Source organism: Rutidosis leptorrhynchoides, chromosome 7, assembly GCF_046630445.1.
Source record: "Rutidosis leptorrhynchoides isolate AG116_Rl617_1_P2 chromosome 7, CSIRO_AGI_Rlap_v1, whole genome shotgun sequence".
In the NCBI taxonomy this organism is placed as follows: domain Eukaryota; kingdom Viridiplantae; phylum Streptophyta; class Magnoliopsida; order Asterales; family Asteraceae; genus Rutidosis; species Rutidosis leptorrhynchoides.
This window is the reverse complement of record NC_092339.1, coordinates 107,108,610-107,180,698: the sequence shown is the minus strand read 5'-3', so window position 1 is coordinate 107,180,698 and position 72,089 is coordinate 107,108,610. Positions and strand designations below refer to the sequence as shown.

Genomic DNA, 72,089 nt, shown 5'->3' with positions numbered 1-72,089 from the left:
AATTATCCAATCTTGTTTTACCCATAACTTCTTCATTTTAAATCCGTTTTGAGTGAATCAAATTGCTATGGTTTCATATTGAACTCTATTTTATGAATCTAAACAGAAAAAGTATAGGTTTATAGTCGGAAAAATAAGTTACAAGTCATTTTTGTAAAGGTAGTCATTTCAGTCGAAAGAACGACGTCTAGATGACCATTTTAGAAAACATACTTCCACTTTGAGTTTAACCATAATTTTTGGATATAGTTTCATGTTCATAATAACAATCATTTTCTCAGAATAACAACTTTTAAATCAAAGTTTATCATAGTTTTTAATTAACTAACCCAAAACAGCCCGCGGTGTTACTACGACGGCGTAAATCCGGTTTTACGGTGTTTTTCGTGTTTCCAGGTTTTAAATCATTAAGTTAGCATATCATATAGATATAGAACATGTGTTTAGTTGATTTTAAAAGTCAAGTTAGAAGGATTAACTTTTGTTTGCGAACAAGTTTAGAATTAACTAAACTATGTTCTAGTGATTACAAGTTTAAACCTTCGAATAAGATAGCTTTATATGTATGAATCGAATGATGTTATGAACATTATTACTACCTTAAGTTCCTTGGATAAACCTACTGGAAAAGGGAAAAATGGATCTAGCTTCAACGGATCCTTGGATGGCTCGAAGTTCTTGAAGCAGAATCATGACACGAAAACAAGTTCAAGTAAGATCATCACTTGAAATAAGATTGTTATAGTTATAGAAATTGAACCAAAGTTTGAATATGATTATTACCTTGTATTAGAATGATAACCTACTGTAAGATACAAAGATTTCTTGAGGTTGGATGATCACCTTACAAGATTGGAAGTGAGCTAGCAAACTTGAAAGTATTCTTGATTTTATGTAACTAGAACTTGTAGAATATATGAAGAACACTTAGAACTTGAAGATAGAACTTGAGAGAGATCAATTAGATGAATAAAATTGAAGAATGAAAGTGTTTGTAGGTGTTTTTGGTCGTTGGTGTATGGATTAGATATAAAGGATATGTAATTTTGTTTTCATGTAAATAAGTCATGAATGATTACTCATATTTTTGTAATTTTATGAGATATTTCATGCTAGTTGCCAAATGATAGTTCCCACATGTGTTAGGTGACTCACATAGGCTGCTAAGAGCTGATCATTGGAGTGTATATACCAATAGTACATACATCTAAAAGCTGTGTATTGTACGAGTACGAATACGGGTGCATACGAGTAGAATTGTTGATGAAACTGAACGAGGATGTAATTGTAAGCATTTTTGTTAAGTAGAAGTATTTTGATAAGTGTATTTAAGTCTTTCAAAAGTGTATAAATACATATTAAAACACTACATGTATATACATTTTAACTGAGTCGTTAAGTCATCGTTAGTCGTTACATGTAAGTGTTGTTTTGAAACCTTTAGGTTAACGATCTTGTTAAATGTTGTTAACCCAATGTTTATAATATCAAATGAGATTTTAAATTATTATATTATCATGATATTATCATGTATGAATATCTCTTAATATGATATATATATACATTAAATGTCTTTACAACGATAATCGTTACATATATGTCTCGTTTAAAAATCATTAAGTTAGTAGTCTTGTTTTTACATATGTAGTTCATTGTTAATATACTTAATGATATGTTTACTTATCATAGTATCATGTTAACTATATATATATCCATATATATGTCATCATATAGTTTTTACAAGTTTTACCGTTCGTGAATCACCGGTCAACTTGGGTGGTCAATTGTCTATATGAAACATATTTCAATTAATCAAGTCTTAACAAGTTTGATTGCTTAACATGTTGGAAATATTTAATCATGTAAATATCAATCTCAATTAATATATATAAACATGTAAAAGTTCGGGTCACTACAGTACCTACCCTTTAAATAAATTTCGTCCCGAAATTTTAAGCTGTTGAAGGTGTTGACGAATCTTCTGGAAATAGATGCGGGTATTTCTTCTTCATCTGATCTTCACGCTCCCAGGTGAACTCGGGTCCTCTACGAGCATTCCATCGAACCTTAACAATTGGTATCTTGTTTTGCTTAAGTCTTTTAACCTCACGATCCATTATTTCGACGGGTTCTTCGATGAATTGAAGTTTTTCGTTGATTTGGATTTCATCTAACGGAATAGTGAGATCTTCTTTAGCAAAACATTTTTTCAAATTCGAGACGTGGAAAGTGTTATGTACAGCCGCGAGTTGTTGAGGTAACTCAAGTCGGTAAGCTACTGGTCCGACACGATCAATAATCTTGAATGGTTCAATATACCTTGGATTTAATTTCCCTCGTTTACCAAATCGAACAACGCCTTTCCAAGGTACAACTTTAAGCATGACCATCTCTCCAATTTCAAATTCTATATCTTTTCTTTTAATGTCAGCGTAGCTCTTTTGTCGACTTTGGGCTGTTTTCAACCGTTGTTGAATTTGGATGATCTTCTCGGTAGTTTCTTGTATAATCTCCGGACCCGTAATCTGTCTATCCCCCACTTCACTCCAACAAATCGGAGACCTGCACTTTCTACCATAAAGTGCTTCAAACGGCGCCATCTCAATGCTTGAATGGTAGCTGTTGTTGTAGGAAAATTCTGCTAACGATAGATGTCGATCCCAACTGTTTCCGAAATCAATAACACATGCTCGTAGCATGTCTTCAAGCATTTGTATCGTCCTTTCGCTCTGCCCATCAGTTTGTGGATGATAGGCAGTACTCATGTCTAGACGAGTTCCTAATGCTTGCTGTAATGTCTGCCAGAATCTTGAAATAAATCTACCATCCCTATCAGAGATGATAGAGATTGGCATTCCATGTCTGGAGACGACTTCCTTCAAATACAGTCGTGCTAACTTCTCCATCTTGTAATCTTCTCTTATTGGCAGGAAGTGTGCTGATTTGGTGAGACGATCAACTATTACCCAAATAGTATCAAAACCACTTGCAGTCCTTGGCAATTTAGTGATGAAATCCATGGTAATGTTTTCCCATTTCCATTCTGGGATTTCGGGTTGTTGAAGTAGACCTGATGGTTTCTGATGCTCAGCTTTGACCTTAGAACACGTCAAACATTCTCCTACGTATTTAGCAACATCGTCTTTCATACCCGGCCACCAAAAATGTTTCTTGAGATCCTTGTACATCTTCCCCATTCCAGGATGTATTGAGTATCTGGTTTTATGAGCTTCTCTAAGTACCATTTCTCTCATATCTCCAAATTTTGGTACCCAAATCCTTTCAGCCCTATACCGGGTTCCGTCTTCCCGAATATTAAGATGCTTCTCTGATCCTTTGGGTATTTCACCCTTTAAATTTCCCTCTTTTAAAACTCCTTGTTGCGCCTCCTTTATTTGAGTAGTAAGGTTATTATGAATCATTATATTCATAGATTTTACTCGAATGGGTTCTCTGTCCTTCCTGCTCAAGGCATCGGCTACCACATTTGCCTTCCCCGGGTGGTAACGAATCTCAAAGTCGTAATCATTCAATAATTCAATCCACCTACGCTGCCTCATATTCAGTTGTTTCTGATTAAATATGTGTTGAAGACTTTTGTGGTCGGTATATATAATACTTTTGACCCCATATAAGTAGTGCCTCCAAGTCTTTAATGCAAAAACAACCGGGCCTAATTCCAAATCATGCGTCGTATAATTTTGTTCGTGAATCTTCAATTGTATAGACGCATAAGCAATCACCTTCGTTCGTTGCATTAATACACAACCGAGACCTTGCTTTGATGCGTCACAATAAATCACAAAATCATCATTCCCTTCAGGCAATGACAATATAGGTGCCGTAGTTAGCTTTTTCTTCAATAACTAAAACGCTTTCTCTTGTTCATCATTCCATTCAAATTTCTTCCCTTTATGCGTTAATGCAGTCAAGGGTTTTGCTATTCTGGAAAAGTCTTGGATGAACCTTCTGTAGTAACCAGCTAGTCCTAAAAACTGGCGTATGTGTTTCGGAGTTTTCGGGGTTTCCCACTTTTCAACAGTTTCTATCTTTGCCGGATCCACCTTAATACCTTCTTTGTTCACTATGTGACCGAGGAATTGAACTTCTTCCAACCAAAATGCACACTTTGAAAACTTAGCGTACAATTCTTCCTTCCTCAATACTTCTAACACCTTTCTTAAATGTTCACCGTGTTCTTGGTCATTCTTTGAGTAAATAAGTATGTCATCAATGAAAACAATGACAAACTTGTCAAGGTATGGTCCACACACTCGGTTCATAAGGTCCATGAACACAGCTGGTGCATTAGTTAAACCAAACGGCATGACCATAAACTCGTAATGACCGTAACGTGTTCTGAAAGCAGTCTTTGGAATATCATCTTCTTTCACCCGCATTTGATGATACCCGGAACGTAAGTCAATCTTTGAATAAACAGACGAGCCTTGTAGTTGATCAAATAAGTCGTCGATTCTCGGTAGTGGGTAGCGGTTCTTGATGGTAAGTTTGTTCAACTCTCGGTAGTCGATACACAACCTGAATGTACCATCTTTCTTCTTGACAAACAAAACAGGAGCTCCCCACGGTGATGTGCTTGGTCGAATGAAACCACGCTCTAAAAGTTCTTGTAATTGGCTTTGCAGTTCTTTCATCTCGCTGGGTGCGAGTCTGTAAGGAGCACGAGCTATTGGTGCAGCTCCTGGTACAAGATCTATTTGAAATTCAACGGATCGATGTGGGGGTAATCCCGGTAATTCTTTCGGAAATACATCGGGAAATTCTTTTGCAATGGGAACATCATTGATGCTCTTTTCTTCAGTTTGTACTTTCTCGACGTGTGCTAGAACAGCATAGCAACCTTTTCTTATTAGTTTTTGTGCCTTCAAATTACTAATAAGATGTAGCTTCGTGTTGCCCTTTTCTCCGTACACCATTAAGGGTTTTCCTTTTTCTCGTATAATGCGAATTGCATTTTTGTAACAAACAATCTCTGCTTTCACTTCTTTCAACCAGTCCATACGATTATCACATCAAAACTCCCTAACTCTACTGGTATCAAATCAATCTTAAATATTTCGCTAACCAGTTTAATTTCGCGATTCCGACATATATTATTTGCTGAAATTAATTTATCATTTGCTAATTCGAGTAAAAATTTACTATCCAAAGGCGTCAATGGACAACTTAATTTAGCACAAAAATCTCTACTCATATAGCTTCTATCCGCACCCGAATCAAATAAAACGTAAGCAGATTTATTGTCAATAAGAAACGTACCCGTAACAAGCTCCGGGTCTTCCTGTGCCTCTGCCGCATTAATATTGAAAACTCTTCTGTGGCCTTGTCCATTCGTGTTCTCCTGGTTCGGGCAATTTCTAATAATGTGGCCCGGTTTTCCACATTTATAACACACTACATTGGCATAACTTGCTCCGACACTACTTGCTCCGCTATTACTCGTTCCGACACCATTTGTTCCTTTCGTTCTATTAACCCCTGGTCCGTAGACCTCACACTTCGCCGCGCTATGTCCATTTCTTTTACACTTGTTGCAAAATTTGGTGCAGAACCCCGAGTGATACTTTTCACACCTTTGGCATAGCTGCTTCTGATTGTTGTTGTTGTTGCGGTTATTATTGTTGTTGGGATGATTGTTGTAGTCGCTGTTGTTGTTGTTGTTGTTGTTGTTGTTGGGCCGTTTGTTGTAGTTGCGATTGATGTTGCGATTGTTGGGATAATTGTTGCGATTATTGTTGTAATTGCTGTTGTTGTTGTATTGGTGATTCTTATCACCGTTTTCCTCCCACTTTCTTTTGACTTGCTTCACATTGGCCTCTTCAGCAGTCTGTTCTTTAATTCTTTCTTCAATCTGGTTCACTAGTTTGTGAGCCATTCTACATGCCTGTTGTATGGAGGCGGGCTCGTGTGAACTTATATCTTCTTGGATTCTTTCCGGTAATCCTTTCACAAACGCGTCGATCTTCTCTTCCTCATCTTCGAATGCTCCCGGACACAATAGGCACAATTCTGTGAATCGTCTTTCGTACGTGGTAATATCAAATCCTTGGATTCGTAACCCTCTAAGTTCTGTCTTGAGCTTATTGACCTCGGTTCTGGGATGGTATTTCTCGTTCATCAAGTGCTTGAATGCTGACCACGGTAGTGCGTACGCATCGTCTTGTCCCACTTGCTCTAGATAGGTATTCCACCATGTTAACGCAGAACCTGTGAAGGTATGCGTAGCGTACTTCACTTTGTCCTCTTCAGTACACTTACTTATGGCAAACACCGATTCGACCTTCTCGGTCCACCGTTTCAATCCGATCGGTCCTTCGGTTCCATCAAATTCCAAAGGTTTGCAGGCAGTGAATTCTTTGTAGGTGCATCCTACACGATTTCCTGTACTGCTAGATCCAAGGTTATTGTTGGAATGTAGCGCAGCCTGTACTGCGGCTATGTTTGAAGCTAGAAAAGTACGTAATTCCTCTTCATTCATATTCACGGTGTGTCGAGTAGTCGGTGCCATTTCCTTCAAAATAGTCAAATGGAACAAGTTAATCATACAGAATATTAAGAGTAGTTAATAGTATTTCGTAGCATAATATGAACTCATTTATAAAAGCTTTTTCTTCATATTAGCGTTTTATAAGTTTAAATTCGGGTAGTACCTACCCGTTAAGTTCATACTTAGTAGCTAATATACAATTAAACTACTACAATTCTATATGAAAAACTGATTATAATAATATTTTGCGTTCAAAGTTTTACACAATATTTTACAAACTTACAATACCGCTTATTTTACATATAGCATGAAATATAGCACACAATAAATTTGATACAAGATGGTTTGTGACGATAATTCTAGTTAGTACACAAGTCGTTTAGCAAAGGCAATAAAGACACGTAATTCATACGTCCAGAAACAAGTCATGCATTCTGGTTTTACTAGGATTACTTCCCATCCTTGGTCTTGTGGAACATAACCGTTATGGCCGTTGATAAGACATCGTGTTGTAACGTCGTCAAAGGGACGAGGGTTACGTAATGTCCAACAGTCCCGTAACAATCTAAAAACCTCATTTCTTACCCCAATTACCGACTCCGTCACTTGTGGGAACGTTTTGTTTAATAGTTGTAGCCCGATGTTCTTGTTCTAACTTTGGTGAGAAGCGAACATTACTAATCCGTAAGCATAATATGCTTCTTTATGTTGCATGTTAGCCGCTTTTTCTAAGTCACGAAGACCAATATTCGGATATATTGAGTCAAAATAATTTCTTAACCCATTGCGTAAAATAGCATTTGGGTTCCCCGCAATATATGCGTCAAAGTAAACACATCGTAACTTATGGGTTTCCCAATGTGATATCCCCCATCTTTCGAACGAAAGCCTTTTATAAACCAAGGCATTCTTGGAACGTTCTTCGAATGTCTTACAAACTGATCTCGCCTTAAATAGTTGTGCCGAAGAATTCTGACCGACTCTAGACAAGATTTCATCAATCATGTCTCCGGGTAGGTCTCTTAAAATATTGGGTTGTCTATCCATTTTGTGTTTTTATACTGTAAAATAGACAAGAGTTAGATTTATAAAAAAAAATACTTATTAATACAAGCAATTTTTACATATATCATAAAGCATAAGCACACTATATTACATATATTACACCACACGAATACAACTATCTTATTCCGACTCGCTTGTTTCTTCTTCTTTAGTTTTGGTTCGTTTTGCCAAGTTTCTAGGGATATATGATGTTCCCCTAATACGAGCCGTCATTTTCCACATTGGTTTAGAAAAACCTGGTGGTTTAGAGGTTCCCGGGTCATTGTTACAACTTAAGGACTTCGGGGGTTGACGATACATATAAAGTTCATCGGGGTTGGAATTAGATTTCTCTATTTTTATGCCCTTTCCCTTATTATTTTCTTTTGCCTTTTTAAATTCAGTTGGGGTAATTTCTATAACATCATCGGAATTCTCGTCGGAATCCGATTCATCGGAGAATTGGTAATCCTCCCAATATTTTGCTTCCTTGGCGGAAACACCATTGACCATAATTAACCTTGGTCGGTTGGTTGAGGATTTTCTTTTACTTAACCGTTTTATTATTTCCCCCACCGGTTCTATTTCTTCATCCGGTTCCGATTCTTCTTCCGGTTCCGATTCTTCTTCCGGTTCCGACTCTTCTTCCGGTTCCTCTTCGGGAACTTGTGAATCAGTCCACGAATCATTCCAATTTACATTTGACTCTTCATTATTATTAGGTGAGTCAATGGGACTTGTTCTAGGGGTAGACATCTATCACATAATATCAAACGCGCTAAGAGATTAATATATCACATAATATTCACATGTTAAAAATATATAGTTTCCAACAAAATTTGTTAAGCAATCATTTTTCAAGTAAACACGGTCGAAGTCCAGACTCACTAATGCATCCTAACAAACTCGATAAGACACACTAATGCAAAATTCTGGTTCTCTAAGACCAACGCTCTGATACCAACTGAAATGTCCCGTTCTTATTGATTAAAAACGTTCCATATTAATTGATTTCGTTGCGAGGTTTTGACCTCTATATGAGACGTTTTTCAAAGACTGCATTCATTTTAAAACAAACCATAACCTTTATTTCATCAATAAAGGTTTAAAAAACTTTACGTAGATTATCAAATAATGATAATCTAAAATATCCTGTTTACACACGACCATTACATAATGGTTTACAATACAAATATGTTACAACAAAATAAGTTTCTTGAATGCAGTTTTTACACAATATCATACAAGCATGGACTCCAAATCTCGTCCTTATTTAAGTATGCAACAGCGGAAGCTCTTAATAATCACCTGAGAATAAACATGCTTAAAACGTCAACAAAAATGTTGGTGAGTTATAGGTTTAACCTATATATATCAAATCATAATAATAGACCACAAGATTTCATATTTCAATACACATCCCATACATAGAGATAAAAATCATTCATATGGTGAACACCTGCTAACCGACATTATCAAGATGCATATATAAGAATATCCCCATCATTCCGGGACACCCTTCGGATATGATATAAATTTCGAAGTACTAAAGCATCCGGTACTTTGGATGGGGTTTGTTAGGCCCAATAGATCTATCTTTAGGATTCGCGTCAATTAGGGTGTCTGTTCCCTAATTCTTAGATTACCAGACTTAATAAAAAGGGGCATATTCGATTTCGATAATTCAACCATAGAATGTAGTTTCACGTACTTGTGTCTATTTTGTAAATCATTTATAAAACCTGCATGTATTCTCATCCCAAAAATATTAGATTTTAAAAGTGGGACTATAACTCACTTTCACAGATTTTTACTTCGTCGAGAAGTAAGACTTGGCCACTGTTGATTCACGAACCTATAACAATATATACATATATATTAAAGTATGTTCAAAATATATTTACAACACTTTTAATATATTTTGATGTTTTAAGTTTATTAAGTCAGCTGTCCTCGTTAGTAACCTACAACTAGTTGTCCACAGTTAGATGTACAGAAATAAATCGATAAATATTATCTTGAATCAATCCACGACCCAGTGTATACGTATCTCAGTATTGATCACAACTCAAACTATATATATTTTGGAATCAACCTCAACCCTGTATAGCTAACTCCAACATTCACATATAGAGTGTCTATGGTTGTTCCGAAATATATATAGATGTGTCGACATGATAGGTCGAAACATTGTATACGTGTCTATGGTATCTCAAGATTACATAATATACAATACAAGTTGATTAAGTTATGGTTGGAATAGATTTGTTACCAATTTTCACGTAGCTAAAATGAGAAAAATTATCCAATCTTGTTTTACCCATAACTTCTTCATTTTAAACCCGTTTTGATTGAATCAAATTGCTATGGTTTCATATTGAACTCTATTTTATGAATCTAAACAGAAAAAGTATAGGTTTATAGTCGGAAAAATAAGTTACAAGTCGTTTTTGTAAAGGTAGTCATTTCAGTCGAAAGAACGACGTCTAGATGACCATTTTAGAAAACATACTTCCACTTTGAGTTTAACCATAATTTTTGGATATAGTTTCATATTCATAATAACAATCATTTTCTCAGAATAACAACTTTTAAATCAAATTTATCATAGTTTTTAATTAACTAACCCAAAACAGCCCACGGTGTTACTACGACGGCGTAAATCCGGTTTTACGGTGTTTTTCGTGTTTCCAGGTTTTAAATAATTAAGTTAGCATATCATATAGATATAGAACATGTTCTTAGTTGATTTTAAAAGTCAAGTTAGAAGGATTAACTTTTGTTTGCGAACAATTTTAGAATTAACTAAACTATGTTCTAGTGATTACAAGTTTAAACCTTCGAATAAGATAGCTTTATATGTATGAATCGAATGATGTTATGAACATCATTACTACCTTAAGTTCCTTGGATAAACCTACTGGAAAAGAAAAAAATGGATCTAGCTTCAACGGATCCTTGGATGGCTCGAAGTTCTTGAAGCAGAATCATGACACGAAAACAAGTTCAAGTAAGATCATCACTTGAAATAAGATTGTTATAGTTATAGAAATTGAACCAAAGTTTGAATATGATTATTACCTTGTATTAGAATGATAACCTACTGTAAGAAACAAAGATTTCTTGAGGTTGGATGATCACCTTACAAGATTGGAAGTGAGCTAGCAAACTTGAAAGTATTCTTGATTTTAGGTAACTAGAACTGGTAGAATATATGAAGAACACTTAGAACTTGAAGATAGAACTTGAGAGAGATCAATTAGATGAAGAAAATTGAAGAATGAAAGTGTTTGTAGGTGTTTTTGGTCGTTGGTGTATGGATTAGATATAAAGGATATGTAATTTTGTTTTCATGTAAATAAGTCATGAATGATTACTCATATTTTTGTAATTTTATGAGATATTTCATGCTAGTTGCCAAATGATGGTTCCCACATGTGTTAGGTGACTCACATGGGCTTCTAAGAGCTGATCATTGGAGTGTATATACCAATAGTACATACATCTAAAAGCTGTGTATTGTACGAGTACGAATACGGGTGCATACGAGTAGAATTGTTGATGAAACTGAACGAGGATGTAATTGTAAGCATTTTTGTTAAGTAGAAGTATTTTGATAAGTGTATTTAAGTCTTTCAAAAGTGTATAAATACATATTAAAACACTACATGTATATACATTTTAACTGAGCTCTATAAGTCATCGTTAGTCGTTACATGTAAGTGTTGTTTTGAAACCTTTAGACAAATTCTATTAATTGATTTAACCTCAAAACACGTTCCATATTATTAATTGTTGGTATACAGTTGTTTCTGATGACCACGGTAGTATGTTTTCAAAATTACATGAAAACATAATTTAATCAATAAGAACAGGTTCTGCGTTAACATGGTGGAATACCTATCTAGAGCAAGTGGGACAAGACGATGCGTACGCACTACCGTGGTCAGCATTCAAGCACTTGATGAACGAGAAGTACCGTCCCAGAACCGAGGTCAATAAGCTCAAGACAGAACTTAGAGGGTTACGAACCCAAGGATTTGATATTACCACGTACGAAAGACGATTCACAGAATTGTGCCTATTGTGTCCGGGAGCATTCGAAGATGAGGAAGAGAAGATCGACGCATTTGTGAAAGGATTACCGGAAAGAATCCAAGAAGATATAAGTTCACACGAGCCCGCCTCCATACAACAGGCATGTAGAATGGCTCACAAACTAGTGAACCAGATTGAAGAAAGAATTAAAGAACAGACTGCTGAAGAGGCCAATGTGAAGCAAGTCAAAAGAAAGTGGGAGGAAAACGGTGATAAGAATCACCAATACAACAACAACAGCAATTACAACAATAATCGCAACAATTATCCCAACAATCGCAACATCAATCGCAACTACAACAAACGGCCCAACAACAACAACAACAACAGCAACTATAACAATCATCCCAACAACAATAATAACCGCAACAACAATAACAATCAGAAGCAGCTATGCCAAAGGTGTGAAAAGTATCACTCGGGGTTCTGCACTAAATTTTGCAACAAGTGTAAAAGAAATGGCCATAGCGCGGCGAAGTGTGAGGTCTACGGACCAGGGGTTAATAGAACGAAAGGAACAAATGGTGTCAGAACGAGTAATGGCGGAGCAAGTAGTGTCGGAGCAAGTTATGCCAATGTAGTTTGTTATAAATGTGGAAAACCGGGCCACATTATTAGAAATTGCCCGAACCAGGAGAACACGAATGGACAAGGCCGCGGAAGAGTTTTCAATATTAATGCGGCAGAGGCACAGGAAGACCCGGAGCTTGTTACGGGTACGTTTCTTATTGACAATAAATCTGCTTACATTTTATTTGATTCGGGTGCGGATAGAAGCTATATGAGTAGAGATTTTTGTGCTAAATTAAGTTGTCCATTGACGCCTTTGGATAGTAAATTTTTACTCGAATTAGCAAACGGTAAATTAATTTCAGAAGATAATATATGTCGGAATCGAGAAATTAAACTGGTTAGCGAAACATTTAAGATTGATTTGATACCAGTAGAGTTAGGGAGTTTTGATGTGATAATCGGTATGGACTGGTTGAAAGAAGTGAAAGCAGAGATCGTTTGTTACAAAAATGCAATTGGCATTATACGAGAAAAAGGAAAACCCTTAATGGTGTACGGAGAAAAAGGAAACGCGAAGCTACATCTTATTAGTAATTTGAAGGCACAAAAACTAATAAGAAAAGGTTGCTATGCTGTTCTAGCACACGTCGAGAAAGTACAAACTGAAGAAAAGAGCATCAATGATGTTCCCATTGCAAAAGAATTTCCCGATGTATTTCCGAAAGAATTACCGGGATTACCCCCACATCGATCCGTTGAATTTCAAATAGATCTTGTACCAGGAGCTGCACCAATAGCTCGTGCTCCTTACGGACTCGCACCCAGCGAGATGAAAGAACTGCAAAGCCAATTACAAGAACTTTTAGAGCATGGTTTCATTCGACCAAGCACATCACCGTGGGGAGCTCCTGTTTTGTTTGTCAAGAAGAAAGATGGTACATTCAGGTTGTGTATCGACTATCGAGAGTTGAACAAACTTACCATCAAGAACCGCTACCCACTACCAAGAATCGACGACTTATTTGATCAACTACAAGGCTCGTCTGTTTATTCAAAGATTGACTTACGTTCCGGGTATCATCAAATGCGGGTGAAAGAAGATGATATTCCAAAGACTACTTTCAGAACACGTTACGGTCATTATGAGTTTATGGTCATGCCGTTTGGTTTAACTAATGCACCAGCTGTGTTCATGGACCTTATGAACCGAGTGTGTGGACCATACCTTGACAAGTTTGTCATTGTTTTCATTGATGACATACTTATTTTTGTTTTCATTGATGACATACTTATTTACTCAAAGAATGACCAAGAACACGGTGAACATTTGAGAAAGGTGTTAGAAGTATTGAGGAAGGAAGACTTGCACGCTAAGTTTTCAAAGTGTGCATTTTGGTTGGAAGAAGTTCAATTCCTCGGTCACGTAGTGAACAAAGAAGGTATTAAGGTGGATCCGGCAAAGATAGAAACTGTTGAAAAGTGGAAAACCCCGAAAACTCCGAAACACATACGCCAGTTTTTAGGACTATCTGGTTACTACAGAAGGTTCATCCAAGACTTTTCCAGAATATCAAAACCCTTGACTGCATTAACGCATAAAAGGAAGAAATTTGAATGGAATGATGAACAAGAGAAAGCGTTTCAGTTATTGAAGAATAAGCTAACTACGGCACCTATATTGTCATTGCCTGAAGGGAATGATGATTTTGTGATTTATTGTGACGCATCAAAGCAAGGTCTCGGTTGTGTATTAATGCAACGAACGAAGGTGATTACTTATGCGTCTAGACAATTGAAGATTCACGAACAAAATTATACGACGCATGATTTGGAATTAGGCGCGGTTGTTTTTGCATTAAAGACTTGGAGGCACTACTTATATGGGGTCAAAAGTATTATATATACCGACCACAAAAGTCTTCAACACATATTTAATCAGAAACAACTGAATATGAGGCAGCGTAGGTGGATTGAATTATTGAATGATTACGACTTTGAGATTCGTTACCACCCGGGGAAGGCAAATGTGGTAGCCGATGCCTTGAGCAGGAAGGACAGAGAACCCATTCGAGTAAAATCTATGAATATAATGATTCATAATAACCTTACTACTCAAATAAAGGAGGCGCAACAAGGAGTTTTAAAAGAGGGAAATTTAAAGGGTGAAATACCCAAAGGATCGGAGAAGCATCTTAATATTCGGGAAGACGGAACCCGGTATAGGGATGAAAGGATTTGGGTACCAAAATTTGGAGATATGATAGAAATGGTACTTAGAGAAGCTCATAAAACCAAATCAGATACTCAATACATCCTGGAACGGGGAAGATGTACAAGGATCTCAAGAAACATTTGTGGTGGCCGGGTATGAAAGCCGATGTTGCTAAATACGTAGGAGAATGTTTGACGTGTTCTAAGGTCAAAGCTGAGCATCAGAAACCATCAGGTCTACTTCAACAACCCGAAATCCCGGAATGGAAATGGGAAAACATTACCATGGATTTCATCACTAAATTGCCAAGGACTGCAAGTGGTTTTGATACTATTTGGGTAATAGTTGATCGACTCACCAAATCAGCACACTTCCTGCCAATAAGAGAAGATGACAAGATGGAGAAGTTAGCACGACTGTATTTGAAGGAAGTCGTCTCCAGACATGGAATGCCAATCTCTATTATCTCTGATAGGGATGGTAGATTTATTTCAAGATTCTGGCAGACATTACAGCAAGCATTAGGAACTCGTCTAGACATGAGTACTTCCTATCATCCACAAACTGATGGGCAGAGCGAAAGGACGATACAAACGCTTGAAGACATGCTACGAGCATGTGTTATTGATTTCGGAAACAGTTGGGATCGACATCTACCGTTAGCAGAATTTTCCTACAACAACAGCTACCATTCAAGCATTGAGATGGCGCCGTTTGAAGCACTTTATGGTAGAAAGTGAAGGTCTCCGATTTGTTGGAGTGAAGTGTGGGATAGACAGATTACGGGTCCGGAGATTATACAAGAAACTACCGAGAAGATCATCCAAATTCAACAACGGTTGAAAACAGCCCAAAGTCGACAAAAGAGCTACGCTGACATTAAAAGAAAAGATATAGAATTTGAAATTGGAGAGATGGTCATGCTTAAAGTTGCACCTTGGAAAGGCGTTGTTCGATTTGGTAAACGAGGGAAATTAAATCCAAGGTATATTGGACCATTCAAGATTATTGATCGTGTCGGACCAGTAGCTTACCGACTTGAGTTACCTCAACAACTCGCGGCTGTACATAACACTTTCCACGTCTTGAATTTGAAGAAATGTTTTGCTAAAGAAGATCTCACTATTCCATTAGATGAAATCCAAATCAACGAAAAACTTCAATTCATCGAAGAACCCGTCAAAATAATGGATCGTGAGGTTAAAAGACTTAAGCAAAACAAGATACCAATTGTTAAGGTTCGATGGAATGCTCGTAGAGGACCCGAGTTCACCTGGGAGCGTGAAGATTAGATGAAGAAGAAATACCCGCATCTATTTCCAGAAGATCCGTCAACACCTTCAACAGCTTAAAATTTCGGGACGAAATTTATTTAACGGGTAGGTACTGTAGTGACACGAACTTTTCCATGTTTATATATATTAATTGAGATTGATATTTACATGATTAAATGTTTCCAACATGTTAAGAAATCAAACTTGTTAAGACTTGATTAATTGAAATATGTTTCATATAGACAATTGACCACCCAAGTTGACCGGTGATTTACGAACGTTAAAACTTGTAAAAACTATATGATGACATATATATGGATATATATATATAGTTAATATGATACTATGATAAGTAAACATATCATTAAGTATATTAACAATGAACTACATATATAAAAACAAGACTACTAACTTAATGATTTTTAAACGAGACATATATGTAACGATTATCGTTGTAAAGACATTTAATGTATATATATATCATATTAAGAGATATTCATACATGATAATATCATGATAATATAATAATTTAAAATCTCATTTGATATTATAAACATTGGGTTAACAACATTTAACAAGATCGTTAACCTAAAGGTTTCAAAACAACACTTACATGTAACAACTAACGATGACTTAACGACTCAGTTAAAATGTATATACATGTAGTGTTTTAATATGTATTTATACACTTTTGAAAGACTTAAATACACTTATCAAAATACTTCTACTTACCAAAAATGCTTACAATTACATCCTCGTTCAGTTTCATCAACAATTCTACTCGTATGCACCCGTATTCGTACTCGTACAATACACAGCTTTTAGATGTATGTACTATTAGTATATACACTCCAATGATCAGCTCTTAGTAGCCCATGTGAGTCACCTAACACATTTGGGAACCATCATTTGGCAACTAGCATGAAATATCTCATAAAATTACAAAAATATGAGTAATCATTCATGACTTATTTACATGAAAACAAAATTACATATCCTTTATATCTAATCCATACACCAACGACCAAAAACACCTACAAACACTTTCATTCTTCAATTTTCTTCATCTAATTGATCTCTCTCAAGTTCTATCTTCAAGTTCTGAGTGTTCTTCATATATTCTACAAGTTCTAGTTACATAAAATCAAGAATACTTTCAAGTTTGCTAGCTCACTTCCAATCTTGTAAGGTGATCATCCAACCTCAAGAAATCTTTGTTTCTTACAGTAGGTTATCATTCTAATACAAGGTAATAATCATATTCAAACTTTGGTTCAATTTCTATAACTATAACAATCTTATTTCAAGTGATGATCTTACTTGAACTTGTTTTCGTGTCATGATTCTGCTTCAAGAACTTCGAGCCATCCAAGGATCCGTTGAAGCTAGATCCATTTTTCTATTTTCCAGTAGGTTTATCCAAGGAACTTAAGGTAGTAATGATGTTCATAACATCATTTGATTCATACATATAAAGCTATCTTATTCGAAGGTTTAAACTTGTAATCACTAGAACATAGTTTAGTTAATTCTAAAATTGTTAAACAAAAGTTAATCCTTCTAACTTAACTTTTAAAATCAACTAAACACATGTTATATATCTATATGATATGCTAACTTAATGATTTAAAACCTGGAAACACGAAAAACACCGTAAAACCGGATTTACGCCGTCGTAGTAACACCGCGGGCTGTTTTGGGTTAGTTAATTAAAAACTATGATAAACTTTGATTTAAAAGTTGTTATTCTGAGAAAATGATTTTTATTATGAACATGAAACTATATCCAAAAATTATGGTTAAACTCAAAGTGGAAGTATGTTTTCTAAAATGGTCATCTAGACGTCGTTCTTTCGACTGAAATGACTACCTTTACAAAAAACGACTTGTAACTTATTTTTCTGACTATAAACCTATACTTTTTCTGTTTAGATTCATAAAATAGAGTTCAATATGAAACCATAGCAATTTGATTCACTCAAAACGGATTTAAAATGAAGAAGTTATGGGTAAAACAAGATTGGATAATTTTTCTCATTTTAGCTACGTGAAAATTGGTAACAAATCTATTCCAACCATAACTTAATCAACTTGTATTGTATATTATGTAATCTTGAGATACCATAGACACGTATACAATGTTTCGACCTATCATGTCGACACATCTATATATATATTTCGGAACAACCATAGACACTCTATATGTGAATGTTGGAGTTAGCTATACAGGGTTGAGGTTGATTCCAAAATATATATAGTTTGAGTTGTGATCAATACTGAGATACGTATACACTGGGTCGTGGATTGATTCAAGATAATATTTATCGATTTATTTCTGTACATCTAACTGTGGACAACTAGTTGTAGGTTACTAACGAGGACAGCTGACTTAATAAACTTAAAACATCAAAATATATTAAAAGTGTTGTAAATATATTTTGAACATACTTTGATATATATGTATATATTGTTATAGGTTCGTGAATCAACCAGTGGCCAAGTCTTACTTCCCGACGAAGTAGAAATCTGTGAAAGTGAGTTATAGTCCCACTTTTAAAATCTAATATTTTTTGGGATGAGAATACATGCAGGTTTTATAAATGATTTACAAAATAGACACAAGTACGTGAAACTACATTCTATGGTTGACTTATCGAGATCAAATATGCCCCTTTTTATTAAGTCTGGTAATCTAAGAATTAGGGAACATACACCCTAATTGACGCGAATCCTAAAGATAGATCTATTGGGCCTAACAAACCCCATCCAAAGTACCGGATGCTTTAGTACTTCGAAATTTATATCATATCCGAAGGGTGTCCCGGAATGATGGGGATATTCTTATATATGCATCTTGTTAATGTCGGTTACCAGGTGTTCACCATATGAATGATTTTTATCTCTATGTATGGGATGTATATTGAAATATGAAATCTTGTGGTCTATTATTATGATTTGATATATATAGGTTAAACCTATAACTCACCAACATTTTTGTTGACGTTTTAAGCATGTTTATTCTCAGGTGATTATTAAGAGCTTCCGCTGTCGCATACTTAAATAAGGACGAGATTTGGAGTCCATGCTTGTATGATATTGTGTAAAAACTGCATTCAAGAAACTTATTTTGTTGTAACATATTTGTATTGTAAACCATTATGTAATGGTCGTGTGTAAACAGGATATTTTAGATTATCATTATTTGATAATCTACGTAAAGCTTTTTAAACCTTTATTGATGAAATAAAGGTTATGGTTTGTTTTAAAATGAATGCAGTCTTTGAAAAACGTCTCATATAGAGGTCAAAACCTCGCAACGAAATCAATTAATATGGAACGTTTTTAATCAATAAGAACGGGACCCGTTCATATACATTATAAACGATTCACAATAGTTGATTACATTGCGAGGTATTTGACCTCTATATGATACATTTTACAAACATTGCATTCGTTTTTAAAAGACAATCTTTCTTTACATAAAAAATTGACAGGCATGCATACCATTTCATAATATCCACTATCCAACTATAAATTGATTTAATAATAATCTTTGATGAACTCAATGACTCGAATGCAACGTTCTTCGAAATATGCTATGAAAGACTCCAAGTAATATCTTTAAAATGAGCAAATGCACAGCGGAAGATTTCTTTAACACCTGAGAATAAACATGCTTTAAAGTATCAACCAAAAGGTTGGTGAGTTCATTAGTTTATCATAATCATTTATTTCCATCATTTTAATAGACCACAAGAATTTCATTTCCAGTTCTCATAAATATACATCGCATGCATAGAGACAAAAAATAATCATTCATATGGTGAACACCTGGTAACCGACATTAACTAGATACATATAAGAATATCCCCTATCATTCCGGGATCCTCCTTCGGACATGATATAATTTCGAAATACTAAAGCATCCGGTACTTTGGATGGGGTTTGTTAGGCCCAATAGATCTATCTTTAGGATTCGCGTCAATTAGGGTGTCTGTTCCCTAATTCTTAGATTACCAGACTTAATAAAAAGGGACATATTCGATTTCGATCATTCAACCATATAATGTAGTTTCAATTACTTGTGTCTATTTCGTAAAACAGTTATAAAAACAGCGCATGTATTCTTAGTCCCAAAAATATATATTGTGAAAGCATTTAAAAAGGGAATAATGAAACTCACCATACTGTATTTCGTAGTAAAAATACATATAACGTCATTGAACAAGTGCAAGGTTGGCCTCGGATTCACGAACCTAAATTAATTATATATATTTATGTGTTGGTCAATATTTGTCTAACAAATTAGGTCAAGTCATAGTGTACCACAATCCTAATGCTCGAGACTAATATGCAAAAGTCAACAAACGTAAATTTGACTCAAAATAATTTCCAAAATGTATACATGATTAATATATAGTTTAAATATCGTCGTTTTATATTTTTAAATATTTTTAAAAGATTTATTAGAGTAAATAATATAATTTATTTATTAATAAATAAAATTTTATATTATATTTATATAATAAAATATACTTTTATATATATTAAGTAATAAAATTTATAGGGTTCATTTAATATTATAAAGATAATATGATAGGTATTATTAAAGTAAGTTATTACACGTAGTAAAATATGTTTGTATCAAATATTTATTTGATAAAATAATATCTATAATGATAGTAAGTAAAAGTTGTATTATTCTGTAATAATAATTATTATTATAAAAATATCAATATTTATAATTACTAAGATGACATTATGATAAAACGATAATTCTAATTATGATAACTTTAATATTTACGATAATTTTTAATATTATCTTTAAAATAATAATTCTATTTAAAATAATAATTCTATTTAAAATAATAATAATAATGATATTTTATAGTAACAATGACATTTCTATTAAAATGATAATTTTTGTTAAAATGATAGTTTTAATACTAACGATAATTTTAATAATAATAGTAATGATAAAAATAATAAGAACGATAATTTTATCTAAATCAATATCTTATAATATTTTAATTTCATCATGATACTCTTACCCATTATTTCCTAATCGTTTCGTTTAATAGCTTTTAATCGTCTTTTATATCGTGTTCGTAATAATGATAATAATAGTAATCAAAATAATTAGGTGTTACAAATATTTGTTTTAATTACACTAATATTAATAATGATAGTTACTATAACATTATTAACGATAATACTAATAATTATCTTAATGATAATATAGTAATAATAATAATAGCAATAACAATAACCATTTTTAAATAATGATATATATATTAATAATGATAATAATAATAATAATAATACCAATAATAATAATAATAATAATAATAATAATAATAATAATAATAATAATAATAATAATAATAATAATAATAATAATAATAATAATAATAATAATAATTGGATAATAATAATAATACTAATTATAACTTTAACGATAATAACGATAGTAATAATAATAAAAAATAACAATTTTTAATGATAAATCCTTTTATTGATAAAGATAATAATAATAATAATAATAATAATAATAATAATAATAATAATAATAAGATAAAACTAGAACGACGATAATAACGACGATAATAATAATCATTTTTAATAATAATACAAAAATTTGATGGACTATAACTTCAAATCCGTTTATCGAAATCATTTGATATCTAAATGAAAAGTTCTTAATTTTTCGCTAGCTTTCCAACGACATGCATATCTTATACCTTATCTCAGTCACATATATAACTAAAGCATGAAATATAGCACACAATAACTGTCTAAATTATATATATTTATATGTTGGTCAATATCTGTCTAACAATTTAGGTCAAGTCGTAGTGTATCACAATCCTAATGCTCGAGATCGATATTCAAAAATTAACAAAAGTCAGTTTGACTCAAAATGATCTCCAAAATTTTATACATGTTTGTTATATAACTTAAATGTAGTCGTTTTAAATGTATTTATCAAATTTTACCAAAGTAAATAATAAAAGTCACTTATTAATAAAAATTTATATTAAAATATATATATGATAAAAAGATACTTTTATATATCTTAAATAATAAAATTTATAAAATTCACTTAATATCGTAAAATTATAGTGGTATGTATTATTAATGTAATCATATTACGTATGATAAAAATATCTTTGTATCACATATTTATTTGATAAAATAATATTGATAATAATAATAAGTAAAAGTTGTATTATTTTATAATATTAATAATAATAATAATAATAATAATAATAATAATAATAATAATAATAATAATAATAATAATAATAATTATTATTATTATTATTATTATTATTATTATTATTATTATTATTATTATTATTATTATTATTATTATTATTATTATTATTCTTCTACTAATAATAATAACAACAATAATATTTATGTTTACTAACGATGATATTTATAAAATGGTAATTCTAATTATGATCATTTTAACAATAATGATACTTATTAATATTAACTGTAATATTAATAATATTTTATTTAAGAATAATAATTCTATTCAAAAAGATAACTTTTAATAATAATAATATTACTAAAATAATGAAATTTTATAATAAAAATAATCATTTTAATAAAAATAATAGGGTTAATATTAACTTATACTTTTAATAGTAATAACAATAATGAAAACAATATTTTTTTCTTAAATCCATATCTTACAATATTTTAATTTCATCATGATACTCATACCCATTATTTCCTAATCGATTTGTCTAATAACTTTTAGTTCTCTTTATATCGTATTCATAATAATGATAATAATAATAATTATAATAATTAGATGATACTAATATTAGTTTTAATGATAATGATACGAATAATAATAAATATTATAATAATATTAATGATAATACTAATAATAATAATAATAATAATAATAATAATAATAATAATAATAATAATAATAATAATAATAATAATAATAATAATAATAATAATAATAATAATAATAATAATAATAATAATAATAATATTAACAATAACCTTAATAACAATAACGATAGTAATAATAATAACAATAACAATTTTTAATGGTAATATTTATACTAATAATGATAATGATAATAATAATAATAAATATAATAATAATTAGATAATAATAACGACGATAATAACGACGATAGTAATAATAATTATTTTAACAATAATACTTATAATTATAGATAATTCAATTGACTATATCTTTTAATCCGTTCATCGAAATCATACGCTTTCTAAATGAAAAGTTATTAATTTTTCGCCACCTTTCCAACGACATGCATATCATATATCTTATCTCAGTAGCATATGTATTTACTTCATGACTATCATAAACTATTTAACGACGATATTAAACACATAAGCATGCATAATCATATATACTCGAGCACTAGTCAGGGATACACTATTAATATATGAAAGATAAAATATGAGTGCTCACGTATCAATATTGTGATTCAATATTGCAGGAGAGTATGTAGACGCGACGGGGATGATAAATACTAGGTTGACCTCATGAGAATACCCTCGACCCATACCCATAACCTCCATAGCTATAGCCCATAATTTCCTTAGCTTTATCACGCTCATAAAAATCCGTTTTGAAAATAATGCACTCATGACCTCGTCGTAGTATTTTATGTATAAATATTAATAATAATAATACTCCTAAATAATATTAATAAGATTAATAATAATAATAATAATAAATAACTAAAATATGTAATACGGAGTAATGTTAGAGAATGAGAGAGATTTGAGAATGGATTTAGCTGGAACCAGACATCGAGCATTATATAGACGTTTCCTCCACCTACCCCTCTCATTTACAACTCACCATGTTACGTTGATATTTATATTATATATATATATATATATATATATATATATATATATATATATATATATATATATATATATATATATATATATATATATATATATATATATATATATTAATATTAAGTCTTTAGAATTAATTAAATATTATATTATATTCTCGTGCCTAGTTGACTTATAAATTTAGTTCTAATGACTCATACGCTGTCACTCGACTTATGTCTTGGTTCCGGTTTCTCGAACGTATTTTCGTACGCTTAGAAAACTAACACTTTACGTTACGCGACGTGTACCTTTTACAAAAATTAGACTTAAACGTCGATGAATCATATTATAAGAAATGTAACTTATATATTTGAGGGTTGTGGTAATTTGCTTCTATAAATCAGTGGCTCGTTGTTTATCAAAATGTATTATTTTAAATCAGAACGTTTTATGACTAAGTTAAAATATTTAGATATATATGTTTTTATTTAGAATTATATTTTTATACATAATATATATATTTGAAATATTTATCTAATGATATAATATTTGACTTTTCAGAAATAATTATATTTCAAAGATTATTATATCTAATCGTTTAAATAATAGAATTTTATTATGTCGTATAACGTTTACGTTTTTGAAACACTATATATATATCCTTATAATATAAAGCTTAAATTCAGCTAATTCTATATAATCAATCTACCTTTATAAATATCAGATTACAATAATTCAGTTTTTGAAATCGTTTTCTTACTTTTGAAAATAGGTCATTCGAATATTATGAAATCCAGTTCTCCACTAAATTTTGTCTAACCTTCGTCAATTGACACATTTGTTCTTACATGTAAATCTCTTTACCAATTATTCCGAATACCGTTAAAAATGAAATAATCTCTTTAATCATAGTGGACCTCACAACAGAGACCCATACTCATAACACAATGTAACAAATAACTCAATCATTTGATATTGTCTTTTAATTCCGTTGATAACAATATCGAAACAAATACGTTCATGTAAAGTATTATACATCCAATACTTTGTTAACGTTTTCAATTCATAATAATACTTTCATTACTATTTTCATATCAACCAAACAGTTAAATGTTTTATTAATATTTCTTAATTTAATAATCATGCATATGTATATATTCATACATATCAATTTACACATAATTGTTCGTGAATCATCGAGAGCAATCGAAGGGTGAATGAATATATGAACACAGTTCAAAGTTTTTGAGATTTCAACATTACAGACTTTGCTTATCGTGTCGGAAACATATAAAGATTAAGTTTAAATTTGATCGGAAATTTTCGGGTTGTCACACCGGAAGTTGGAGCAGATCCTGTAATAGAATCTTTTCCGACAGCATCGTCGGACAAACGTTGTTGGTTACAAAGGGGTGGAAATTGGGTTTTTGAAAGAGAGAATGAAGGTAAGGAAATTGGAGCTGGTGGAAGCATTTAAGGGAGTGTAAAAGAGAGGTAGTTAGGGAATAGAATGGAAAAAATGGGTGGTGGAGGTGGTGGTGAAGGGTGGATTACGGTGGAGTTAATGGGGAAGGACACCCAAATTTGAATTTTTGGTCATCTTGTTATTCCCGAGGTTGAGAGAAAGATAGCTAAATTGTTTCTTTATACACATTTATATACAGACATGCAAATAAGCATATATAAATTCTCGCAATGACCGAAAAAAACATAACATCAAAGATATAGTTAGGAGCGCAGATGATAACTTATCAACTTATCTACTCAGATGCCATTTTTGCAAAAGTCGAAAAATCAACCGAGCTCCATTATGGCTACGATTGAAGAGATTAACATAAATGACTTTAGTCAATATATTGGTTGACTACTACTTCTCAATATTAGACCACTCACTACGGTCCTCAACAGACCATTTTTGTTGTCGATCAACGACCACAACGGACTCTATACGGGCGTTGTGGTCGCACTCGTTTTATCATTGTCAGGGCAAACCACCGTGGGTACAACAGAAAAATTGGCGGTGTGGCATGATTCTATTGGTTGAAGCCTTTGACCATGAATTCAAAATGTTTCTATTGAATTTAAAAAAATAATAATAATTTAGTTTATCCTATATAAATAAACACACTCCATTTCGTATATAAAGTTTTCATTGATGTGCATTATGAAGGTAGAGCTGAGTATAACTGGAGGTCATATGTTGATGGGGGAAAAAATCATTTGAAGATGTCGACGTTTTTGACTTTGATTGGTCAAAGTTGAAAGAGTACCTCAAAAAAGAAACATCGTATGTATTTAGGGATATTGTGTATTTCGACGAACATAAGAATGTGTTGATGTTTCTGTTTACGGATGAGCAATGAGATGCGCAAAAAGAGTGAGCCAAGACACGGCCTTGTCGAATTGAGTTGTATCTTGTAAACTTGAGCCAATCAATTTATAATCGGGCGCCATCCGATTCGAGTTCTCTCGAGTCAGGCTATGTGAGCCAAGACTCGTTTGACGGAATATATTAAATTTGTTTTATCTAATCGTATTATTAAATTTTAGGACTTTAAATTATGTCTTTTTAAATTTTAGGACGTTTTTAACGTATTTTAGGACTTTAAATTATATATTTTTTTAGGATTTAAATTTATAAAATTTGTGTGTTTTTTATTTATATTTAATAATTTTTTAAATAAAATATCTATATCTATTATTTATTTAATTTAAAAAAAATGCCACATCAGCACCTTCAACAAAACAATGGCACAACAATACATTTTACCATAGCGCCTCCTCAATCTCACAACCATGATACGTCAGTAAAAAATTCCTACCACAACACCACAACAAAATGGCCTACCGTAGTGAATGGTTTTAGACAATATTGTGAAATAAACGCCAAATAACAAATAGAATTTTTTATTGCTTATTGCTTATACATATAATGATCGACATTTTTTTTCTTAAAAAACAAAATAACATGTAATAGATTCAAATATTAAGAAGTACAACTGATATAAAAGAAAATTTAACCTAGGCAAACAAGCCAATGATGTTCATTACTCCCTCCGTCCCAAATCTATTGTCCCCAGACAAAAACACGTAGTTTTAGAAAATTTCACTAACTTCATTCTCCACCAATGATATATTTTCTCTCTCCAGATTAACCTCTTTTGGTTAGTTGAAAAAGAATCTGAACAATTAATTTGGGACATCCCAAAACGGAATAATAGACAATAGATTTGGGATGGAGAGAGTACAATATAATCCACGTAATATTTATTGAACAATACATTGAAAGTAAAGAGAAACAGAAACACAAATTATGAGCTTAATTAATGTTCATTCTTCCCGCTAGTTAGAGTAGTGCATTCCCAACTATGATGACGTTCTTATATCTTGATTCTGCATTTCAATGTTAAACTTTAAAAGTAGTTTTTTAAGAAAAGAAAAAAAAAAATACAAATATTCACGAACTTACTCCATTACTCTAAAAAGAGAAGACGTACGTTTTCAAGGATTGGGATTTAAACTTTCACGCCACTTGTCAATGAACGGTAAGTCATCTAGAGCTAATGATTCTGGAAGTGCCCGAGCTTGTAGGATAGAGATTATCTCTATAGTCTCAGCAAGAAGTTGGGCTGCATCATGGACACTCGCCTCCCTTTTCTCGGTTTCACTTGTGTGGCATTTCATTACTATGACTCGGGGTAAGTTGGTGAGACAAGCGGCCAGTATGTCAGAGATCATTGATGATAATCGTGCAAACAAATCCTCATGGCTAATGTGGTATATGCTGGTGTTGTAGAAACGTAAGATCGTTTCGGTGATACGATACATTGAATTGGCAGAATTTTCATGGCTAATGTGGTATATAGCTGCATTCTTCCAGTAATGGAGAACTTGTGCTGCTGAATCAGTTGTAGGATCAGGTGATGCCAACTTATTTTCTAGCCACTTGTGGTCTTTCACAACTTCCAACCATAATCTTCTAGCCTCTTCTTTGACACGTACGGAGTCAACGTCATCCATGGCATGAAGGCTTTCTTCCACAAGTGCAACATACGCGAGACCTTCACTCACACCTCTAAGCAACCTGTCCACCATGTTTTTTTGGATGTTAGGAAGAGAAATGGCGATGGTTGTCAGCGTAATTAACGGTAAACTCCAACAGTCGAGATATTCTCTTGGCATCAAACTCGGAATATGATTGTTCTCATAGTTTCCAACTCCTTCAAAACCTCTAGATACCCTTATAAGCGTTGTTAGATTGTTGGGTTGTTTCTTTTGAACCTTTTGAATTAAGCGGTTCAGGGATTGGGTTATTCTTTTTACTGTAGTCTCACGAGGTTCCACGTAATAATCAATTCGCAAAACAAATAAGGTAGGATCTTCAGTTTCTTCCGTCTGATTAGGCTCATCTGTAGTAACAGTAGTTAATTCACTACGCTTGGGCATTATCCGCACCAAACAGCGTAAACAAAATGAGACACAAATCACAAAGATAACGGGAAAAATGATCAAAAACTTACACACTGACACAACCAACATCTGAATTCTTACACAAATGTTAAGAATCGGGATTTTCAAAATATGAACGATAATCTTGTATTTGCTGGCATGAAATGGGTACGGAGTACTAGTCTTTTTTAAATCGTCTAATGTATTGATCCAGTAGAAGTTCGATACTCCAATGGTTGTGGAATCATTCAAAGATTCGGAAAAGTTATTACTTAGAGCTGCTAAACATCTACATAATGGGGCAATTGAGGCTGATAAGACACCAAAGAGTTGTACCATGAGAATCACAACCATTGACCACCTATAATCCGACTTGTAATCCCTTAGATGATATATTAAATCTCTCATATAACTACACGTTAAGAGAATAATAGATAAACATATTACCCCAGAAGCAGAGCTTGTAAAAGAGAAAGCTGCCATGAACCGGGGGCTGCCAGTTTCTGCCATGATCCAACAGTTACGGACATGCTGCTTTAGCTTCTCAACATTCAATATTTCCCTTTGTTTGTCCATTAAAAAGTGATCATAAACTTCTTCGTACATCTCTTCTAGTGCCATTTTAGATGTTGGAATTGCTAAAGCTAAACATGTATGTATCATGAGCAAAAATAGTAAATTAGCCACATAAAAAGCTCCAGGAGAAACCTGGTGTACTAGTTTAGGAAGAAGGCCCGTTCCCATCTGAATGCAGATATTCACAACCAAGGTAATTACCAGAATACCCAAACCAATAATATTTGAGACAAGCGATTTGTTGTCCATGGTTGCTAGAGATGGCAATAAGTTAGCCATCATGGTGCACATAAATGCCATACTTGCATACTTTGCGCTCTTGTCCACAACACCTGGCATTACACTACTTAGATCCACGGGCAGCTTCATTGCGACAGCTATCACCGATAGAGAAGCAGCATTTAGACTAAAATACTTGTTTGGAAACCATAGTTTTCTGTTTCGAAAACCATGTATTAAATCTGCCACCATTGCCAGGATGCATAACACAGATGCTGACGCGACATACAGCCCAATCCATGGCATAGGTTTGCTGAACTTGTCTTGCTGACTTAAAAGGTTTATGGACATATTGTAATACCCTAATGAAGATACCAAATCTTCAGGAATGTTACTGTATGACTTGAGTTGGTTTACAAGTTGGAGAAATGCATCTGTTTCATTGAAACCCATTATTGTGAGTGTTGAATATGTTGTAAATTAATGCTGAGGGTAGGATTGGTATTTTTCTTCAAAAAGACCCAAAACTGTAACTGGCATATTGAAACATAAACATGGATTAACCATAGATATAGGAGGAATTTAAGGTATTTGTGGAAGAAAGAAGACTGATAATGTAAAGTGACCGGATGAAGTTTCCATGGAACTTAGTACCTTACTGAAAGTCCATGAAACATGATATCTAGTAATTGTTTTTATTATAACAAGTGGTTGAAACAACAATCCAATTGACGATTTTCATGTATTTGGTTGATTATTTATAGTAATATATTGTGTGGAGTCCCACAAGTTAAAAGAAAATACTGATCAGTTTCGCTGTTTTAACTCATATATTCTGGCACTTTCCTTATATGGGAGGGAAACGAAAAGCTGGCGCGCGGGGTGCAGGTGACATTTAATTTTCATGAAAATTTTTAACTAATATTTATTTATATTTACTTATATATAATAGTAGGTTTTAGAGCTCGTTCGTTGCATAGGTGTGTAAAAAGCCGTGTAAAAATCGTAACAGATTATATCATTCAAGTATGTCAATAGCGAAAGTAAATAAAACGTTGGAGCCCGTGAAAATTTTTAAACAATTATTAAATTTTTAAACAATTATTCTTTTGAGTTTAAGAGCTCGTAGTGTTGATAAATTTTAAAAGTTCTTATAAAAATTATATACTACGTAATATTTAGAGAAAATAGTAGTCCATTAAAAATTTTCATTGAACTCCCTTTTTCTACTTGTTTTTGTTTAGTAAATTATACCATTCGTCAATGTGGTTTACTCAAATTATACTGTTAGTCCTTTTATTTTTTAAATTATACCGGTAATCCCTATGGTTTAATGAATGCATGGTGTTGGTCCTAAACCTAACGCCGATTTAATTGTTCCATTAAATTATTACATGTGCCCTGCACATGATGGACAATACAGTAATATTGATTACAAAAGCTCTCTTTTCAACTCTCGAAATCTTACTGATGTATAATGCATAAAAGCCTGCAAATTCATAGGGCCTACAATTGCGCTTTATTAATGAAAATTATTATGAGTCCATATGATTTTCGGATAGTAATCAAAATCATGGATCTTCAGATTCAAAGAGTCACAATCATTCAATTACTGCATGTCCATTGTCTAAAATGAGGAAACTGCAACGGGGTTAAAATTGAGATCGTAGAGAATTGGGCTCACACAGGCATCATGGATTACCAATTAAATCAACAAGAAGCTGCTCCCTACACAAATATTAGACATAATCTGCTTGGATAAAAATAGTAAAATCCTACAGGAGGTGAGGTTAACATACAGATCATTAGGGTTTAACATGGTCTTTTGCAGCTATGATGTGGCCAAAATATAGCTTTTTGTACCCAAAACTTACCATATTGCCCATCATAGGCATGGCACATGTAATAATTAAACGGAACTATTAGACCGGAGTTAGGTTTAGACCCGTCGTGCATTTATCAAACCACCATAGGGACTACCCGTATAATTTTAAAAAGTAGAGGACTACCGATATAATTTTAAGTAAACCATAGGGATCAACGGTATAATTTACTCTCTTATTTTATGACAAGTGGTAAGTAGTTGAAACGATCTTATTGACGGTTTCCATGTATTTGGTTGGTTATTGATAAACAAGGATTAACCAAATGTCCAAATACTGATCACTAAAATGACCAGATGAAGTTTCCATGGAGCTTACTGAAAGTCCACGAAATTTGATTTCTACTTGTTTTTTATTTTTATAAATAACAAGTGGTTGAAACAACGATCTAATTGACAGTTTCCACTTATTTAATTGGTTGATTATTGATAATATCTTCTGCATGTGGAGTCCCACAAGTGAAAAGAAAATACTGATCAGTTTAGCAGTTTTAACTTCTATTATTTCAGTTTCCTAGAAAGCAACCAAGGCAAATTCATAGAAGCACTTAGGAAAATGCAAATAACGAATTAATTGAAATCAACCAAGGCAAATTCATTACCATGGTACAACCGTCAAAGCATGGAAGTATACATATTTATATACAGTTCTCTTGCTAGTCATGCAATCCCTTTAAAGAGTTTACTGATAAGGTATTTGCTCGCCCTGTTGGATAGTATCACCCAAGGTATAATGCCAACCTGCAATAAATATGAGTTGTTCGAGTAACAATTGGACATTATTTAAGTAATCTGGTAACAAGACTAACAGGTTGACTCAATGGATAGATGGAGTACATTGTCCTACATCCGTTTTTGGTTTGAAGAAAGGTTACGCTAAAAAAACACTAGAAAGTTGTAAGGATATTAGGACCCAAAACAACGCAAGTGATTCAACAAGATCACTCACTGTAACAACCCGACTTTTTCTGTTAAAAAACTTAACAACTGTCTGTTAAATTCAACGTTTTTCCACGCTAATTTTTTTTTTTAAAAATATATATATATTATTACATAAGTTTTATAGGTGTTAAATAAAAACACTACAATTAGTGTAACCAGAAAAAAAAATAATAAATAAATAAAATAATAATAAAATAAAATAATTTTTTTTCCAGAGAACGAAACGTATGAGTACTTAATATAAATATTATATTTTACAATAATTGAGTTCTAAAATCATTTTAATTAATTAGTATACTCTTAAATTAAACTCGGGGGATTATTTTAAACACTTATATTTTCAATAAAAGACATATATTATTTAGTTTAAAAATATATTAAATAAGTATTTATGAAAAACACCAACTAGGTACGATGTCTAGAATTTAAAAGGTTTCGAACAATATATATGTAAATGTATTTTATAAATATAAAAATTCACCAATTATTGAATCATATTAAAATAAAATACATTGGGTTTTAGATATCGGATAAAAATTTAATTATAACCCGTGATTACATAGTAATACCCGTGTTTAATTATTATACCCGTGACTACACATTATTACGTCCGTGATATCAATAATTGAGATAGATTTATCACCCGTGACTCTTTATCCCATCTATATTATTAAACCTAATTCATTTCATCTAACACACACGTACATAGACTATCTTCTTAAAATACCCATTACTATTTATCATCATCATCGATCTTCTTTCCTTATAAACACCTTCAAGAAATCACTTGATCATAAAATCGTTTACATATTCGGACTCCTCTCGAAGAGCTCTACTCAGCCATACCAACAATTTCTTGATTTGTGATAGTTTTAAAAACTCTAATTTTCTAGTTTTCATATTTTTGTTACATATTAGGGTAGATATAGTGTCTAGTGCTCAAGTCCTTGTATGTATGCATGATATTGTTCGTTAATTTGATCATTTGTTGACTTGTTGATGAATCACGAATTTGAATGGTATGCTACTGATATGAACATGATATTTTCAGTTTATGAAATACTTATAAATGAAATCCTTATGAAAAACTATTAATTTTAGGCTCAAGAATCACTTGATTTCGTTTAGAATTGCTTCCGGTATGATTAATTGAAGTTTAACATGATATTACATGAAATCCGAATTGTTTTGCCATGTTTCTGGAATTTTGACTTTGTTATCTGTAAATATAATGAAAGGACCCGTTCATATACGTTATAAACGATTCACAATAGTTGATTACATCGCGAGGTATTTGACCTCTATATGATATATTTTACAAATATTGCATTCGTTTTTAAAAGACAAACTTTCTTTACAACGAAAGTTGACGGCATGCACACCATTTCATAATACATCCAACTATAATTGACATAATAATAATCTTGATGAACTCAATGACTCGAATGCAACGTCTTTCAAAATATGCCATGAATGACTCCAAGTAATATCCTTAAAATGAGCTAATGCACAGCGAAAGATTTCTTTAATACCTGACAATAAACATGCTTTAAAGTGTCAACCAAAAGGTTGGTGAGTTCATAGGTTTATCATAACAATCATTTCAACATATTAATAGACCACAAGATTTCCGTTTATAAATATATGTACACTCGCAAGTGTATAAAAGTATTCTATAAGTTGTAGGCACCCTGTAACAAGCCTTAACGTTCATGTTTTACCCTCTGAAGTACACCAGATCAGGTGTGTTTTAAATAACCTCGAAGTACTAAAGCATCCCATAGTCAGGATGGGGTTTGTCAGGCCCAATAGATCTATCTTTAGGATTCGCGCCTACCGTACATAGACAAGTAGTTTAATGTTACCAAGCTAAGGGTATATTTCTGGTTTAAACCCACGTAGAATTAGTTTTAGTACTTGTGCCTATTTCGTAAAACATTTATAAAAATAGCGCATGTATTCTCAGTCCCAAAAATATATATAAAAGGGAGCAAATGAAACTCACCATACTGTATTTCGTAGTAAAAATACATATAACGTCATTTAACAAGTGCAAGGTTGGCCTCGGATTCACGAACCTATATTAATTGTCAATATTTGTCTAACAATTTTTGATCAAGTCATAGTGTACCACAATCCTAATGCTCGAGACTAATATGCAAAAGTCAACTTGACACAAAATGACTTCTAAAATTTATACGTGTTTATTATATAACTTAACTATAGTCGTTTTATATATTTAAATATATTTATTAGATTTTATAATAATAAAAGTCATTTATTAATAAAAATTTATATTAACGTTTATATATGATAAAATATACTTTTATATATCTTAAGTAGTAAAATTTATAAAGTTCACTTAATATCGTAAAACTATAGTTGTAAGTATTATTAATGTAATTATATTACGCGTGGTGAAAAATATCTTTGTATCCCCTATTTATTTGATAAAATAATATTGATCATAATAATAATAAGTAAAAGTTGTATTATTTTGTAATAATAATTATTATTATTCTATAAAAAATAACAATATTTATATTTACTAAAAATGGTATTATGATAAAATGATAATACTAACATAATAGTAATAATGATATTTTATAATAACAATGATATTTCTATTAAAATAATAATGATGATAGTAATAATAATCATTTTAACAATAATACTAAAATTCAGTTGACTATAACTTCTAATCCGTTCATCGAATCCATTCGATATCTAAATGAAAAGTTCTTAATTTTTCGCTAGCTTTCCAATGACATGCATATCATATACCCTATCTCAGTAGCATATGTATCTAATTCAGGATTCAACAAACCTATCTAAGGACAATATCGAATGTACAAGCATGCATAATCCTATATACTCGAGCACTAGTCAGGGATACACTATTGATATATAAAAGTTAAGTTATGAGTGCTCACGTATAAATATTGAGATTCAATATTGCAGGAAAGTACGTAGACGCAACGGAGATGATAAACACTAGATTGACCTCACGAGCATACCCATGAACCATACCCATCACCTCCATAGCTATAACCCATAATTTCCTTAGCTTCGACTCATTTAAAAAAAAAACTATTTTGAAATCACTCGGACATCACTCCGTCGTAATATTTTATGTATACTAATAATATCTTGAAATAATATAGAGCAAATATATATATATATATATATATATATATATATATATATATATATATATATATATATATATATATATATATATATATATATATATATATCGATTGAGAGAGTTTAGAGAAATATATTTTCAAGTTTCTATGAAATAATGAAACCTATTGAATTCTATTTATAATAAATTTTTGAATTATTAAAGTGAATTATTAAAGTATGAATTATTAAAGTGAATTATTAAAGTATGAATTATTAAAGTGAATTATTAAAGTATGAATTATTAAAGTTAAAGTAAAGTAAAAGTAAAGTAAAGGTAAAGTTAAAGTATAGTAAAAGTATAAAAACTATGTATGTATAATACGCGTATAAATATATATAATATTAATTTAAATCGTTATATATATTTAATGAAATAAAATATAAATATCGTTATATTTATTATACTGGTTAAGTAATGAGTTGTCAAAAGTGATTCTAGATATTTATAAAAGTTATATACGTTTTAATAATAAAGTTCTTTTTAAACTGAAAACGTTTTTGTACGTTTGAAAATAGATTAATAGAATATTATGGAAACTAATTCTCCACTAGCTTTTGTCTAACTTTCGTAAATGACACTTTTTATTTTTATTTATAAATAGCTTTACAAATTATTCCGAATATCATTAAGAGGAATAGATTTTCTCAAATCATAGTGGACCTCTCAACAGAGACTTGTAATCATAATTCAATGTTTCTGATAATTCAATCATTTAATATATATTTTTTTATTTCGTCGATAATCATATTGAAACAAATACGTTCATATAAAGCATTATACATTTAAATACTTTGTTGACATTTTCAATTTATAACATATACACATATACATACATATTCATATATGTTCATTTAATGGTTCGTGAATCATTGGAATTTGGTCGAGGTTTAAATGAATGTATAAACATAGTTTAAAATCCTTGAGATTTAACTTAACAAACATTGCTTATCGTGTCAGAATAATATAAAGATAAAGTTTAAATTTAATCAGAAATTTTCGGGTCGTCACAGTACCTACCCGTTAAAGAAATTTCGTCCCCGAAATTTGATAGAGGTCGTTATGGCTAACAATGAGAATGTTATTATGACGTAATGATTATGAAGTTTTATCATGTCTAAGAAGTATGGATAAAATAATTCGATTACTCGAAGCGTATGAGGGAAGTTATCGTAAATGAAGGAAATAAGATTATAGTGATTTGTCATATTTTTGACGTCATCACAATTGATCTTCGAATTTAAAGAAAATCTTTGTAATCTATGTTGGATTTGATGCTTCGGTGATTAAGGAGATTATGATTCTCTTCGAATTAATACGATAATCCATCTTGATTTCTCTGTCGGGTATTTCACTATAAATCCACCTCCTTCGTTTCCTTACAACTCACACCTTCTATTCTTTCTCCCTCAACTCATATTTTAAAGTATTTGTCAATATGCTTCATCCAGTACTGATTCTCGATATACTCCTCACTTTCATATCTGTCATTCTTCTTTTTCATCTACCTCCGGAAGAATCTATTTACTTCTACTATACTCTCGGTTTTATAGTGTTTTTAGTTCTTCCGTGTCTTTATATTGCTATATGCATCGATATATACGGTTTACAATTTTTAGGTGGTTGTTGGGTTTTATATCTTCCCTTATATTTCAAAGCCCCTGCTTTTGTCTTCTATAATCATTGACATCCATAGTTAATGCTCCCTTCTATTTGCTGCGATTTATACTCCAATTTCTATTTTGGAGTTTTGTCCTTTTGTTTCTTCTTCTTGCGATTAAGCAACGTTTGTAATGGTCCAGTATTCGCAGATATGAATTTCAGAATGAATATAGTTAATGTTCTAAGAAGGAAATGGTAATGGCACGATCTTGATTTGTTAATTTACCAGAATACCCTGAAAAGACCGAATCATCAAGAAAATATATTCTTGATATTTTTAGAGATTAAATAGAATACAAGAGTCGTGTAACATGGAACATGATGACGGCATGGTCTGTGAATCGTCATGTCCCATTAGAAACTCAGCATGACTTACTGTAATATAATCATGTTGAACAAGTGTCATTATATTATACTAACTCATACTTCAGTTCCCAACATTACTTCAAAACATTCATAATTTAAACTCGAAAGTTTATAGAATATAGAAACAAATAGTTTCTTATATGATGTAACACTGATAGCGCAAAGAGATAAATGACTTCAGATAAGATTAGTTGTGAAAATATCTTCAGAAATATCGCGGATATTTATAATGAAAGATATGATAATATCTTAGAATTTCTAATATTGATGGATGATGATGAAGATTTGTCTGTAAAGGTTTAGAATAAAGAGTAAGGTATTCGTTAATGACTTTAGCAGGCACTAAATCATTTGGATTCTTTGAAGGCAGATTTAGTCTTTGTGATTTCTCCACAGCCTCCTTCATAGTTTGTTCAATCCGTTTTCCAGTTCCAAACCTTCTCTTTTTCTCAGCTTTACCACCTTACTATTCTTTGTCATCAAATTTTTTACTGTTAAGATCGTTTACAGTTTTTGATGATTCGTCAGCATTTCAAGAACTAGTTTGCAGTTCAAAATATTTTTCAGAACTTCACATTCAAAGTATGTAAGTCCAGGAGATAGACGTTTTACGTACACATATAACTGTTGGCGTAGACATGCTGCGAGATTTCAAAATACTGGTTACTGTTTTCTGATGATTCGTATGACAATTCTCGTTACAAGATGCGAATGAGTAAATGATGTGATTTCAATAAATATAATGATTTTTTGAAAAGTCAAAGATAATTGAAGTTGTTGGTAAGTTTATTGCTAAGGTGGCGAGATATGAAAAGTCCCCAGTAACGATGACGAAAGGGCAACGTATCTATCGAGGTTATAATAAGACTAGTCCGACTGAAAAGTCGAAGTTGACTTGCTGGAGCTGTGACAAAACTGTCTACTTTGAAAAGGAATTGAAAAGTCATTTTAGCTAATAAATGCCAAAGGGTCTGACACGGATACGCGTCGAACTATGACTTTGGCTTCGAGAGCTTTTTAGGTACATAAATGTGGGTAATATGTGGTTGGATCATCATCTCGATTGTTCATTGTTTGAAGTGTCTTCGAAAACTTCGGAGAGTTTGAACACAGTTTGTAATCGTTAATATTGATGTCGAACGAGGTGTATATAAAATAGTTTATAATTTTAGCAGGAAATACTATTAAATACGATACAATTTTACACAAGATATTTATTTATTTATAGAATGGATATACTTAAACCTTGCTACAACACTTATAGGCAGTGTACCTAATCGTACAGTAGTGTAGTTTTTAGTAAGTCCGGTTCGTTCCACAGGGAAATCTTTAAACAAAGCTCAACGCTATATTAGTTTACTTTTATAAAAATACAAATATATATATAGGTAATATTATTATTATAAAGGGGGGTTTTTACCGTTTAATGACCGGTTTGTCGATTTTAAAACTTTAGTCGCAGTTAAAACCTAATGTAAAATATAAAATAAATACAAGACTTTAAATTAAAGCGTAAAGTAAATAACGATAATGAAATTGCGAATAATAAAAATGCGATAAAATAAAATTGCGATAATTAAAAGTACGATAATTAAAAGTGCGATTAAATATAAAATAACAATAAATAAAAGTGCGATAATTAGAAGTGCAATTAAATATAAAATAAAGGAAATTAAATATGAAATAAAAGAATTATGCTTATTTAAACTTCCGTAATCATGATGTTTGACGTGTTGATTTTAGTTTTATGCCCATGGGTTAATTGTCCTTTGTCCTGGATTATTCAATATGTCCGTCTGGTTTTTGTCCATAACAGTCCATCAGTCATAAATATAAATTGCAAGTGTCCTTGTCAAATTATTATTATACCCGAAGATAAATATTCCAACTAATTGGGGATTCGAATTGTAACAAGGTTTTAATACTTTGTTTAATGAATACACCAGGTTATCGACTGCGTGTAAACCAAGGTTTTACTACTTTGTTAACAATTACACCAATTACCCTTGAATGTAATTTCACCCCTGTTTTAATTATTCTAGTGGCTATTAATCCATTCCCGTGTCCGGTTAAATGAACGATTATTCGTACATATAAATACCCCGCCCATCGTGTCCGATCGAGTGTATATGGTAATTTATAGGGACGCCCAATTGTAAATCTTTATATTAACATTAACAAACTTTCATTTAGTTAAACAAATATAAATCCCATTAATAGCCCATAGTCTAGTTTCCACAAGTGTCGTTCTTTTGTCCAAACCCCAATTATGGTACAAAGCCCAATTACCCAATTTTAGTAATTAGCCCAACATCATGATTACCTCGTTTTAAATAAGCATAATAATAACTTAGCTACGAGACATTAATATAAAAAGGTTGAACATAACTTACAATGATTAAAAATAGCGTAGCGTTACACGGACAGAATTTCGACTTACACCCTTACAACATTCGCTAACATACCCTTATTATTAGAATTAAAATTAAAATATAAATTATAAATATAAATATATATCACTCGTATATATTGAGAGAGATTGAGAAAAAAGATGTTGATTTTGATCAGAATTCGGGTTGATTTATAGCCAGGAATGATTTTTGGGGCTCCGCGACTCGCGGCAAAATGGCCTTCAAACTCCGCGAGTCGCGGAGAGGTATTTTCATTTCACACCCTTGGAGTTTCTGGCTGCCGACGGTTTTTATTATATATATATAATATATATATAATTAATATAATTAATTATATATTATATTATATTTATATATATAGTTAACTTGTAATTTTTAGTCCGTTGCGTCGAGCGTTAAGAATTGACTCTGGTCCCGGTTCCGGATTTTCGAACGTCCTCGCGTACAATTTAATATCTTGTACTTTGCGTTTTGAATCTTGTACTCTTGTGATTTTGAGACGTTTCTTATCAATAATTGGAACCTTTTTGATTGTCTTTTGTTCTTTTGAGCTTTCTGGTCGTTTGCGTCTTCAAATCGTCGAATCTGTCTTTTGTCTTCACCTTTTATTATTTAAACGAATATCACTTGTAAATAGAACAATTGCAACTAAAAGCTTGTCTTTCTTGAGGAATAATGCTATGAAATATATGTTCGTTTTTAGCATTATCAAATATTCCCACACTTGAGCGTTGCTTGTCCTCAAGCAATATCGTCTTGAAATACTAGAATCACTTCTTTATTCTTCACACTTTGTACATCAGTGATTTCTATACGGCGGTATAAACAATGGTAGTAACGATATGGTTTACAGTCCCACATGACTATAAAAATTTAGATCCATTAAGGAAATTGGATCTTTATGAAAACATTTGATCTTTTGAAAATTAAATCTAGTTTTTACCCTAGATAAGTTTTCCGGAATAACCCTTTACCGGTGTTTGCAAAATATTTTTGTGGGTTTGGTGGGTTTCAGATTTGAAAATTTTAGCTCAAAACTTGCGGTTTTGTGTCACCCACTTGCTAACCTTGTATTTGGAAAGCAACACGTCCAGTTTACTTGTTCCGTATATTACCTTTCGGCAAACTACCGTCCGGTTGTAAAGGAAAGCGTTGAACAAGCAACTGTTAAGGCAATGTCCCGTGACATGCTTTTGATTATGGTCTATAACGTGTCGGACGCAATTACTATTCTTGGTAGGAGCAATAGTAAAGCTCACCCTTATAATTTTTCGGTTTGGCACAAAGTCCTGTCTTTGACCATGCTATGCAACCACCGTTCTTACGGTTGACACCCGATTTAATTCAGGTGACCTAATGAATTCCAGGTGAATTCCTAGGATTTTACGTTCAATGGTAATGAACGCATTGAAAATAGGGTTTTCAGAAAGCAAATCGGTTTATAATTTTGATCAAAATATTTTTTCGTTTAAGCTCGAGTTTAGATATCATTGAATTCCATGAGTTTGAATTCTCAATCTTTAAGGTCAATCTCTAGGATTGAGTAATATCAGTCTTAAAAGCTGATTTTTAATCTTTAAGGAGATTATCCTTTCTGGGGATCTGATTCATTAGTCTTATCCAGCTAATTTGCACGGTGCCTCCCCATTGTACGAGATAAATCCTTCTCATGGTTAGGATAAATCTGACCACTTGGCGACCCTATTTAATGCTGAGGTCCGTGGATTTCCAGCTGATTTTAGTGATGACTTTTCTAGATTTTTCGTCAACCTACAGCTGGTCTGAACGACAACTTCATGACCTAAATCAAGAAGCGCGTGTCTTTTTCGGAAGACTTTACTTCCTTTTAATGATGGAATTGATTCATCGTGTAGATCCATCTTTCTTTCAAATGTATTACAGTAAACCGGGTAAAACTGATTAGTATCGTCCAAAGCAAAAGTACCTGCAATAATCTTGTACAAAAATGTGATAGATAGTTTTTAATTGAATAACATGGTACATTCTCCCCACACTTAGTTTCTTTCTTTGCCTTTTTATTCTCCTTTATTCCATTTTAAATGAATTCAAGCGTTTTAAGTTGTTTCTCAATTTATGTCCTTTTCGAGGTAACGATAATTTCGGTATTAACACCTAGTTTTCATCATTCATAAATATGTATAAACATGATTTTGAGTTCATTTAGTTGAAAAATTTTCAAATTTTCACAAAATTTGGAAATTAAACCAAGTGTAAACCCGAGAGAATTTATAACCCTTCCCCACACTTGAGATCATGCAATGCCCTCATTTGCATGAAATCAGACTATAATTATAAATTCATGAGGGTGATTAGCGTAGAAAAGTGATTAAAAATACCGAGTTTGTAATTACAAAGCTCGTCGAATGATAGATGGCGCCTCATCGTTCATTCTTTCATTTGTTATATCATATTTGTTGTTTTGCGTCTTGTCGTCAAAATTAGTACCTTTTGCTGAACTTTAATGACAGTCTTTGAAAGTGCGTTGTTTTACCCTGTTTTGTACATAAGATAAAATACAAACATATATATATATATATATTTTTGAAGTTTGGTTTATAACCCCACTTTTCAAAAATTTATAATATTTAATATTTTTTTGGCATACTTTAAATCAATAAAATTAAAAATAATGATAACAAAATTTGTCGTCCCGCCCTCGGGTAAAGCAATTTCGGTTCAACTACCTAATCTTCAACTCACGACGAATTTTAGAAATCATTTTTTTACTTAATGAAATAAAGTAAATTTTGTTTTTAAATTCACACAAAACTTAAATGCATATTAATTTCATATAAAACCTAAAAAAACAAAAATTCAGAATGGGGGGAGAAAACTAGTTCTTTAGTGTCTGCTAGCGGAAAAGACCAATCGGATTCCATTCTCGGAACTACACGAGAACAGAACAACTAACTCTAGATAACATTTTCTTAGAACATTTGAATCTCCCCACACTTAAGTAGCTGTGGTGTCGAAATTGTGATTAACTTCATCGTCAATTTCTTTTGGTCCATAATCAACTTGCCTATCTGTGACTTTTTCTTTAAGCCAGTGCCCGGCTTCTTCCGTAATATCCCAAAATTCAACTAGCTTCGCCTTTTCTTTAGGCGACAGATTGGATACTAACCGGTTACATAACTTAAAGTTCCCCTTACTTCTAGCATCGATAGCCCGTTTAAAAAGTTTCTTCATTGAACTGTTAATAACGGGGTCATTTAATTTCGTATCAACAACGGGGTTCTTTATTATCAAGTCATCATTAGGTTTTACTTCATTTTTCCCACACTTAGGCGTTTTATTATTGCTAAGCACTACCGTTGGAGTTGGTAAAACAACATGGTTATTACCAATCGTTTTTACTGGTTCAACGGTTTTAGTTGGTGGAGATTTAGACTTTCGAATCATAAAGGTGATTGATTTGTTACCACTTTTAAGTGTCATTCTTCCATTTCCTACATCAAATAACGCCCCGGTGGACGCAAAGAATGGTCGACCTAAAATTAGAGGAACGTTTGGGTCCTCTTCTATGTCAATGACAATAAATTCGACTAGAAAGGTTAAATTGCCTACTTGAACGGGTAGGTTGTCAGCAATTCCAACTGGGTGCTTAATGGTTTGATCAAAGAGTCGAACACTCATATCCGTTGGACTTAACTTACCTACACCTAATCTCTTATATAAGGAAAGAGGCATAACACTCACACTTGCACCTAAATCTGCAAGTGCATCATACATGACACAATCACTAAGTAGACAAGGAACAATAAATTCACCCGGATCACCTACCCTGGGTGGAGGTTTTGGTGGAACTGTCTTTACCGGGTTTATATTTACGGCTTTTGTTTCTTGCACTTTCTTATTCTTTTTCTTCTTCTTCTTTCCAGAGGTATCACAATCTTTATTACCTATCACTTGCTCATACTCAACTCCTTTTCTTGGAAACGGGATGGGTGGTTTGTATGGTGCCACCACTGGCTTTACATACTCGGGTGGTGGTGGTGTAACTTCTTCATTTTTACTCTCATCTAAAACCTTTCCATCTTCCGAAGCTGGTTTTTCAGAATTTGTTGAAACCATGTTAACATTCTCATTCCGAGGATTTGCTTCAGTATTACTCGGTAGCTTTCCTTGTTCCCTCTCACTCATCATGCTAGCAAGAGTACCTACGTGTTTTTCTAGATTCAAAATGGAAGCTTGTTGAGTTCTTAATGACTGATCAAACCTCTCGTTCGTTTGGGTTTGAGTTTCAATAAATTGTGTTTGAGATTCAACTAGCTTAAATACCACTTCTTCCAGATTTGACTTTTTCTCTTCGGTTTGTTGTGGTGGTTTATATAAGCCAGGTCTTTGTTGATTGAAAGTGTTGTTTTGAGTTGGTTGGTTATTCGGACCTTGTTGGTTATACCAGTTATTTTCGGGTCCTTTTGGATAGAAAAGAATGTTTTGATTTCGATTGAAGTTTAGCTTTGGCGGTTGATAATTATTTTGATAATTATTTCCAGGCCTTTGGTTCATATAGGAAACATTCTCTCGTTGTTCCAATGTTGGTTCAATGTGACAATCTTTCAATAAGTGTGGTCCACCGCATAGCTCACAACTGATTCGTATTGCGTGAATATCTTTATTCATCTTTTCCATTCGTCTTTCGAAAGCATCTATTTTTGCTGAAACGGAATCAAAGTCATGGCTAGAATCGGCTCTAGCCACTTTAGATGAACGAAAAATATCTTTTTCTTGGTGCCACTCATGCGAGTGGGAGGCTGTGTTATCAATAATTTTGTAAGCTTCAGTTGCGGTTTTCTTCATAATGGAACCACCAGCTGTTATGTCGATGTCTTTTCGTGTGGCGATGTCTACGCCTTTATAGAAGATTTGTACTATTTGAAAAGTATCTAATCCGTGTTGAGGACATCCTCTCAACATCCTTCCGAATCTTGTCCACGCCTCATATAATGTTTCATTTGGATTTTGCGCGAACGTAACAATTTCTCCTTGAAGTCTCACGGCTTTGGATGCCGGAAAGAATCGTTTAAGAAATTTTTCAACTAAAACATCCCATGTGTCAATCGCCCCTTCAGGTAACGATTCTAACCAATCTTTGGCTTCTCCCTTTAAAGTCCAGGGAAACAACATGAGATAGATCTGCTCATCTTCCACTTCTCGGATTTTGAATAGTGTACAAATTCTTTTAAATGTACGAAGGTGTTCGTTAGGATCTTCATTCGGTGCACCACTGAATTGGCATTGGTTAGTTACCATGTGTAGGATTTGTCCTTTAATTTCATAATCTCGAGCATTAACTTCTGGTTTAATAATGGCGTGACCTTGGCCCGTGCGTGTGGCTCTCATTCGATCTTCCATACTTAGAGGTTCCGTTACTTCCATAATTGAATTTGTTGAATACGAATCACTAGAGGATTCTGATTTAATGGTTTGTGGCTCAGGAGGAATAATTAGTGGTTCAAGATCTTGGAATTGTCCTTGAATATGCTCCGGGTTCTTAATTGTGAAGTCGGGTTCAAAAGATGGATTATCGGAAATTTGAGTTGGAGTTCTTGTTCGACTAGATGACGATTCTAAAGAAAAATCAACGGCGACAATATTTGCTAGATGTCTTGATCGAGTTACAGGTGGTGAACGTATGACCGGCGGCGAACGTCTTGCTCGGTGCATTCACTGAATATCCTATTAGTTTTTAAAAAGGAAAGAAAAATTATAATAAGTTATCCAATTAATAGACTTTTCTGATTTTGCCCACGTTTCGAATAGCCAAAAGATGCAGCAGAGGGGCAGGATTCGTTTGGTCTCAATATAATTGAGGACTGTTTGGCTCCAATAACCCGGTCCACGTACAAATCCAACTATTACTACGAACCAGAAAATTTTGATGTCTATTAATTTAACCACTCAAAATAAATTTTCGTAATTTTAAGAAATTTAGATAAGAAGTAGAAAAAATTCTAAGTCCTAAAAACTAGAATGGCGAGAAATAAGAGAGAAAAAGAGTTCGTCGCAAAATGTCGAAAAAGAAATGGTTGAAAAATAAAAGGTGACGGAAAAATAAAAGAAACTTATAAAAACTTAAAAATACTTAACTAATTTAACCTTATTACTATAACTAACTTAAAATTATAATCACAAATTGAAATTACTAATTGGAATGATAATTGATACATAGTAAAAGGTCTAAAAATATTAAAGCTTACAAGAAAAAAACTAAATCCCAAATGGAAATAACTTAAAAAGAAACTAAAACTTAAAAAGGCGTCGCAAAATTCTAAAGCACCTAAATCTTAGTCTAAAGAAAAAGCACTTAAGGAATTCTACGGCAAAGCCTAAAAATATAGGAGTAAAAATAACTATAGCAAAAACTAAGTTTAAAATTAATTATGAGCTAAAAATACAAAAGTTACGCTACAACGATTAAAAAGGTACAAAATATAAAAATATACAAAAAGTTGTAAAAAGTACAATTTTTATAAAAAATATTATTTTTATATTATTTATTTAATAAAAACTACTAATTTTACAATTTTAATAAAACTAATTAAACATAATACATATATAAAGTAAAAAGTAAAAATAAAACTAAAATTAATAATAATAATAATAATAATTAAGTTAAATAATAATAATAATAATTAAAACCCCGTAATCAATGCAACTTTAGGGTTTTGTCCGTGTGTCAGAAGACCTCCGCGAGTTGCGGTGAATAAAGAGGAAAACCCCGCGAGTCGCGGGGTTCAGAAAAACAGTTGACAGGTTTCACTTTTTACGCGTTTTTCTTTATTTTTTTTTTTTTTTTTTATTTTCTTTTTTCTGTTTTTAGTTTAAATAAACGATTTTTAATAAAATTTATATTTTTATAAATTAAAATAAAGATAAAGAAACTTATAAAACTTAAATATTTAACAAAATCCTAAAAATACTTATATTTTTGTTTTTCTTTTTATATTTTTGAATAATTAAAACGTAATTTTTACAAAAACGACTTTTAATAAAAGTAGATAAAATTTTTTTTTTTTATATTAGCGTTGCGCTTCAGGTTTTTAAGATATTCCCCGGCAGCGGCGCCAAAAATTCTTGATGTCGAACGAGGTGTATATAAAATAGTTTATAATTTTAGCAGGAAATACTATTAAATACGATACAATTTTACACAAGATATTTATTTATTTATAGAATGGATATACTTAAACCTTGCTACAACACTTATAGGCAGTGTACCTAATCGTACAGTAGTGTAGTTTTTAGTAAGTCCGGTTCGTTCCACAGGGAAATCTTTAAACAAAGCTCAACGCTATATTAGTTTACTTTTATAAAAATACAAATATATATATAGGTAATATTATTATTATAAAGGGGGGTTTTTACCGTTTAATGACCGGTTTGTCGATTTTAAAACTTTAGTCGCAGTTAAAACCTAATGTAAAATATAAAATAAATACAAGACTTTAAATTAAAGCGTAAAGTAAATAACGATAATGAAATTGCGAATAATAAAAATGCGATAAAATAAAATTGCGATAATTAAAAGTACGATAATTAAAAGTGCGATTAAATATAAAATAACAATAAATAAAAGTGCGATAATTAGAAGTGCAATTAAATATAAAATAAAGGAAATTAAATATGAAATAAAAGAATTATGCTTATTTAAACTTCCGTAATCATGATGTTTGACGTGTTGATTTTAGTTTTATGCCCATGGGTTAATTGTCCTTTGTCCTGGATTATTCAATATGTCCGTCTGGTTTTTGTCCATAACAGTCCATCAGTCATAAATATAAATTGCAAGTGTCCTTGTCAAATTATTATTATACCCGAAGATAAATATTCCAACTAATTGGGGATTCGAATTGTAACAAGGTTTTAATACTTTGTTTAATGAATACACCAGGTTATCGACTGCGTGTAAACCAAGGTTTTACTACTTTGTTAACAATTACACCAATTACCCTTGAATGTAATTTCACCCCTGTTTTAATTATTCTAGTGGCTATTAATCCATTCCCGTGTCCGGTTAAATGAACGATTATTCGTACATATAAATACCCCGCCCATCGTGTCCGATCGAGTGTATATGGTAATTTATAGGGACGCCCAATTGTAAATCTTTATATTAACATTAACAAACTTTCATTTAGTTAAACAAATATAAATCCCATTAATAGCCCATAGTCTAGTTTCCACAAGTGTCGTTCTTTTGTCCAAACCCCAATTATGGTACAAAGCCCAATTACCCAATTTTAGTAATTAGCCCAACATCATGATTACCTCGTTTTAAATAAGCATAATAATAACTTAGCTACGAGACATTAATATAAAAAGGTTGAACATAACTTACAATGATTAAAAATAGCGTAGCGTTACACGGACAGAATTTCGACTTACACCCTTACAACATTCGCTAACATACCCTTATTATTAGAATTAAAATTAAAATATAAATTATAAATATAAATATATATCACTCGTATATATTGAGAGAGATTGAGAAAAAAGATGTTGATTTTGATCAGAATTCGGGTTGATTTATAGCCAGGAATGATTTTTGGGGCTCCGCGACTCGCGGCAAAATGGCCTTGAAACTCCGCGAGTCGCGGAGAGGTATTTTCATTTCACACCCTTGGAGTTTCTGGCTGCCGACGGTTTTTATTATATATATATAATATATATATAATTAATATAATTAATTATATATTATATTATATTTATATATATAGTTAACTTGTAATTTTTAGTCCGTTGCGTCGAGCGTTAAGAATTGACTCTGGTCCCGGTTCCGGATTTTCGAACGTCCTCGCGTACAATTTAATATCTTGTACTTTGCGTTTTGAATCTTGTACTCTTGTGATTTTGAGACGTTTCTTATCAATAATTGGAACCTTTTTGATTGTCTTTTGTTCTTTTGAGCTTTCTGGTCGTTTGCGTCTTCAAATCGTCGAATCTGTCTTTTGTCTTCACCTTTTATTATTTAAACGAATATCACTTGTAAATAGAACAATTGCAACTAAAAGCTTGTCTTTCTTGAGGAATAATGCTATGAAATATATGTTCGTTTTTAGCATTATCAAATATACATATGATGTTCTAACACAGTTTTGAAGTCAAAGTATAGCTTTGAAAGATGTAGGAATCTAAGAGTGATGTCTTCTGTTAAATCATGACTTGAATTTTGATTTGTCAAAATCAGAATGCGTAATCAAATTTGGGTGAGAATGGTTGTTTTGATTACTATACAAGAATGTATATTGTTGTGAGATTTTGGGAGTATAGTTGATGATTTGCTTAATCAGATTCGAAAAATGTAACATATTAATTGTGAATTTATATATCTCTCGGGTATTACCTACCCGTTAAAAAATTTTTTACAATTAATATTTTGTACAACAGAATTTTATTACAGTCTTTATGAAAATATATATGTGCATATTTTCTTCAGACGTAACATAGATTTAATGAGTTAATATTAAATTAAACTCATTTGATTTACGGTTGAAACTAGAACTGAATAATCCCTAAAGACTTTAGAAATTACATAACTTTTACGGAGTATTTATTCAATAAAATTGAAATTATGAATTAATACTTCGTTATTTGTTGGTGTTTGTAACCCTCGCACCATATTCTCTAAAGCCACTACTCGAGCGCGAAGCGCGTTGACTTCTTCTATTACACTGGGGTGATTGTCGGTTCGGACGAGCGGATAAATAAAATCTAGAATTTGATGTAGTATATAATCGTGACGAGATACTCTGGAAATGAGAGAGAAAATGGTGTTTCGGACCGGTTCGCCGGTAAGTGCTTCAGGTTCATCGCCAAGAGGGCAATGTGGTGGATGGAAGGGATCACCTTCTTCTTGTCTCCAATTATTGAGGAGGCTACGAACCTATCCCCAATTCATCCAGAATAGATGATGGCTAATTGGTTGATCCATTCCGGTCACACTGCTTTCGGAGCTTGAGTGGGATTCCATATCGGAATTCGAGGGACTTGAACTAATGACGAATTCCATTAAGTTCGATTGAATAAAGGATTTTTCGATATGAAATGATTTTTCGGCTATCGGGTGGTATTCTAATTACATAGAATATCTATATATATAGCGCAAAAGATTTCATAGATTACGGAGGAATTTACGGGATATGTTAGGCAAAGTTTACAGTAACAGATACGCTAAGATATGGATTAGCAGATATACTAAGATATGAATTTTGTCTATACACTATTCATGCAATCAATGCAGTAAGACGTGTCTAGATTAAGAATGATAAGCAGGCAATTTTCGACAAAAATGATAAGCAAAACTTTTGACATGCAGACACGGTCGAAGTCCAGGCTCACTAATGCATCCTAACGACTATCAGTTAGACACACTAATGCCGACCTGGTTCGCTAAGACCACCGCTCTGATACCAACTGAAAGGACCCGTTCATATACATTATAAATGATTCACAATAGTTGATTACATCGCGAGGTATTTGACCTCTATATGATACATTTTACAAATATTGCATTCGTTTTTAAAAGACAAACTTTCTTTACAACGAAAGTTGACGGCATGCACACCATTTCATAATACATCCAACTATAATTGACATAATAATAATCTTGATGAACTCAATGACTCGAATGCAACGTCTTTCAAAATATGCCATGAATGACTCCAAGTAATATCCTTAAAATGAGCTAATGCACAGCGGAAGATTTCTTTAATACCTGAGAATAAACATGCTTTAAAGTGTTAACCAAAAGGTTGGTGAGTTCATAGGTTTATCATAACAATCATTTCAACATATTAATAGACCACAAGATTTCTGTTTATAAATATATGTACACTCGCAAGTGTATAAAAGTATTCTATAAGTTGTAGGCACCCGGTAACAAGCCTTAACGTTCATGTTTTACCCTCTGAAGTACACCAGATCAGGTGTGTTTAAAATAACCTCGAAGTACTAAAGCATCCCATAGTCAGGATGAGGTTTGTCAGGCCCAATAGATCTATCTTTAGGATTCGCGCCTACCATACATAGACAAGTAGTTTAATGTTACCAAGCTAAGGGTATATTTCTGGTTTAAACCCACGTAGAATTAGTTTTAGTACTTGTGCCTATTTCGTAAAACATTTATAAAAACAGCGCATGTATTCTCAGTCCCAAAAATATATATAAAAGGGAGCAAATGAAACTCACCATACTGTATTTCGTAGTAAAAATACATATAACGTCATTTAACAAGTGCAAGATTGGCCTCGGATTCACGAACCTATATTAATTATATATATTTATATGTTGGTCAATATTTGTCTAACAATTTTTGGTCAAGTCATAGTGTACCACAATCCTAATGCTCGAGACTAATATGCAAAAGTCAACTTGACCCAAAATGACTTCTAAAATTTATACGTGTTTATTATATAACTTAACTATAGTCGTTTTATATATTTAAATATATTTATTAGATTTTATAATAATAAAAGTCATTTATTAATAAAAATTTATATTAACGTTTATATATGATAAAATATACTTTTATATATCTTAAGTAGTAAAATTTATAAAGTTCACTTAATATCGTAAAACTATAGTGGTAAGTATTATTAATGTAATTATATTACGCGTGGTGAAAAATATCTTTGTATCCCCTATTTATTTGATAAAATAATATTGATCATAATAATAATAAGTAAAAGTTGTATTATTTTGTAATAATAATTATTATTATTCTATAAAAAAATAACAATATTTATATTTACTAAAAATGGTATTATGATAAAATGATAATACTAACATAATAGTAATAATGATATTTTATAATAACAATGATATTTCTATTAAAATAATAATGATGATAGTAATAATAATCATTTTAACAATACTACTAAAATTCAGTTGACTATAACTTCTAATCCGTTCATCGAATCCATTCGATATCTAAATGAAAAGTTCTTAATTTTTCGCTAGCTTTCCAATGACATGCATATCATATACCCTATCTCAGTAGCATATGTATCTAATTCAGGATTCAACAAACCTATCTAAGGACAATATCGAATGTACAAGCATGCATAATCCTATATACTCGAGCACTAGTCAGGGATACACTATTGATATATAAAAGTTAAGTTATGAGTGCTCACGTATCAATATTGAGATTCAATATTGCAGGAAAGTACGTAGACGCAACGGAGATGATAAACAGTAGATTGACCTCACGAGCATACCCATGAACCATACCCATCACCTCCATAGCTATAACCCATAATTTCCTTAGCTTCGACTCATTTAAAAAAAAAAAACTATTTTGAAATCACTCGGACATCACTCCGTCGTAATATTTTATGTATACTAATAATATCTTGAAATAATACAGAGCAAATATATATATATATATATATATATATATATATATATATATATATATATATATATATATATATATATATATATATATATATATATATATATATATATATATATATATATATATATATCGATTGAGAGAGTTTAGAGAAATATATTTTTAAGTTTCTATGAAATAATGAAACCTATTGAATTCTATTTATAATAAATTTTTGAATTATTAAAGTGAATTATTAAAGTATGAATTATTAAAATGAATTATTAAAGTATGAATTATTAAAGTGAATTATTAAAGTATGAATTATTAAAGTTAAAGTAAAGTAAAAGTAAAGTAAAGGTAAAGTTAAAGTATAGTAAAAGTATAAAAACTATGTATGTATAATACGCGTATAAATATATATAATATTAATTTAAATCGTTATATATATTTAATGAAATAAAATATAAATATCGTTATATTTATTATACTGGTTAAGTAATGAGTTGTCAAAAGTGATTCTAGATATTTATAAAAGTTATATACGTTTTAATAATAAAGTTCTTTTTAAACTGAAAACGTTTTTGTACGTTTGAAAATAGATTAATAGAATATTATGGAAACTAATTCTCCACTAGCTTTTGTCTAACTTTCGTAAATGACACTTTTTATTTTTATTTATAAATAGCTTTACAAATTATTCCGAATATCATTAAGAGGAATAGATTTTCTCAAATCATAGTGGACCTCTCAACAGAGACTTGTAATCATAATTCAATGTTTCTGATAATTCAATCATTTAATATATATTTTTTTATTTCGTCGATAATCATATTGAAACAAATACGTTCATATAAAGCATTATACATTTAAATACTTTGTTGACATTTTCAATTTATAACATATACACATATACATACATATTCATATATGTTCATTTAATGGTTCGTGAATCATTGGAATTTGGTCGAGGTTTAAATGAATGTATAAACATAGTTTAAAATCCTTGAGATTTAACTTAACAAACATTGCTTATCGTGTCAGAATAATATAAAGATAAATTTTAAATTTAGTCGAAAATTTTCGGGTCATCACATATAAGTATGTAGATGGATTACTATTGAAAAACTACTAATTTTAGGCTCAAGAATCAATTGATTTCGTTATCGTATGCTCCCGATATGTTAAATTGAAGTTTTCATGTGATCTTGCTATGAATCCGAATTTTCTGAGATGAATGCTTTATGATTGAGTTTGTGAACTGATGTTAGATGTATAGATAATTGAAAAACACCCAAGATAGACTTAAGATTCATGTTAATCGGATATGTATAGCCCTCGTTATGGCTAATTAAAGGTTTGTGATTTTGATGCTTAAAAATTTATTTCGGTTTAAAAATTCGTAATTGAAACTGTGAATCTGGGAAAGTATGCTATATATTCAGGTCCGGAGAGGTATATAGTTGTATTGCTTGCGAAAAAAAAACATTTGGTTTTCATTTAGATATTGTCCAATTCCGATAAAAGAGTCAAAATCTATGGCCAAATCAAAGTTAGAATTTTATATTATTTAAAACCGGACAGAAAAGTTTCATTGGGATGCGTGCGACCTGATTTCAGAATTCTGGGTTCACGGTTGCGTGCGTATCAAAAAATTAATAAGTTTAGACTCCAGAAACGCGTCATTTGGATACTTTTTGGATTTGATATGATTTTTCAAAGTTTATACATGAGTACCGAAACGATTCAGCATTAAAGCCTGGTACGTTTTTAGTCACTGCGAGCTTTCTGTTTAGGGTTAGAGGTTGTGCTGCGGATATGTTATAGTCGACTAAATTTCGGAGATTTTGGCGCGTATTTCAAGTCAAATGTACCTGTACTTATTTTTATAAAAATTCTGGAAGTTGACTACATTATTTAAGCTAAATAATATGTGCAATTGACTTTATTTGACCAAATGGGTTTAATGGGTCAAAATGGGTAACGGTCAGTGTAGAAAAGTCCCAAACGTCGATTTAAGTAAGTTTAAAGGTTGTGGTGTTTAAAAAATAAGTTGTGGCATGTTTTGGTCAAAATGGGTGTTTATGACCCATTTGGGTCATACGAGTCTACTTTGACCCATATGCGAAATTTTGAGAACCAAAGGTATGTACCATATCCCGTATATTGATTTAAGTATGTTTGCAAGTTTTGGTGCTTTAAAAATGAGTTTGGGTCAAATTTGGTTTAAAGAAAGTTTTATGACTCATTCGGGTCAAACGTGCATAAATTGACCCATATGCATAATTTTGGAAAACGAAAGTCACCAACACATCTAAAATGTCATTTTTGAGCTGTGATAAAAATTTGGTTAAGTCAGGTCAGCCGGATTCAAATTTGGATCGTCAACCGAAAATTTTAGTATTTTAACAAACTGTCAAAATGACTCTTGGACCTACTTTGAGGACTCGTAAGTTGAAATCAGTTAAGTTTAGATAAAAACTATTATTTGGTATTGAAAGTATTTGCGACAAGCTTTAAAACGATATATTATTTGTATAATTTTGTTGAGTTTAAACAGGTATAAAACAAGCGAGAAAATGGGCAATCGTTGCTGATTTTGAACACTTAACAAAAATTTTATCAGCATTTTATGTTTCGGGAGACTGTTTTCGCGAGGTCATAACTTTAAAACCGTAACTCCATTTTTGTCAAATAAACTGTCTATAGAAAGGTGGGATGACATACTTTCCAATGGTCATGACCTAAGGTATTATATCAAATTTGGTGGGACCCGGAATCAGCTGCAAAATACTAAAAAATACATATATGTAAATAATATAAATTTTTCTAAGTAAAAATGAATAGCTTAAGTTTGACCTATGTTTGACTACTTGATCAACTTGTGTAATTTTATGCGTTTGTTGACTTGTGTTAATCATGTTGACTGTGTTTGACTTGCGTTTGACTTACATTTGACTTACTTTGACTAGCGTTGACTTTTGTTGACTTTTGCTAAATTTTGATAAATTTATGAGTCGGACTTGAGCAATAGGACTATACGAACCCTATGACCTGACCTAGCTTGTTAGACATTTATTAACCAACATATATTCTCTAGGATGAGGTCTACGGTTACTTGCATTCAAAGTATTGGTTACATCTACGTGAATTGTTTATTGGGCTACAAAGGTGAGTTTCATTTGCTCCCTTTTTAATTGCTTTTGTAATATATATTTTTGAGCTGAGAATACATGCGCTGCTTTTATAAATGTTTACAAAATAGACACAAGTACTTAAAAATATATTCTACGTTGAGTTGTATCACTGGCATACTTCCCTGTAGCTTGGTAACTACTATTTACATGGGTATTGTAAACGCGAATCATGTTGATAGATCTATCGGGCCTGACAACCCCAACCGGACTGGACGACCAGTATTCAACGGTTGCAGAGTACTTCGTTTCGGTAACTACACTTGGTACGGTGTAGTGAGATTTCATAATAAAGGGAATATGCGACGTTGATTAAATGTTAAGTATGGTTACCAAGTGCTCAACCACTTAGAATGCTTTACATACACTTGCGAGTGTATTATGTTTATGATTATGAAATCTTGTGGTCTATTGAAACTATTGATAACGGTTGTTACGATAAACCTATGAACTCACCAACCTTTTGGTTGACACTTTTAGCATGTTTATTCTCAGGTCTTTCAAAAATGCTTCCGCTGTTTGCTTGCTATTTGCTCAAGGTGCTGCATGGAGTCTTTTATGCCATATTTTCAAAAAGACATTGCATTCAAATATTAATGTTATAATCTGTTATTAAATAAATTGATGATTTAGTCATTTTGTATAAGTTGTCATATATAATTGGGATATGTCTATATTTTGGTAAACTTTCTATGTATAGAAAGTATGTTTTTTTTTAAATGAATGCAATGTTTTATCAAAAGGTATCATATAGAGGTCGAAACCTCGCTGTGGGACCGTAGATAACGTACCGCGTCAATAGCGATTTTGGTGGGTCGTTAGAGATGGTATCAGAGCGATGGTTCTAGGGAATTAGACGCATTAGTGTGTCTGGCCTGGACCGTTAGGATACATTAGTGATCTAGTCTAGAACCGTGTCGTTATACTTATATGTGATTATGTGCATATTCTGACTTTAATATAACATTATTACTACTATCGGTGAGAAAGTATTTCTCCTTTCGATTTCAAGACTTTTCCTGCTCATACGAGTTCATTTTTAATGCCCCGATTAGTGAAGCCAGGAAGCGTCATTCAGGACTTTCGAAATTCCCGACATTCCTACGTGAGTTATCATTTGTGATATATTATGTGCTTATGTGCTTCGATTAAGAAATTCCGAACATCTCGATTTGTGAACCGAAAGGCATCATTTTTGACGTACAAAGATTCTTCATATTTTCCAAGACATTCTTATGACGTTCCCTTTCAATATTATCAATTATAATATTATATTCTCGTACTATTTTTAGTGCACCTTTTTTTTTTTGAAATCATTTTGATTTATAAATTCTGGAAAACGACACTTGAGTTTTATATCCATAAATATTCTGGAGTAATGTTGGAATAGAAGCATGAGTTAGTGCAATATGATGACAGTTGATCGCATGATTATATTACAGTAAGTCATGCGGAAGTTCTAATGGAACGTGATGGTGGTAAAGTTTGATCAATCTTACCCTTACCATGTATCATGTTGCATGACTCCTTTATTTTCTCTGCTGACATCTGAATATACTAAGACTCTATATGTGACATCATTTGAAGTCACATATGATTTTCCGTATTTGTCATATCATACTTGTACTCCGAACAGTTCATCCGAAGGTATTCGTCATTAGAGGAACATGATTCCGTTTTACCCAACTTTCATACTTAACTACAAGATGCTCAATCTTACTACGTCAAGATGAACAATCTATCCTCACTTGTTTCTTAAACGCCGTTTAATCACACCAACCAAAATTTCGGGACGAAATTTTCTTTAAGGGGTAGGTAATGTAACAACCCGACTTTTTTCGTTAAAAAACTTAACAACTGTCTGTTAAATTCAACGTTTTTCCACGCTAAATTTTTTTTTTAAAAAAAATATATATATATTATTACATAAGTTTTATAGGTGTTAAATAAAAACACTACAATTAGTGTAACCAGAAAAAAAAAAAATAAATAAATAAAATAATAATAAAATAAAATAATTTTTTTTCCAGAGACCGAAACGTATGAGTACTTAATATAAATATTATATTTTACAATAATTGAGTTCTAAAATCATTTTAATTAATTAGTATACTCTTAAATTAAACTCGGGGGATTATTTTAAACACTTATATTTTCAATAAAAGACATATATTATTTAGTTTAAAAATATATTAAATAAGTATTTATGAAAAACACCAACTAGGTACGATGTCTAGAATTTAAAAGGTTTCGAACAATATATATGTAAATGTATTTTATAAATATAAAAATTTACCAATTATTGAATCATATTAAAATAAAATACATTGGGTTTTAGATATCGGATAAAAATTTAATTATAACCCGTGATTACATAGTAATACCCGTGTTTAATTATTATACCCGTGACTACACAATATTACGTCCGTGATATCAATAATTGAGATAGATTTATCACCCGTGACTCTTTATCCCATCTATATTATTAAACCTAATTCATTTCATCTAACACACACGTACATAGACTCTCTCCTTAAAATACCCATTACTATTTATCATCATCATCGATCTTCTTTCCTTATAAACACCTTCAAGAAATCACTTGATCATAAAATCGTTTACGTATTCGGACTCCTCTCGAAGAGCTCTACTCAGCCATACCAATAATTTCTTGATTTGTGTAAGTTTTAAAAACTCTAATTTTCTAGTTTTCATATTTTTGTTACATATTAGGGTAGATATAGTGTCTAGTGCTCAAGTCCTTGTATGTATGCATGATATTGTTCGTTAATTTGATCATTTGTTGACTTGTTGATGAATCACGAATTTGAATGGTATGCTACTGATATGAACATGATATTTTTAGTTTATAAAATACTTATAAATGAAATCCTTATGAAAAACTATTAATTTTAGGCTCAAGAATCACTTGATTTCGTTTAGAATTGCTTCCGGTATGATTAATTGAAGTTTAACATGATATTACATGAAATCCGAATTGTTTTGCCATGTTTATGGAATTTTGACTTTGTTATCTGTAAATATAAGTATGTAGATGGATTACTATTGAAAAACTACTAATTTTAGGCTCAAGAATCAATTGATTTCGTTATCGTGTGCTCCCGATATGTTAAATTGAAGTTTTCATGTGATCTTGCTATAAATATGAATTTTCTGAGATGAATGCTTTATGATTGAGTTTGTGAACTGATGTTAGATGTATAGATAATTGAAAAACACCCAAGATAGACTTAAGATTCATGTTAATCGGATATGTATAGCCCTCGTTATGGTTAATTAAAGGTTTGTGATTTTGATGCTTAAAAATTTATTTCGGTTTAAAAATTCGTAATTGAAACTGTGAATCTGGGAAAGTATGCTATATATTCAGGTCCAGAGAGGTATATAGTTGTATTGCTTGCGGAAAAAAAACATTTGGTTTTCATTTAGATATTGTCCAATTCCGATAAAAGAGTCAAAATCTATGGCCAAATCAAAGTTAGAATTTTATATTATTTAAAATCGGACAGAACAGTTTCATTGGGATGCGTGCGACCTGATTTCAGAATTCTGGGTTCACGGTTGCGTGCGTATCGAAAAATTAATAAGTTTAGACTCCAGAAACGCGTCATTTGGATACTTTTTGGATTTGATATGATTTTTCAAAGTTTATACATGAGTACCGAAACGATTCAGCATTAAAGCCTGGTACGTTTTAAGTCACTGCGAGCTTTCTGTTTAGGGTTAGAGGTTGTGCTTTGGATATGTTATAGTCGACTAAATTTCGGAGATTTTTGCGCGTATTTCAAGTCAAATGGACCTGTACTTATTTTTATAAAAATTCTGGAAGTTGACTACATTATTTAAGCTAAATAATATGTGCAATTGACTTTGTTTGATCAAATGGGTTTAATGGGTCAAAATGGGTAACGGTCAGTGTAGAAAAGTCCCAAACGTCGATTTAAGTAAGTTTAAAGGTTGTGGTGTTTAAAAAATAAGTTGTGGCATGTTTTGGTCAAAATGGGTGTTTATGACCCATTTGAGTCATACGAGCCTACTTTGACCCATATGCGAAATTTTGAGAACCAAAGGTATGTACCATATCCCGTATATTGATTTAAGTATGTTTGCAAGTTTTGGTGCTTTAAAAATGAGTTTGGGTCAAATTTGGTTTAAAGAAAGTTTTATGACTCATTCGGGTCAAACGTGCATAAATTGACCCATATGCATAATTTTGGAAAACGAAAGTCACCAACACATCTAAAATGTCATTTTTGAGCTGTGATAAAAATTTGGTTAAGTCAGGTCAGCCGGATTCAAATTTGGATCGTCAACCGAAAATTTTAGTATTTTAACAAAATTGTCAAAATGACTCTCGGACCTACTTTGAGGACTCGCAAGTTGAAATCAGTTATGTTTAGATAAAAACTATTATTTGGTATTGAAAGTATTTGCGACAAGCTTTAAAACGATATATTATTTGTATAATTTTATTGAGGTTAAACAGGTATAAAACAAGCGAGAAAATGGGCAATCGTTGCTGATTTTGAACACTTAACAAAAATTTTATCAGCATTTTATGTTTCGGGAGACTGTTTTCGCGAGGTCATAACTTTAAAACTGTAACTCCATTTTTGTCAAATAAACTGTCTATAGAAAGGTGGGATGACATACTTTCCAATGGTCATGAACTAAGGCATTATATCAAATTTTGTAGGACCCGGAATCAGCTGCAAAATGCTAAAAAATACATATATGTAAATAATATAAATTTTTCTAAGTAAAAATGAATAACTTAAGTTTGACCTATGTTTGACTACTTGATCAACTTGTGTAATTTTATGCGGTTGTTGACTTGTGTTAATCATGTTGACTGTGTTTGACTTGCGTTTGACTTATATTTGACTTACTTTGACTTGCATTGACTTTTGTTGACTTTTGCTAAATTTTGATAAATTTATGAGTCGGACTTGAGCAATAGGACTATACGAACCCTATGACCTGACCTAGCTTGTTAGACATTTATTAACCAACATATATTCTCTAGGATGAGGTCTACGGTTACTTGCATTCCGAGTATTGGTTACATCTACGTGAATTGTTTATTGGGCTACAAAGGTGAGTTTTATTTGCTCCCTTTTTAATTGCTTTTGCAATATATATTTTTGGGCTGAGAATACATGCGCTGCTTTTATAAATATTTACAAAATAGACACAAGTACTTAAAAATATATTCTACGTTGAGTTGTACCACTGGCATACTTCCCTGTAACTTGGTAACTACTATTTACATGGGTATTGTAAACACGAATCCTGTTGATAGATCTATCGGGCCTGACAACCCCAACCGGACTGGACGACCAGTATTCAACGGTTGTACAGTACTTCGTTTCGGTAACTACACTTGGTACGGTGTAGTGAGATTTCATAATAAAGGGAATATGCGACGTTGATTAAATGTTAAGTATGGTTACCAAGTGCTCAACCACTTAGAATGCTTTACATACACTTGCGAGTGTATTATGTTTATGATCATGAAATCTTGTGGTCTATTGAAACTATTGATAACGGTTGTTACAATAAACCTATGAACTCACCAACCTTTTGGTTGACACTTTTAGCATGTTTATTCTCAGGTCTTTCAAAAGTACTTCCGCTGTTTGCTTGCTATTTGCTCAAGGTGCTGCATGGAGTCTTTTATGCCATATTTTCAAAAAGACATTGCATTCAAATATTAATGTTATAATCTGTTATTAAATAAATTGATGATTTAGTCATTTTGTATAAGTTGTCATATATAATTGGGATATGTCTATATTTTGGTAAACTTTCTATGTATAGAAAGTATGTTTTTTTTTAAATGAATGCAATGTTTTATCAAAACGTATCATATAGAGGTCGAAACCTCGCTGTGGGACCGTAGATAACGTACCGCTTCAATAGCAATTTTGGCGGGTCGTTAGACTCACCGATAGTAATTTTACAATATTACTAACCCACTTAATGAACGAAAGATTATAAATGCAAGAAATGTAAATCGACACAAGAGATAACGTGGTTATATGCAATCGTTGTGATTGCTTTAGTCCACGGACCAACTAGAGAATGTATTTACTGAATATTTGTGGTGTGTTTACAATGAGTTACAAGAGGGTCTATTTATAGAATGATTTAAGGAGTAACCTAAAAACAATTCCTTGAAGCTTCATGTGAGTTTCCTGACAGCTTCATGGAGGCTACATGTGAGTTTCCTGACAGCTTCGTAGAAGCTACATGTGAGTTTCCTAACAACTTCGTGGAAGCTTCGTGTGAGTTTCCTGGAATCTTCCCTCTAATTGTTTAAAGTTCTCCATATCTCCAACAATCTCCCACTTGGAGACTTTGAACAAACCCAACCTTCGTCAACCCAAAATATCAACGATCTAACCAAGAACGTTAAACCACCATTATACCGCCAAACTCCATTTGGGACACGCACACTCAACACATACTTCGGATGAGCAGACTTTTGATACAAGGTCTTCAACACTACTTGTTAGAATATTAACTCTCTAATTCTCTAGTTGGGGTCTTCTCTCATCAATTCATTAGAAGACCAATTGAGGTAATGCAAAACCTCAATTTCTCTGTCGTAACAACCTTAGTAAACATATCAGCAGGATTCTTCGTACCAAGGATTTTCTCCAATAATAAAGTACCATCATTTATATGTTGTCGAATAAAATGATACCTTATTTTGATGTGTTTCGTTCGACTATGAAACACCGGATTCTTCCCAAGATGAACCGCACTTTGATTATCACAATTCAAGACACAATAGTCTTGTCTTTTACCCAACTCACCTAAGAAGTTTTTCAACCAAACAAGCTCTTTAGAAGCTTCTGCAATAGCCATATATTCGGCCTCGGTGGTTGACAAAGCAACACTCTTTTGTAGTCGAGACATCCAACTAACCGCCGTCTTCCCTATTGTGAAAACATAACCCGTAGTGCTTTTCCCCGAATCGTCACATCCACCCAAATTAGCATCCGCATAACCTTTAAGTATGACATTGCTTTTAGAGAAGCACAATCCCATATTAGAAGTACCTTTCAAATAACGAAGTAACCATTTAACCGCTTCCCAATGCTCTTTCCCCGGATTAGACATATAACGACTTACAACTCCCACTGCGTGAGCAATATCGGGTCTTGTACAAACCATGGCATACATAACACTACCCATGGCCGATGCATATGGAACCTTTTTCATCTCCATTTTGTCTTCTTCCGTTTTAGGTGATTGACTTTTCGATAGCTTTATCGTGCTACCCAAAGGCATAGAACGAGCCTTTGAATTTTCCATGTTAAACCTCTCTACAACTTTCTCAATATATTTGGATTGAGACAAGTATAGAGTACCCTTCACACGATCACGCACAATACTCATGCAAAGTATTTGTAACGACCCTGGATTTTCCAACGTTATTTTATTAATAATTATTATTATTAATACGTGTGATTTAACGAATGTATGTTATTACATTTACATGTTGCTATGATTGCCCGTACTTGACTTTTAAGTGCCCGAAACATCTTTGTGACACACGAAACTTCACGAATAATATTTTCAAGTATTATTTGCATTCATGATTAAGTTTTATTAATCATTTTAATTAACTAAGGTTGTTGGTTAATTACTTGGGCTTTAATTGGTTTAACTTGTGATTTATTTGAACTTGGGCTTTGTTAGTGTAATGGACTCATGTTATTGGACTTCCAAGCCCGCCCTACATTATTAATGGACCCTTTAGCCCACTCTTTCAAGTGTAAGTATCATTTAGAACATGGAACTAGCTAGTTAAGAGAATTGGAATCTAGTTGCACTTAATCCTCATGTAAACCATCCTTTTAACCAACTTTAGAAGCTTTAACACATGAGTAACCATTGAACACTCCCTCCCCCCCTCTTTATTCAGCTACAGGCCGTGGCCTATGGGTGCCCAAGGAGTGGTTTTTGTTTCAAACTTTGCTTACTTCTTTCACTAGTTCACTTGTATTCCTCTCATTCAAAACACACACTTAATTCTCTCAACTTTTTTTCTCTCTTTTCTCTCTAAACTTTGTAAGTTACAAGACTTCTTTTCTTTCTCTTTTTCTTGCTAAAACCGAATTATATACACACTTAATCATCATTATCATCTTTTGTTACTTGCTTGTTTGATTTCTTGTTTGTTGTTGTTACTTGTTTCATCTTGTTATTGTAGTTACTTACTAGCTTTCAAGAACCTAACTTTCTAGTTTTGGTTCTTCTATTATCTTGTAAGTTCAAGAACACAAGAAACATAAACTCACTAGTTTATGATTCTACTTCAATTGTTTCAAAAGTTGCAAGTTCCATGTGTTGATTAAAGACATACTTGAAGCTCATGAAGTAAACTTTAAAGTTTACTTTCTAAAGATCAAACTTTGGTTTGAATCTTTAAAGTATGAACAACCATGAACCTTTTCTTGTTTATTTAAGTTTACTTCTTCAATTTATGCACTTTAATTTCATGTAGTTAGTTTATATGGTCAAGTACTACAAGTTAGTCTTGATCTCATATCTCTTGAACAAATTAAGTTAACTTTGAAAGTTCAAGAATACACAAATAAGTTTTCTTTAAATATAACTTTGGATCTAGACTTTTGAGTCTTGGATCTTCAAGATCAAACTAAGAACTATGTTCTACTACTTATGATCTTGATTAGTTAGTTAACTTTCAAGTTTATAGTTCATGTAAGTGTCAAACCTAAGACTTTGATGTAACTTTGGTTCATCAAACTTCATGCAACTCTTAAGTGAGTTGTGCTTCATGTCTTAGACTTGCACTAGGGTTATGATGGTCAAGACTTGGTTAAGATGATGTAGATACATCAATGAGTTGTACACTTGAAGCTATATGCATCAAGGATGAGAACCATGATGAACATCAAGCACCAAGACCACCGGAACCCTTTTAAACTCACTGTTCTGTCCAAAAGCTACTGATCTGATGTTTCTGTAACAGACCGGTAGACCTGGGCTGTTCTAACCTTGATTTTTAGATAGAACTTTTCTAGTAGATAACTTTTCATATAGGACTCGTCTTAATCCGAGTTACGGTTTATGATTTATGGCCCTCCGATCGTCACTATGTCCTTTAACGTTGTGCAGAAATTTCTGACCTACTCGCACTTAGACCGTCGCCACGGTCAAACCAAGACGAGTTTGCTTCTGTAAATTTTACCACACTTAAGGGACTCATAGACGGAGCCATGTCCACTGGTCTCACCTTAATTCAGTAAGGGTAGAGGCCGTGGTGACTGACTGAAGTCAGACTTTGTTTTAAACTACTTTCATAAACGAAACCTACCTTACGCCTTTTGTTTAATGATGAATGATGATGACCCTTAAGACCTTAAATACATACTTTTAAACCTATTAAGACAATTTACTGAATTAGTACAATTTTCCTTAGGTTAAGGACCTTCGGACCGATTACTTGCACACCTTTTTTCAGAACCGACTTTACGACTACATTATCATTGTGAGTTATATCATTCCCTTTTTACTTTAACTTATTTTGGGAACTGAGAATACATGCGGATTTTATGTTTTACATACTAGGCACGAGTACTTAAACTTATATATGTGTGGGTTATACAACTGCAGAAACATTCCCTTTAGCTCGGTAACGTTTAGTCATTGGTTTTTGAACCGGTGAACGCGAATCTTAGATATGGATCCATAGGGTTTGACATCCCCACTCGGGCTAGTAGCGCTAGCATTTAATGAGTGTTTAATACTTTGTAGACATACGCACTTGCAAAGTGTACTTTCAGGGGGTATAAACGTTAAGTTAGTTACCAAGTGCCCACGGTTAACATATACTTTATCATACTGTTTTGAAACGCTTTTTGTAGCACTGAAATCTCGTGGCCTACCTTACATACTGTTATACTTAAACTATAGCTCACCAACCTTTGTGTTGACGTTTTTAAGCATGTATTTCTCAGGTGCTTGAGGTTGCTTCCGCTGTCTTACTTGTTGTGCTGTAGACACCCACTGCTTAGAGTTGTCCAGGCATGAACTACTTTACTTTGCATTCAAACATTAGTACTTTTGAATTATGACTTGTAACGACCATTTGGGGTCACGTACACTTAATTATTGCTTCTACTTAGTGAAGCATACTTTTGGAATGTAAAACTTTCGATGTTGGTTTGACATCACTTTTAATTATGAATGCAAACTCTTTTTGAAAACGCATATAGTACTTAACCTTGTAATGATCCTGTTGTTGATGGTCCGTACATGATGATTTAGTACGGGGCGTCACATTTGGTATCAGAGCAATGGTTGTAGGGAATTAGGTTGCATTAGTGAGTCTAAGACTGACCCGAGTAGGATTCACTAATAGGACTAATCTACAACTTGCTAGTTTACTTGTTTCCGCTGAATTTACTGCATGCTACTGCTTACTTTTTCTGCTATATGCCGTATGCTACTACATGATTTCACTACTGCATGATGCTACTTGCTTTCGATTGCATGCTACTTTCATACGAATTACTGTTATTGCCATGCTAGTTACCGTTATACATGATTTAAACGGTTGGCCTATTATTTGCTTGCTTTATGACATACTGACATGGAAAATTTATTTTTCCTTGTTCAGATGTCGGATGTTTCACCTACTAGCATTTCGGGCAGTACAGACTCAGACCCCGTCGCCCTACCTACTGCTACACCTGCTGCTGCTACTGCCGATACACCGGCCCCGACACCCACTAGTGATCCCGGCGCTTCTACTTCCGGAGCTGGTACTAGTGCACCTGCCCCAGTGTCTGCTCCCAGACCCTCGAGGTCACAGCCCCGCATTGGTGGTATTGAGATCCCCGCGGAGTTCGGGGAAGGGCCGTTTCGTAACCACATGGCACGCCTTTCCGACGCACTTCCGACGGACATTTAGTCGTGATTCCGCTAGGCAGACACAGACAGATGTTGGCCGCTTCGGACGCTTCGGATTACCAGCTCAGCCACCAGTGTCACCACCACACGATTCGGATGACTCATCATCCGCCGATTCTTCATCATCAGACGACTCCAGCAATGATGAGGATCCTGCTGACAGACCTATTCAGGCACCCTCCACCCCGCCGAAGAAGCGATACCGTTTCGACGGCACCGTCATTCCAGGGGTGAATGGAGGTCGTGCTTTTACTGACGCATTTGGCCATCGTCGTAGGGTTACTGCTCGTAAACGAGTTATGCCATACCCTGCCGACCCACAGATACGTAAGGTTCCCCGTTACGTATTGACTATTCCTGGAACCGTACCACCTAGATTTAGATACGGACCACTTACATCTAGGGACGTACCGTCTACATCCGGAGCCGGACCATCTACATCAGCACCACCGGCACCACCGGCACCACCCGCCCCACCTGCACCGCCTGCCCCACCAGCTCCCTCTAACGAGGAACTGATGAGGGAGATTGAGACTCTCCGAGCTCGAGTCACTGAGCTCGAGGAGCAGTTGGCTCGAGGAGCAGTTCACCCGCCTTCACCGTAGGACTTTGTATTTAGATTTCATGATGTAATCTAGTTATAGTTTCATGTATTTCATATGTATTGTACGAACTTATCCAGATGTATGAAACTTATTATTATTAATGAATGGAACTTTGCGTTATTTAATTCTTGCACGATGTTCTATTTACATTGCTGTACGATGATTTTGTGGTATTTGTACCTAGATGCATTATTTAATAACCTGTGATGTTTTGATTCCATGTTGGTTACTATGTACTGTATTACTACTTGCATACTGGATTTTGACTTGAGTCAAAAATTTTGTTTAGAATACCATGGCTAATGGAAGATCCACACCTACCGCTGCCCAGATTGAGGACATGATCAACGAACGGGTTGCTGCAGCCCTAGCAGAAAGAAATCTCGAAGCTCCACCGCCACCACCACCGTTTATTCCACCCGTTCGAAATGGGTGTACATACAAGGAATTCCAGAGCTGCAAACCGCATAACTTCAGCGGCACCGAGGGACCAGTTGGTCTCACCAGATGGTTCGAGAAACTTGAATCAGTATTCCGAGTTAGCAACTGTTCGGAGGACAATAAGACCAAGTTTGCATCTTGCACGCTATCTGACGGCGCGCTAACGTGGTGGAACACGTTAGCTCAAGCGAAAGGTATCGATGAGGCGTATGCTACGCCATGGGAGGAATTCAAGGCGGCTATGATTGATGAGTATTGTCCGAGAACCGAAATTCAGAAGATGGAAATCGAATTCATGCAGTTGAAGGCCGTAGGGAACGACCTTAACAGTTACAATCGTAGGTTTTTGGAGTTGGCTCTTATGTGTCCGACCATGGTCACCCCCGAATTTAAGCGCATGGAGAAATACTTCTCGGGACTCCCTAAGTCCATCAAAGGAAATGTCACCTCATCCAAACCACCGAATGTTCCCGAAGCAATGCGCATGGCGCATACTCTCATGAATCAGATTCTTATTGATGAGCCGGAGAAGGCTAAGTTTGAAGCTGGTAGTAGTGAGAAGAGAAAATGGGATAACAACCACAACAACCACAACAACAACAACAACAACAACAACAACAACAACAACAATAACAGGGGGAGAAACTACGATCAGACCCCCGCCAAGAGGCACAACAATGGTGGAAACCCTAATCCCAACAACAACACCAACACCAACCCGAACTACAAGGGAACCCTACCTCAATGCAAGAGGTGTTACAAACACCACACTGGGTATTGCAATGTTGTTTGTGAGAAATTCCAACGGGCTGGGCATATCGGAAAAGACTGCAAGGTCACCACATTGAATGGGAAGCTGAACACCAATGGGCCGAAGAAGTGCTACGAATGTGGACAGATGGGCCATTTTAGAAATGCGTGCCCAAACAAGCGAAAAGACGGCGGACCACCGCGCGCTAGAGCTTTCAATGTTAATGCAAGGGATGCACGCGATAACCCCGACTTGGTGACAGGTATATTCAAAATCAACAATCTTTTAGCTTCTGTCTTGTTTGATACTGGTGCGGATAGAAGTTATGTATGTAGACATTTTTGCGATAAGATTAATTGGTCATTAGTCCCGTTAAAAGAAAGTATGCTTGTCGAGGTCGCAAATGGAAAACTTGAAAAGGTTGACCATATTAGTCGTGGAGCTATTATCAACATAGCTGGTGCAGATTTCGAAATTGATTTGATACCTATTAAACTGGGAAGTTTTGACGTGATCGTCGGTATGGATTGGTTGAGCAAGATAAAGGCCGATATAATCTGTGGAGATAAAGCACTTCGCATAACACAAGGAGATGGCGAACCACTGGTTATCTATGGAGAGAGATGTACCTCGAAGTTGAACCTCATTAGTTGCGTGAAAGCGCAAAAGATTATGAAGAATGGATGTTTTGCTGTCCTAGCACATGTGAAAGCGGTAGAAACTGAGATGAAGAGCGTGAACGACGTTCGAATTGTGAACGAATTTTCCGATGTCTTCCCAGAGAAATTGCCTGGATTGCCGCCACAGAGAGCTTGAGTTTCAGATTGACTTAGTGCCAAGAGCTGCACCTGTAGCTCGCACACCTTATAGACTCTCGCCTTCCGAGATGCAAGAATTACAGAGTCAACTACAAGAGCTGTTAGACCGAGGATTTATTCAACCAAGCTTCTCGCCTTGGGACGCACCTGTGTTGTTTGTGAAGAAGAAGGATGGATCCTTCCGTATGTGTATCGACTACCGTGAACTCAACAAATTGACAATCAAGAATCGGTATCCTCTTCCACGAATTGATGATCTTTTTGATCAACTACATGGATCGAGCGTTTATTCAAAGATCGATTTGCGATCCGGATATCACCAGCTGAGGGAGAAGGAAAGTGACGTGATGAAAACTGCATTCAGAACCCGTTATGGTCATTATGAGTTTCTCGTGATGCCGTTCGGGCTAACCAACGCACCTGCCGTATTCATGGACCTCATGAATCGTGTCTGCAAGCCTTACTTGGACAAGTTTGTTATCGTCTTCATAGATGATATCCTCATCTACTCTAAGAGCGAAGAAGAACATGAGCAACACCTCCGATTAGTGCTTGAACTCTTAAGACAAGAGTAACTCTACGCCAAATTCTCCAAGTGTGAATTTTGGTTGAAGGAAGTCCAGTTTCTGGGTCATGTTGTGAGCGACCAGGGTATCAAAGTTGACCCCGCCAAGATTGAATCTATTAGCAAGTGGGAGACCCCCACTACTCCGACGCATATTCGCCAATTCCTAGGTCTTGCCAGTTATTATCGAAGATTCATCGAAGGATTTTCTCTGATTGCGCGTCCTTTGACCGCGCTGACTCACAAAGGGAAGAAGTTCATCTGGGAACCCGCACACGAATCAGCATTCCAAACTTTGAAGAAGAAGTTGACCACCGCACCTATCCTATCACTTCCTGAAGGCAGTGACGACTTTGTTGTTTATTGTGATGTATCGAAGAGTGGTTTTGGTTGTGTACTGATGCAACGATCAAAGGTTATTGCCTATGCCTCCCGCCAATTGAAGATTCACGAGCGGAACTACACTACGCATGATCTTGAACTCGGAGCCGTTGTCTTTGCGCTAAAATTGTGGAGACATTATTTGTATGGAACTAAGAGTATTATTTTCACCGATCACAAGAGTCTCCAGCACATCTTTGATCAGAAGCAACTAAATATGAGACAGCGTCGATGGATCGAGACGCTCAATGACTACGATTGTGAACTCCGTTATCACCCTGGTAAGGCCAATGTTGTAGCTGACGCTTTAAGCCGAAAGGAGAGGACGACACCTCTTCGTGTTAGGGCTCTGAACATCACCATCCATTCGAATCTCAACAGCCAGATCAGAGTAGCCCAAGATGAGGCTCTCAAGGAGGAGAACATATCTCACGAACATTTGAACATACTTGTCTCTCAATTCGAGGTTAGGGAGTCTGGACTCCGATGTTATGCCGGAAAAATTTGGGTACCTTATTATGGAGATCTACGAAACCTGATACTTGATGAAGCACACAAATCGAGATATTCGATTCACCCCGGTGCGGGCAAGATGTACCACGACCTTAGAGAACAGTATTGGTGGCCGAATCTTAAGAAGGATGTTACGACTTATGTTGGTAAGTGTTTGACTTGCTCGAAGGTTAAAGCCGAGCATCAGAGACCTTTCGGTTTACTTCAACAACCAGAAATCCCACAATGGAAGTGGGAACGGATAACAATGGATTTCATCACCAAGCTACCAAAGACGGTGGGCGGATACGATACTATTTGGGATATTGTTGACCGCCTTACCAAATCTGCACACTTTCTAGCGATGAAGGAAATGGATACAATGGAGAGACTTGCTCAATTATACATCAAGGAGGTTGTATCTCGTCATGGTGTACCATTATCGATCATCTCCGATCGCGATCCCCGTTTTGCTTCTAGATTTTGGCGTTCTTTGCAAGAAGCCATGGGAACTCGTCTTGACATGAGTACTGCTTATCATCCTCAGACTGACGGGCAAAGTGAACGAACGATTCAGACCTTGGAGGACATGCTGCGTGCATGTGTCATTGATTTTGGAAAGGCCTGGGAAAGACATTTGCCACTCGCCGAATTCTCGTACAACAACAGTTATCACTCTAGCATTAATGCTGCACCTTTTGAAGCATTGTATGGCCGTAAGTGCCGATCTCCTATTTATTGGGCCGAAGTAGGCGAAAAGCAAATCACCGGACCCGAGGTAGTCCACGAAATGACGGAGAAGATTGCTCAGATACAAGCGAGACTTAAGACTGCCCGCGATCGTCAAAAGAGTTATGCTAATCTTAAACGTAAAGACTTTGAATTCAACGTTGGTGATCGTGTTATGTTGAAGGTTGCACCTTGGAAAGGTGTGATCCGTTTTGGAAAACGTGGAAAGTTAAACCCACGATACATTGGCCCTTTTGAAATCTTGGAACGTGTTGGACCCGTTGCTTACCGTTTGGATCTACCAGCGCAATTGAGCTCAGTTCATCCTACCTTCCATGTGTCAAACTTGAAGAAGTGTCTTGCTGCACCGGAACTTATCATACCACTTGAGGAACTTACAATTGATGACAAACTCCACTTTGTGGAGGAACCTGTTGAAATTATGGATCGTGAGATCAAAACTTTGAAACGCAATAAGATTCCGATCGTCCGAGTACGATGGAATGCCAAACGAGGACCTGAGTTTACTTGGGAACGAGAGGATCAAATGATGCGGAAGTATCCTCACCTTTTCCCGACTCCTCCATCTACCTCAGCTTAAATTTCGGGACGAAATTTTCTTTAACAGGTGGGTAATGTAACGACCCTAGATTTTCCAACTTTATTTTATTAATAATTATTATTATTAATACGTGTGATTTAATGAATGTATGTTATTACATTTACATGTTGCTATGATTGCCCGTACTTGACTTTTAAGTACCCGAAACATCTTTGTGACACACGAAACTTCACGAATAATATTTTCAAGTATTATTTGTATTCATGATTAAGTTTTATTAATCATTTTAATTAACTAAGGTTGTTGGTTAATTACTTGGGCTTTAATTGGTTTAACTTGTGATTTATTTGAACTTGGGCTTTGTTAGTGTAATGGACTCATGTTATTGGACTTCCAAGCCCACCCTACATTATTAATGGACCCTTTAGCCCACTCTTTCAAGTGTAAGTATCATTTAGAACATGGAACTAGCTAGTTAAGAGAATTGGAATCTAGTTGCACTTAATCCCCATGTAAACCATCCTTTTAACCAACTTTAGAAGCTTTAACACATGAGTAACCATTGAACACTCCCTCCCCCCCCTCTTTATTCAGCTGCAGGCCGTGGCCTATGGGTGCCCAAGGAGTGGTTTTTGTTTCAAACTTTGCTTACTTCTTTCACTAGTTCACTTGTATTCCTCTCATTCAAAACACACACTTAATTCTCTCAACTTTTTTCTCTCTCTTTTCTCTCTAAACTTTGTAAGTTACAAGACTTCTTTTCTTTCTCTTTTTCTTGCTAAAACCGAATTATATACACACTTAATCATCATCATCATCTTTTGTTACTTGCTTGTTTGATTTCTTGTTTGTTGTTGTTACTTGTTTCATCTTGTTATTGTAGTTACTTACTAGCTTTCAATAACCTAACTTTCTAGTTTTGGTTCTTCTATTATCTTGTAAGTTCAAGAACACAAGAAACATAAACTCACTAGTTTATGATTCTACTTCAATTGTTTCAAAAGTTGCAAGTTCCTTGTGTTGATTAA

General features: G+C 33.4%; 1 protein-coding gene across 3 annotated transcripts; it reads right to left on the bottom strand.

Annotated features, from left to right (window-relative positions):
- Window positions 1-26,800: 26,800 nt before the first annotated feature.
- Window positions 26,801-29,582, bottom strand: LOC139857183 (uncharacterized). Of its 3 annotated transcripts, XM_071845920.1 has the most exons (3): window positions 28,018-29,582; window positions 26,995-27,906; window positions 26,801-26,890 (listed from the first exon to the last, which is right to left on the bottom strand). In XM_071845920.1, exons 1-2 carry the CDS (start codon window positions 29,192-29,194, stop codon window positions 26,999-27,001), a joined length of 2,085 nt encoding a protein of 694 aa, XP_071702021.1. In that variant the 5' UTR covers window positions 29,195-29,582; the 3' UTR covers window positions 26,801-26,890; window positions 26,995-26,998. The 3 variants fall into 3 exon arrangements, with proteins under 3 accessions (XP_071702021.1, XP_071702020.1, XP_071702018.1); XM_071845919.1 differs by having other exon boundaries at window positions 26,967-29,582; XM_071845917.1 differs by having other exon boundaries at window positions 26,995-29,580.
- Between the last annotated feature and the right edge of the window lie 42,507 nt (window positions 29,583-72,089).

What these genes read in the sequence shown, in the direction of transcription:
- LOC139857183 (XM_071845919.1), bottom strand. Translation starts at nt 29,194, where the DNA reads ATGGGTTTCAATGAAACAGATGCATTTCTCCAACTTGTAAACCAACTC.